The sequence below is a fragment of the Dermacentor andersoni genome, chromosome 1, assembly GCF_023375885.2.
Source record: "Dermacentor andersoni chromosome 1, qqDerAnde1_hic_scaffold, whole genome shotgun sequence".
Classification (NCBI taxonomy): Eukaryota; Metazoa; Arthropoda; class Arachnida; order Ixodida; family Ixodidae; genus Dermacentor; species Dermacentor andersoni.
This window is the reverse complement of record NC_092814.1, coordinates 109,924,038-109,996,126: the sequence shown is the minus strand read 5'-3', so window position 1 is coordinate 109,996,126 and position 72,089 is coordinate 109,924,038. Positions and strand designations below refer to the sequence as shown.

At 47.0% G+C, this 72,089-nt stretch overlaps 1 protein-coding gene and 1 long non-coding RNA gene across 2 annotated transcripts; both read left to right on the top strand.

The window, feature by feature from the left end:
- Positions 1-21,956: 21,956 nt before the first annotated feature.
- On the top strand, positions 21,957-25,362 carry LOC126545606 (uncharacterized). Its single transcript, XR_007602401.2, has 3 exons — positions 21,957-22,751; positions 24,799-24,876; positions 25,252-25,362. It is a non-coding gene; the product is annotated as an uncharacterized lncRNA (long non-coding RNA).
- Positions 25,363-38,515: 13,153 nt separating this feature from the next.
- Positions 38,516-57,188, top strand: LOC126545600 (uncharacterized). The gene is made up of 2 exons (XM_050193521.3): positions 38,516-39,230; positions 56,471-57,188. Exons 1-2 carry the CDS (start codon positions 38,979-38,981, stop codon positions 56,798-56,800), a joined length of 582 nt encoding a protein of 193 aa, XP_050049478.2. The 5' UTR covers positions 38,516-38,978; the 3' UTR covers positions 56,801-57,188.
- The last annotated feature ends 14,901 nt before the right edge of the window (positions 57,189-72,089 follow it).

Here is a 72,089-nt window from a genome sequence, read left to right as displayed (position 1 = left end):
TTCGTGCTATCATGTGTATTTCGCGTGCGTGACATTTCGCGTGACATAGCGAAAGCGTACGAGCTGCTGCACTTCGTTAGGCGCGTCTCTTCTAAGGCCGGCGGCGCTAGAATTGAGATGGGCTGACTTCTTGTGCGTGGTGTGTTCCAGCTAGGCTTGCTTGTCAAGCTCAATTGCACCATATCACGTTTGAGTACTCAGATCAGTTAGAGGTGGCAAACAAATATAGTGTGCGAACCATCACCTCTCTCCAGCCCCTATATTCCTTCTACTAAGGGAAGCAGTCCTCAACACGTTGGACAAATTGGTCCTTCAGCAGCGTTCGTCACGTCGTCTCAAGCTTTCAGCAAATCCAGAGTTCAAGCCCTCGACCATTGATTGCATGGGACTAAACGCACATCCTCCATCGCACGGCTACACCAATATCACCATGGTTCAGTTCAATTCAATTCAATTCGATTCAATTTTATTGATACGTAAATTAATACAGAAACAGTTGTATACAGGAAGGGGTTCCAAAGTAAAAACTGCAGACGGGACCCCTTACGATGAATTGTAAATCGAGAAATAAAGCGAAGCTAACAATGCATAGGTGAATAATTAATGAGCAGATGAAAGACAAAATAAGTACACTGATGTCATGCATAATCATATAATTAAAACAAGTTACAAAAATAAAAGGAGTACAAAAATACAAAAGAAAACTGACATAACATAAAAAAAAAGTAATGCCTTGGTATAACATGTCTGCAAGATAAACTTAAATAAGTAGGCGCAGATAATCAAACACTATGTCAAGTTAATAAGTACAGTCATTTTTTTCAACTAGGTAGTCCTTTAATTGAGATTTAAAGATGGAAAGGCAATTACATTGTTTTAAGTCGGTAGGCAGGGAGTTCCATAGTGATAAAGCTGAAAAAAGAATAGTTTGTTTTTCATAGTTAGTGTGTACCTTCGGCAAAAGAAGATTGCCCTTAACAGAAAAACGGGTGCAGTTAGCGTTAACCACTATGTATGATGGAATTATATTGAGGTAGAAATAGCGATGAAAGATTTTGAAAAATAATACACCAAGATTATAGTAATAAGATAGGGATAAAGGTATAGTACGCCATTGTTAATAAAGAACGGGAGTGAGTGCGATTGTCGAGGGGCAAAAGAAATAATGCGAATAGCCTGTTTTTGAAGCGTTAGGAGAGGTGATAGAGGGATGTTATAGATGCTGCCCCAATATTCAATACAGTAATTGAAATGACTGTGAATAAATGCATAATAAAAGTGACAAGTGTTGTGATGCGTAAGCAGTCAATATACTGCAAGCCTCTTGATCGTATGAACAGTCCAAATCTGCGGCCGGCTTCCCAGTTGTCAACTGCCAGTGGTCAACTCCGGGCTTATCTCGATGTGTCGCCAGCCAGGTTACTACTGCTCTAGCCTGCCCTGCCTTGACCCCGTACCCCAAAAATGCCGCTACCAAGTTCCGCTTTCGTCCCCGTCTCTATTCGCTGACCTGCAGGCCATATATGACGTACTGACCACCTTGAGATCCGTACTACCACAGAAAACATAAAAACTTGCTAGTTGTAAACGCAGATTTAGCTCAAGCGTGAAAAACCTCTGCAAGGTATTGAGCGGGTCGCCTTTCCCAGACAAACTGCATACCGATCGAAGTGTTGACGTTCCAGTCAGTACACGGTGCGAATTGTCTGGATACCCCATCTGCCTTTCCCAGAACACATGCAGGCAGACGCAGCCAGTCACAAACTTCCACTCATGTAACCACAACCGTTCTTCCCACAACACCCAGTACCCCCCACGTGGCTATCAAAAAAAAAAAAAAAGACCGCCCCTTTTAGTTCGTGAAGATAGTGTTAGTTACACCGAGTGTTACACCATGCAAGTCAAACTTCGCAAGCACTCTAATATTGTAAATGTTTTGTTTCACCATTCTTTCACCCCATTTTCGCTTTTGCGTGCTTCGCGTGGTGAGTATGCTCTAGGAATGATGATGAAAAACTTCATTTATCCCTCTTTAAAGGGAAGGGGGCAATGGAATAGAGGGTGGGGGGAGGAACTACTTGAAGTAGGCCTCCTTTATCCTCTCAGCCCACTCCAGGATGGCCTCCTGAAGTTCGGGCCTGGAGCTGCGCAAGGCAGCCTCCCACTGCTCCTCACTAGATATTAGTTGCTTGAGGAAAGGGGGAAGGGGGTGCTTAGGGCACCCCCACATGATGTGGTTTAAGTCTGCTCTGGGAACGACACAGAATTTACAAGAGGGAGAAAGGTAAATGGCGGGATGAATGCGGTGGAGGATGTAAGGGGACGGAAAGGTGCGAGTCTGCAGCTGTCGCCACAGAACTTCACACCTACGCGGGGATTTGCCCACGAGTGGCGGAAAGGTTAAGCGGTCTAATCGGTAGTGTGTGCAGATTTCGTGGTAAGTAATAAGTCGATCCCGCGCTGTAAACGGCGCCTCCTCCGTGGCGAGGTCCGACGCATCTGATGCCTGAGCCCGGACTGTAAATCCTCGGGCACTGGCATGAGCCGCCTCGTTTCCGGCAAGGCCCGCATGCGCGGGAGTCCAGATTAATGCCACAGTTTGACTGAAAGGATGAGCCAAGAGGAGAGAAAAAGCTGGCTTAGAGACCCTACCCGCTCCGAAGTTATGTATGGCTGCTTTGGAGTCACTAAAGATAACTGATGAATTTGGAATTGTGAGGGCCAGGGCTATGGCCGCTTCCTCCGCCTCCTCCGAGGAAGAGCCAGGAATGGAGGCGGCCGCAGCGACCTGCCCATGAGAGTTAATGACTGATATTGCGTAATGATTTCTGTTCGCATATTCGGCGGCATCAACATAGAGCACGTCTTTAGAGGTGGAGAATTGTTTTTGGAGAGCCTTTGCTCGCTGCCTCCTGCGCTGTTTGTGATGCACAGGGTGCATGTTTTTAGGAAGTGGGGGGATGCAGAGGTTGTCGTGTATGTGATGTGGAATGGTGTATTTAGTCTTGATGATGGGTGCCGGAGTGATAGAAAGAGTTTGTAGAATGTGTCGACCTGTTGCGGTGTTAGACAGTCTGCTATATTGGGATGTGAGGTGGGCTTCTGTGAGTTCAGAAAGTGTGTTGAAAGTTCCAGTAAGCATTAGCCTTTCAGTGGAGGTACGTATGGGGACCCCGAGAGCGAATTTATATATTTTGCGTAAAAGAGTGTCGATCTTATCTGATTCTGATTTAAGGAAATGTAGATATGGTGTTGCGAATGTAATTTTACTGATAACGAAGGCCTGAATCAAGCGGAGAAGTTCGGCCTCCTTTAGTCCGCCATGTTTATTGGAGACTCGCCCTAGAAGACGCAGGGTGTGATCGACTGTGGTCTGGAGTGTATGTAGGGTATATGTGTTGAGCCGGTTGCTTTGAATGTGTAAACCGAGCACCCGGAGCCTGTCCACTCTAGTAACGGGGATGTTGTTTAGGATTACCTCTATGCTAGACATGCGTTTTCCGGCCCCCCGGTGGGATGGCAGAAGTAGCAGCTCGGATTTTTGAGGGGAGCATGTGAGATTCATAGCCCCGGCATGAGCCACGACGGCGTCTGCTGCGGCCTGTAGAGTGTCTTGAATCTCTCCGTCGGAGCCGCCAGTCGTCCAAAGAGTGATGTCGTCGGCGTAGAGTGAAAACTTCAGATCGGGAATAGACCGCAATGCTTGCGCCATCGGCATCATAGAAAGATTAAAAAGAAAAGGGGACAGCACTGAGCCTTGGGGCGTGCCGTAGCTACCTAAAGCGTATGAAAGGGATTGCTCTGTGCCTATGTGTATCGTTGCGGTACGGTTGGATAAGAAGGTACATATGTAGTCATATGTCTTTCCGCCAACCCCAATGAGATTAAGCTCTCGGAGGATGGCGGAATGTGAAACGTTATTGAAGGCTCCGTGGAGGTCCAGACTGAGAATTGCTTGCGTATCTAGACTGCTATTGGGTGTAATGATGTCATGCTTCATTCGAAGCATGATATCTTGGCATGAAAGAGATTTTCGAAAACCTACCATTTCAGATGGATAAAGATTGTTGTCCTCCATGTATTTACTGAGTCGGTTGAGGATGACGTGTTCGAATGTTTTACCTAGACAAGAGGTTAGTGATATAGGCCTGAGATTAGAAGTGTTGAGGGGTTTGTTTGGCTTAGGGATAAAAATTACCCTGGCATCTTTCCACGAACTAGGGAGGGTGCCAGTGTCAAAGCAGTGATTGAAGTACGCCGTGATGGCTGTGACAGAGTTGTCGTCTAGATTTCGGAGTATTTTATTCTTAATAAGGTCGGGGCCTGGTGCTGACATTGTGCGCAGGGTGGCGAGGGCATGGCGAACCTCTGCTTCCGTGATAGCGGCGCTAAGTAGGTCGTTGGGTTCGCCAGTATATTTTGGCATGTCATACTTCTGAGCGGGAGGCAGATGTTTATGGCGGAGGTCGTCGAAAAATCCGTTGAGATTGTTTTTGTGTGCATGTAGCAGTTTGTTTATGCTATGGTTGTGGTGTGTGCGCGATGTGGTAGGATCTAATAAGTGTCGCAAGAGTTGCCATGTGCGCTTGTTATCGAGGTTGTCATGCATGCTTTCACATACCTGGCCCCACTGCTGGCAGGCCAGTTGTGTGGCGTACTCCTGGATCTGGAGGTCTAATTTGGCAATTCTGAGTCTTAGTTTTCGGTTGAACCGTTGCCTCTTCCACCGTTTGAGAAGAGACTGTTTGGCTTCCCACATGTGTAGAAGCTTGGAATCAACCGTAGTGAGAGCGGTTTCGGGGGGCAGAGTGGTAGTGTGCGTCTGGGCGTCTGCGTGTAGTTGCTGAACCCATTCTGAAATGTCTTGAATGTTTGTGGGAGCTGATATCTGGCGGGCCTCTCGAAAATTGACCCAATTGGTAAGGCTGAGGCGTTTGGGTGCAAAGGGTTTGTGTTTGAATTGTAGTGTGATGGTAATGATGTAATGGTCGCTGCCGAGGTTAACTTGTGAGTTGTGCCATGTGACGTGTTGGATTCTGTGTGTAAGCGTAAGATCGGGGGAGGTGTCCTTAGCTACGCTATTGCCTAGCCTGGTTGGTGCATCGATGTCGTTATGTAATGTGAGTCTGTGGTCTTGTATGTGGATCCATAGGGCTCTGCCCTTAGGAGTAGAAACAGAGTGACCCCACAAATGGTTGGGTGCGTTGAAATCTCCAAGGATTAGGAGGGGGTGGTGGGTGGCAGCGGCAATAGCTTGAGCGAAAAGGGAGTCAAAGCGGTGATGTTTGTCTTGTGGACGACTATAGATATTGAGAATGTAAAGGCCAGGTGCATTATTTTTGCGAGGAATAATTTCTAGGAAATCGTGCTCTATATCGACGCTGTCGAATTGGGAGTGATTGGCAGTGAGGTGCTTTTGTATAAGAATTGCCGTATCGGGCCGGGAGACCTTATTGTTCTGATAGACATTATAACCTGGGAAGCTGATTAGTCCGTGAGTTTCCTGAAGCGCAATGACAGCTGGGAGATTAGAAGAGGAGGCTAGAAACTGCTGGAGGTGTGCTTTCTTTTTTCGAAACCCCCTACAGTTCCACTGCCACACTTCAAACTCGGAGCGGGTCGGACTATTGGCCATTGTTAAGCGGAGCTGGTGGGGAGGCGGATCGAGCAGGTGCAACTATGTTAGGATGATTCGCGGTGACTCCAGCTATCCAACTTGTAGTTTGTTGGATGTGTGCTTGTACGAATTCAATGAATTTGTCGAGCTTTTCATTCCTGGCTGTGTTCTCTGTATTGATTTTTTCAATTGCAGTGAGTATATTATGAAATTTAGTCTCCAAAGCGGTTAATCTGTCGTTATAATTTAAGATTGTCTCGTCTAGAGTGTCCTCTGATCGCGGAGTGCTCGGAGTTTTACGTTTGCTGGGGGGAGGGTGAGGCGGTTCCCGTTCAGTGGAGGGGCTAGTGTCCATGGGGCGGTGTGAAGAGGTTTCAGGTAGGGCTGATGGATGATGAGTCGAAAGGGTCGTGTTAGAGAGAGGGGCTTCAGAGGTTGAAGTAGAGGAGTGACGAGATTGGAGTTCTAATTTAAGTCTTTGAATTTCGGCTTTTAAAATTGTATTTTCTTCAAGGAGGGATTCATTATTAGCACTCTGGTTTGAGGAGCAGCTGGAAGAGGCTACCTTAGCCCAGCTTACCTGGGGTGGGTTGCGCGAGGAGTTGGCGAGAGTAGGGCTTGATGATAGAGCTGGCCAGGCGACGTCTTGGGTTGTATAGCCAGGCCCGCGGTCCTTGCTTTTGCTCCGACTTCTTCGCCGGCTTGAGTCGCGAGTGCGGTCGAGACTGGGAGTTCGGTTGGTGGGTGAAGTGTCTTGTTTGTGCCTGGGACGTGTAGGGCGCGGTTTGAACCTTTGTTTGCACAGTGAGGAGCCGGTTTGATGGTTTCCGTTGCACACAACACATATCGGTTCACATTCGTGATCCATGGGTGCGTCTTTCATTCCACACTTGGGGCAGAGTGTGTCGGTGGCATTAGTGCAGACGTCCTGGCGATGACCAATCCCGCGGCATCGGGTGCAGGCTTCTACCTTCTGCCTGAAGGGGCGGCATCGAAGTGAACAGCCGTCGTAGTTGACGTAGAAAGGGATGATTTCGCCTTGGAATATGACCATGATGGTTTCAGTATTGCCCAGGCGTCGTGCACCCCCAATAATCAATGTTGGGTTGCATCTGCGGAGGGTTGAGGCGATGTCATCTTCTGAGTAATCTGGGGGCAAGTGAATGCATCCTCTGCAGGTATCGATGGGATCGGCCACATGGGTGGCGACTTCGTAAGGGTTACCATTGAATTGCAGACTCTGGATGTTGTGGTAGAGATCTGCACGTCCCATGTCTGGTGTGCTGATTAGAACGGTATTGTTGATGGGGTTGACACGAATTTGGTCAGAACTGGTGCGGTCGGTGATGGGGAGCCCCGCAGCTTTGAGGATGACTTGTCTGAGGATGCATGCATGGATTCCAGCGCAGTTGAGGCCCCCACGAACTCTTAGGATGATTTTATAATCGCTGCGCGGCAGCGGCGGGGGCTTCGGTTCTGCTCTTGATTGAGTCCTATGAGCCACTGTGGGGTATGCTGGTGGCGAAGGATGCTGACGCTGTTTCGACAGGTTATTGTGGATCTCGCGCCAGGTGCGCGCGCCATCGCGCTCCGTTCCTGCGCCCATGCTAGGCGGAGCTAGGCCCAGCAGCGAGACGGTCAGCCGAGAGCCCTAAAAAGGGCTGCGGCTCGCGTAAGGGACGTCGGAGTTGCTAAAGGAACTGTCAAGAAGTGCCGATAACACTCACATAGGTCCAGGCCGGAAATCAGGCTCTTGAAGCGATTGGGTAGGCACAAAAAGGAAAAATGCAGGAGCCGAGGCAACATGCCTGCTCTAGGAAGGTTTCTTTCTTTTTTCGCGGTTATCGAAGTGTATTTTTTTTTTTTGCGTGTGAGGCAGATCCTACGACGACGAGCCCCTTCACGTGCCAACTCTCGGTGACGCTCGCGGTAGGCAGTTTCTTCCTCAGGAGTATGCACTACTCGTGGGGGTACGGGTACTATGGTACTATGGGTAGTGGTTCGCACTACCAATAGTTGTAGCTGGGAAGGAATGTGCGGAACCATTAATCCAAAGCTCCATATATTGGGCGCAAGGCCCACCACTGGAGATGCGGGCGCTGCAATCGTTTTGACGATTGATTGAATTGGTTTGACGATTGACGTCTTTGTGTTACTTAATGAGACCACACACACGTTCGGCTGCGACGAAGAGAACGAACTCAGTGACGGTATGCCCGTAGTCTGCCGTTGTTCGATGTCTCGAGTTCACTCGGCGGCGTGGTTAGCAGCATCCGCCCGGCATTGCCGCTTGCGATTCTTCAAAATTAAATTGCTTCAAAATGAAATCTGTCCGTCATGTAAGAAAATGAATGGCTCATACCCCCGTAAACGCGGCTTCCCCAGTATACGACGACAGAAGAGAAGTGAAATTCTACGCTGGTATGACGAGCGGCAACGAGCCAGCTGTGGAAGACGACGACGCTCGAGCAATTGCAGATGAGGATAGCTTTAGTGAACTCCGACAACGACGGCACACGGTCCGCATAATCATCATACCTTCCTGGTGCAGCACCGCACTGACGCGGACACGGTGAAGACACACAAGAAAACATGACACTCGCTGCTGTCAGTTCGCTGCTTCACCACCAAGGTATGATGATTAATCACCAACTAGCCCAACTTTACACATTACCGCATCAACAGCGTTGCTGTAAAAAAAAAAAAAAAAAAAAAAAAAAAAATCGCAGTTCCGCCCGAAAGGCGAAGCACCGATTGCGACAGCAAATTAGTAGATAGCTGTGCAAAGTAAGGATATTAGTTTTATCGGCCGTGTATAAACATGTAAACATTCGCTTACTAATTAAATGAACAATGATAGAATGTGTAAGCGTGACTCAACGAGGACGTAGAAACAGACACACAGACACAACGCTGTATTAGTGTGCCTGATTCTTTCTACGTTCTTGTTCAGTCGTGCTTACACATTCTATCAGGGATTGAAACAAACAAGACCGTCAACGTGTTTTAACTAAATTAACCAGCACGGTGTCACGCGCGCACAGGTAAACATGAACACATCTCGCTCGATGAGCGCGGAAACTCGCTGTGAAAATTCTGGAGTTAGGAATCGCGGCAGCAGCAAGCGAATTGATCTTCATGCATACCTCGCTTCAGCGGGAACAAAATGTCGAAAGCACAGTGCATACGAAGCTGCCCGCAGTACGCGCACTCTGCAAACATCGCAAATCGCTTTAAAGATGAGGCCCGCGCGGGCGCGCACTTTAGCCACGTCGCAGATTGCCTTCAAGACACAGAAGCGCCAGCAACGCGCTCCTACGGCGCCCGCGATTCGCGTGACCAATGCCGTAGCGGACTCCACTCTGTACGGAGCGGCGGGCGAAGAGGACATCGAGGCACCGTAGCAGCCACCGGAGAAGAACGCACCTCCTCCCTTGCCTCACCCCCCTGCCCCGCGCGCCACAGGAGAGGGCACGCATCCGGGCCGCGTTCCTCGCACGCGCAGCGAGATTGAACCGCGTTCGCCAGCTCACCCTCACACGCTTTCACTCATACTGAACCTCACGGCGACGCCGACGGCGACGGCAGAAATGCGTCTTGAGTGTCCACATAATTGCTATCGCAATAAAAATTCCTTCGCCATTTTACGCACGCATTGATAATTCCGTGTGGATAATGCCTCACACTCGGTCTCCCCGCCGTAAAAAGGTTGCTTTATAAGAAGCATCCGTACGGGTGCTACGTTGGCACCAGCAGCAGCGTGTCCTGTTTTTTTCAGGCGAAAGCCTTAAGTGGCTCATACCCCCGATGGTCTGGAATATGCAGCGCGCGGTACAGAAAGTCATGTGAGCTAGCCTCGCGTAGACACGCGCTCGTGCCACGGCTGGTGCGTTCATCATCTTTTTTCCACAGCTGGCTCCGATGCCGCTCATCATGCCAGCGTTCCCATACTGTCCCTCGCGCTCGTGCCACTGCTTTCGCGTTCGTCGCCGTCTTCTCCCATAGCTGGCTCCAATGCCATCATGCCACACACACACACACACACACACACACACACACACACACACACACACACACACACACACACACACACACACACAGTTAATTAAGATAGACTTAATTTAGGCATCCGAACCCACGGCATTCAGTGGGAGTCGAACCCACGACCTTTGGTGTTAATTATGGCGAAGTTAAGTAAGACAGTTAATTAAGGTAGCGTCAATTAAGGCATTCGAACCCACGACCTTTGGCGGGAGAAAACAAGTAATAAGAAGTAACAACGCATTCGAATGAGGGCCCGTATTCACAAAACGTTCTTACGCTAAAAGCGTTTGTGCCAGCCAACAGTGTTATAGGACACATTACTAGCGAAGGTAATCAGCCAATGTGAAACACTACTTCCGAATGAAAAAGTTTTGTGCATTCGGTCCGAGAATGTCAAGTAATTTAATGAATGTCTCTTGAGCACGCAGGCCTTCGCTTTCACCTTCTTTGGCGTATGCTGAAGTGATCAAAAGCATCCTTTCTGGGCCGTAGGTCCTCACCAGTCTCGTCAAGTCTTGGGCGCCAAAGACTTCTGCAACCTCGCCACAACTCGCAAGTGCACCTATATACATCCGCGTTTTTTTTTATTGGTCAGACTCGCACCACCTTCAAGCGATCGTGAACTTCATCTCCTTTCCACGATACATGAATTTGATGCGACATTTTTCAATTCGAGGCGCTACGCTTCACCCGAGTGCATTTCGTATACCGCCCTGTACCACCTTGGCCTGGAAGCCCGGAAAGTCATATTATCATTTATTTACGTCTCCTGGGCTTCGAGTGCAGTTCCTCAGCTGGACAAACCAGTACTCTTGTTACTAATCGGAAACAAGAAAAAGTTCCTTACCAATGGCCATTTTATTAGCCAATAGCCTAAGCTATAGGAGCGTGCAAGCTGATTGAACAAATTGGCTAGATTAAAGGGGTTCCTGCAAAAGAATGAGCTTTACCATGAAATGATGACATGATTTCGGCGTGAATAGTCTTCGAAGGACGGCATCATCAAACTAGTGTCGACAATCGTTCACGAAACAAGGAGGCGCCGTCTTGTTCGAGCAGTTGGAGACATCAAATATGCCTAAGATAACGTCCTTTCGGGGGCCATCCTTGAAGCACTTAGAGGTTTGGCCTTGGATGCATGTGGACTGCGAGTTACCTCATCGGTCGTCAGTCTTGATGCCAACTGCTGATGTTGAAACGAGGAGACATATTCGCGAGCCCCTTCTCAAGACGGGCCAGTTACCTTTTTGCTCTTGTCTAGGGCATGAAAAGCGATAGGAAGGCGCTCAGAACAGTCGTAAAAATCGTCACAGCCGTCTCCAGAGACTTAACCTACAGCTGATCAACGGCGGTCGAACAAGGAATGTCGCTGAAGCCAACGTTACGACAAGGGGACTTGTCTTCGTGAGGGCGAAGACGAAGACAAGTCCCAGCGAAGAAATGTCTTCTCTTCGCAACGCTGGCTTCAACGACATTTCCTGTTCGGCGACTGTCAATTCTTTCATGTCTCTATCTTCCTGTTTGGACTTTCAGCTGTCGTTTATTCTACCACTGACAGTCCACCGCAGCAATGCCAGTCTCCCGCACAGGCTTAGGCTACAAGGGGCGTTTACACGTCGGTATGTACAGCTTACGCGACGCGTCGAGTCTCCAGACTGCGAGATGCCACATGCGTGAACTTCTAATATGCGACTGTCCTCAATACAAGCAAGGTCGACAGACGTTTGCTGCGGCTTTCGCCAGTCTCGACAACCAACCATTGCCCTCGGTAGGCCTATGCAGGAGTCTAGTTCTAGTCTAGTTAGTGAGGCTTTAAGCTTGACTGCTAAATAGCATGTGTGTCGACTGTGTACATATATACTTTAAGCAGACCCGCTCGTCATTCGGTTTCTTCATCCCACTGTCCATGTCGTCCCCCTTCGTCACTCTTCTTCCTTTCACCATTCCCCGCGCATACTGGCTTGCTACAGGAATGCAATTCAGGCCTACCTCTCTGTCCTAAAGTAGGCTAGGCACAAGTGATTGATATATTTGGACGTGATTCCCTTTCTCTCACGCAAACAGATACACAAACGTGCGCACACGCACACAAAACATGTAGAAAAAAAAAAGAACGCCGGACTCTGGTGAGCTTAGTAATACGTGTCCGGAACACTCCCTGACGCATTGATAACTTTTAAACGCTCCTGTGACTTTTATGAAAAGTGAAAGTGAAAAGGCAATAGGAAAACAAAACTGGCCACAATGTCGCTGAAGCTTTGCATGTATAGCCGAGTATGCAATGAACAAGAGGAAGCAGAAATAAAGCAACAGATTCAGCACATATTTTCAAAGCGCGACACCAATTGCTATAAAATCAGTACCAGCATCGCCTCATCCATTAGATCCTCATATGGTAGTCAGGTGGGTGACTTGGCCCACTTTTGACAGGTAGTGTTGCCTTGATGGGCTCAGGTCCCGGCAATTCCACAAGAGGTGCGGTAGATCTTCTAGGGCAGTTGGGCGAGGGCAGAAGGTACAGGTCGCGCCGATGGCTGGCCTATACAGCCCAGAGCCCATGTACAGGTTGCAGCTAGAGTTACTGTATATGCTACCGAAGGTACCAGAGTCGCGCGTAGGTCCGCCATCTTGCCTGTCAAGCAACCAAAACTACGCGGTGAAGCCGCGCTCCGTTTTTGCAGGCAGCATGCCTAGCGTATCGCCGATCGACCTAGGGCGCTTTTCCAACTCTTGTGAACTGCTTTTCCGCCTAATTGTATACAGAGCGCATCAAGACAACTGACTAGATAACATAGTCACGAAAAGAAAGTAATGAAAGTAAAGTAAAAAGAAAGCAGTAAGGAAACGCTGCTCTTGTCAGCGCGCGGCGTTAGTTGCGGCGCGAATATTGTGTTTTTTGGACTTAGACTTAGTGCATAACATGCGCTCGAAGGTTACTCACCTGTGCGTCATTCCCAAACTTTTCAACTGATAACTTTGGGGCAAACTGAGTATTCTAGATACGCCGGCCAAATGCAGCTTTCATTCATCTCGGTAGGAACGTTAGATCGCACTCCGACCAGTGTCAAGGAATGTGTTGGTAGTGTTATTTTACTGAGCCCGCATATCTTACGAAAAGTTCAGAGTGAAAGCTACATAAAAAGGACAGTCTAAGCTTCAACATAAAATGCAGTTTATTAAAAACTGGATAACCGTTGGCATTGGAAGTAAGCAGATACCCATCATCCTAACATTTGTTTTCTTTGCATAAAAACTGTTTGGCATTCTGATTTTATAAAGCAGTGTTCTGTTCTAGCCTGAGAACGAAAAAGCGCTGATTTGCAAGTGCAACATATTTTAGGCAATAAAGCTCCAATGCAGTTTTCAGGGAAATAAAGTGTGTACTTACATAAAGTACGAGTATGGCAGGCACAACATAGCCACATACTCGTATTTTGAACTAGTCAGCTCTATCAAGTTCACGTTCTCTTTAACACAGAAAACTGTACTGAACGCAATGAAGCCTATATATACCTGGTTATGTTCCAAAGCTCTCAGCATCTATATCTTCTAAGAACATTTCACTGATGAATCAACTTCGCACTATTCGTATTTAAACTCTGGTGCACCATCATATTTGCTGAAAACGTATACCTAGCACCCACCTACCAGCAGGCACTGTGTACCACAGCCACACTTGCAGGAAAGTCATTTTAGTATGTGCCTTTTCACGTTCAGGTTTCCAAGAGTAACCTTCTGTGGGCGTGTAGTGAATTGTACACTGGTTTCCTCTCAGAGGGAAGATATAGCTGCACTGCGTAATAAAACAAAACTGGCCTTACCATATATTACATGACAAGTGATCTTTTGCTTCCTGCTTCACATGGGCAATGGATTAAATATAATTACTTAGTAACAATATGTATTGTGCCCACAAGTAACATATCAAGCAGCGCATTATTAGGAAAAGAAAATCTGAGCTCACTTTTTTACAACGCCTACGCGAAAGCAGTGTGGTGCTTTCCATGCCAAAAACTGATAAAACAGCTACAACGTTGGTTATATTCTAAGAGCTCACATTATTTTCAAAAAATTCAGAAGATTTGCAGTAGTCTTTCTTCTTCAACCTGTTAAGTTTCCAGCACAGCCTAAAAAAGCACCTTGCTTTGAATCACTCAATTTCATCGGAACCACACTTGACGTAATAGGCAGTTGACAGAAAATTATTCTTTGTTCAGGCATCCTTATGCAAAGACCCTTCAGTAATTTTATAAAGAAAGACCAACAGTTATCCAGTAAGCGATGATAGGAAAGGTTTAGATTATTGTCTTTACCCAAACGTGTTCCTATAAACTAGCTACAGCTGTTTCTCCAACTTGCAAGGAGTTCACTTGACTATACGCAATGCAAGGATGTTATGCATCCACAACAAGTACGGCAAATAAGTGAAGTGCGCACAGCCACTACAGAAAGCATCAGTGTCCATGTGAGCAGCTTTTTCTTTTATCGTAAGAGAAATGAGAGGAGCTTCTATTCACTTTGAAATGAAAATATACTAAAACGTGCATATTCTATACCAAGATAACACACAGGCTTTGTATGTGTATGAGAAAATCACAGTAATTCATGTTTATTGCAGACTCAGACACTTATCAATTAGAGAGTGCAGTCGTAGGAAATACAGGAGCTGGTCATACAGAGAAGATGAACCAAATTAGCACATACCAGCTGTTTCAGAATTCGAGCAATGTTTTTTTTTTTTTTCGAAATTACCTACTGCGTTACCCCTACTGCAAATTTTGAGCTCGATTACCCCACCAGTCAGGCATTACATGGCCAACAAATAATTTGAGTAAAATTATAGGCAATTTAACGAAATTGATACAAAAACTAGATACTGTAATTTTAGGCATTTAGAAGAAAGACACTGATAGGTGCAGGTGAGGCATGATACGGTCCAAAATAGCCACCATAGGCTGTCCCCAAAGCATAATTATGTACACTGCCGAGTACAGTGTACATAACAGGCCGCGTTGCGGTCTACTGGCATGTCGCCGTGGGCCTCTTGTTGCGTACAATTGCCATGATGGTCAGCTAATGAAATTACACGTTTGCTGCTTACAATGGTGCATCAAGTGGAGCAAGCATGCACAGAAACAATACGCTTGTAAAACTGCTAAATGCTTTGTAGAGAAATTCCAAATTTGTGCCCAACCTATAGAACGAAAAAAAAAAAAAAAAGACAAAGGAGGTAGGAATTAAAACATTGAATGGTGTCCATCTGCTAAATGTGTCCAAATGTTGTAAAAAAATACTAACACAATAAGCTTGATGTTTTCGTGTTTAAGATTGTGCCTCTTCATGCTCGGAACAAGCTTAAGCTTCTAGGCTGAATACGAGTGCTCGACGTTGAAAAATGTACATTAATCGTTCTTGTACCTCCATATGTTCAACGTCTTCATGCTCTCTGAAACACTCAAATTATTGGTACTGTGGACAACATCTCCAAGCGGTTCTTTCCAATCGTACTGTGGCATCTGCAAAAACAAATGAGTGACAGTGCCAAAGACATGAGCTGCTTGATGTTGGCAGCATTTTTCGTGAACAGTGACCACTTCTGTCTAAGACATGACCAGCGTGCTTTCTGCCCGCGAGCAACCTACAGTTTGCACTGTACTTTTTTCAATATGGTGTGTTTAGGCACATGCTTCAGCAGGCATGAGCAGCCACCTGAAGAAGACGTTCACGATACTATGAGCTGGCCTCTGTCCAATTTGATAGCTTGTCCTCTACATTGACCCATAAGGATGAAATCACAGTCCGCATAACATGATTCGAAAGTGTGCTTGCTAAGAAGCTCTTCACCGGGGCATCATTAATCACATTTCTTTATCACATGTCATAATAGTTGTTTCCATTTAAATGGTCCTCTGGCAGGCAAGTCCATGCTGTACTATGCGAGAACAATGTGATGTAACATGCTGGACACACTAGTGCGCTGCGCGCTGCAGTGAAGGTACACGTAGTAAAGTGATGTTGATCAATTCAATTTTTGTTCAGGAATGCTAACTTGCGTCATGCTAATCGTGGGCCACATTTAAAAGCTTGCTTAACGCTGACTGGGGAAAGAGCACTATTTCCAGGTCACACTGCCATGTGTAACGCACGCGCACACCTAACAAAACGAGCGCATTTACTGTTTTTAAACCTAACACTGCTGATGCACATCGCACATATATATCACGACTTGCGTCACGTGAACGCACTTCGCAACAGCAAGCACACGAACGCTCGGATGAGTCGCATGGGACGCGATCACCACGAGCGTCGCAGCCGGCGAAACAGTTCACGCGCAGTAGCACATGACGAACGAAGGCGATAACGAAGCAATAAAAGTTGTCGCTACTGATCGTATCATCACTTCTGGAACTTGTTTGTAGAGGACTGATGTTCACTAATAAGACAAACACGTGCTCGTACACACTCCGCTGCGATGAACCGCCATGCACAGAACACACAATTAGCGCTCGACGACCGGACATATTTTGTTTTTTTCATTTCGGTGCGCATTTAACATGTATCAAGCCAAGAATGCATGCTTACGTGACGGACTTCTCGTTCGCAATGATGCACGAAGTCAACGGCTTCAAATAGTGCTTCGGACGCTCGCGTAACACAACACCCTTCCTGCACTCTGCCTGTTTCCGTCGGCAATCCGACACACCATCTCATTGTGATGGAATGAACCATGGGGCTGCTATGGAACAATCGTAGCGCGAGACGCTGCGCACATTAACAACGAACACAACAAAGAGCCGGATTCGCTTTGAACTTGACTGACGTTAACTATGGAAATCTACAATTCGTCGCTCGTCGCAGGAAGTTCTATGAACGATTGCCAATAGTTCGAAGCCGGAACTGAATGTACATCCCTCAAGTACTACCGATTGTCGCACGGAACGAGCAAACGATTGAATTTTTATACGTGCAAGGATAAGAACCTACTGCAATACCTTGAGAAATATTTTATGCTGCTTTTTTACAGTAAAACACATCAACTTAAATTAATAAAGCACGCGTCACGCCAGTTTCAACGCGTATTTGCTGCCCTTCTACCGGCAACACCGGGGAGACGTCGCTCAATGTCGTCGCTCGCGCGCGTGGTACGACTTGTAGGAGACGAGCGAACGCGACAGCCACCTTCATGGCATCGTATGTCGCTGTGCGCGCAAGATCACTTGCATGGGGTTTATACTTTAACAACGAACGCAACAAAGACCCGTATTCGCTTTGAACTTGACTGGCGTTAACTAATGTCAATCCAGTTCGCTGCAGCGGTGGCGTCGGGAAATACAAAAAAGTGGCCCGCGCGCCAGCTTCTCCGCAGTGCACAGTTGCTTGGTACCCACGTGATGGCCAATGGAGACGCGAGCGCCGTTGATAAAACATACGCGCAACTCTGCTACCTTTGGTAGCATATATAGTAATTCTAGTTGCAGCTGGCATCATTGCAGCACCCACACGGAACCTTCTCGCGGCGGGAGCTGCCTTCAGGAACTACATCGACAACTTACTTAAGATAAATGAAATATACGCGTGCACAACAACATACCAAAACTCCTTTTTTCCCCGTACAATACACGAATGGAACCTGCTGCCTCCTGAACTAATTGAAGTTGCTTCTGATGCTACATTCCCCACTGCTCTCCAAGCATATGTTTGTAGATAAAAATGCACTCGCCATTTGAAACTTTCTTTGATGTTTATGTTTTGCAATGTTAGCCAGCGTGCTGTGTTAATGATTGTATCTTGTTACCTGGGCGAAACTTGTTCTTAGTGCTGTCTCATGCGCTCCCTCAGAATGTAACACATGTGTGATTAGTATTGTACCCATGGTCTGAAGTGTTTAACCCTTTTAAGAGTGTGCAATCTTGTATTATATATTGATTATCTGTCCTCCCTACTGTAATGTCCAATGGGCGAAGTAGGTATGTAAATAAATAAATAAATACATTAATGCATTTATCCCTTTCTGGGGTTGCGACGTACGTGGTCACACACCGACTACTTTTGTCACCGAGTATTATTTTGAATCCAGGGGATATAATGTGGTTCGACTGTTACGTCTCAACACCGCAAAAGGCCACCACCTCACCATTACCTGACAGCCTGAACTAAGGATGAAGGAGGGTGGGGGGCATCCAATGCTACCGAACAACGAAGGCGACCTGGGATTCGCATTTAATTAGACGTTTGCCACCAGACAAACCACCACTCAGCCATCAGCGCCTATCCAGAGGTCAACGCAGCGTGGACACCGACTATAGATGGGTCCACAAAAGGCCACCAACCCCACCATTACCTGACAGCATCAAGTAAGGATGAAAGGGAGGGCCCCATCCAATGCTACAGAACAACGACGGCGACATTGGAATACCCCCCCCCTCGTAAGTAGCTGTCCTGCCGCTTATTCCATACCATCAGGCTTTGAAGGCAGGGTTACTGCGGATTGTTGCGAGCATGAGCGTGGTATCGCAACGGATTCGACGATTGTGATTTGCTGCTGGACAGTCTTCAGATTTTCTAGTCGACTCGCCTAGAGAAGACGACGGTATTAAAAGCGGAGTCTTTTCGAGCAGTGGGGCAGAGGGTTCCGATGTGAACTCAGACGTTTAACTTGCTGCTTTATGGAGTAGGCTTCCGTAACTTGAGCCGTGTAACTAAGCCGATAAACCCGTTTTCCTTCATTCTTACAACCTGACGTAGCCGTCGATGGGCCTGGTGGATTTATTTCCCTAACGCCACCTAAAGCCGCAACACGACGTATAATAAGCCGCTGGTCATCGTAGCGGGAACAAATACAGAGATATTCTATAGCCTCCTCACACCCGCGTTTGTCGCAAAGCGCATAACCCATCTCAATGATGAATGAATAGGTCGTTGTGGATGCCACACCTAGCTACAAGGCGACACAATAATTACAGTGGCGACGAAAGCACACAAGAAGCACAAGTCACCGAATCAGCATGCTCCACGGGCACAACGGTCACCCATCCTACCGCCAGAAACATGCTATGGGGCTGTTCAGCATCTCCGGCAGAAATACCTGCGACCAGGTATCACCTTCTTTAAAGACTGTATCACTCCTGAAAACGAGTCAAGCTCTGGACAGGCTGCTCTTCCCGGAGAGTTTGCAGGTGAGGCGGGCATCCATTGTCGCATGCGATCCCCTTCCCCGAACCCCGATCCTTTTAGACCGAAGAGCTATCCCGTTTCTTAAAAAAAAAAGAAAAAAAAAATCAAGAGAGATTTTTAATTCATTCAGCATTGCATCGCAGCGGAAGGGCCTTGTAGCTAGAGCTTCAGGGAAGGGTCAATAATTCGCAGCTGACAGTTCGAGAGGCTTATGGAGTTCCAATAATCTCGAGTGCGGTTACGAGCCAGTGATTCTAGTTTTCTTGCAGCGTCCGTTCTAGACAGAGATATCCGAACAAATCGGATGGACAGTGCAGCGCCACAAGCGAAGTCGTTGTCAAATCGGCATCCACTGAAAAACGATGTTGTGGCCCTTTTTGACAGCACAATGGTGAAGTTCCCGGGTCTGGACACTATAACTGGTCGTAGGTTCCGTGACGTATATTGGCTCGACAGCGGGCTCCGAAGGTCTGGTTTGGTATCACAAAAGAGGCCCATTTTCTCGATGGTCCGTCTGACATAATAAATCGCAGTAAAGACAGTAGTTGGCTCTGTAGATGTCGTCAGGCAGAACATTACGAACATGATTGTTATTAATTTAACCGGTTTTGTCTTGCCTCGCGCGAATAGTTCAGAAGATAATCGGGGTGAATGCCAAAATAGTGCATGTCATTGCTGCGCTGGCAAGGAAGCCAAAGGACGGTTTCACATACTTGGATGGTGTCGAATGTGTGTTCTTAAAGAGTCTAAGGTGATATGCGTCGTGATAAGACAGTCCCTGGCACTGTAATCGTCGCAGCTTTTGGTGCGCACCAAAGTAGACCTAAGTTAGATTCACACGTTTTTTTTTTTGAATAAAGGCACACTGTGTCGTAAGAATCCCAGAAAAGAGCGCTTTGTACAGTTAACAGCATAGTGTGCATTGGTGTATTTCATATCGTGCCGCTATAGGAATTTCAGCAGAGAGGTCATGGAAGGCAACATCATATTCAAGTATGCGCAGTGGCGACTCCGGGAAAGGTCGCGATTGGTCATTAAGTCCAAGAAGTGATGAGGTTTGCATCAAGCGATGACCTGGTCATTAACAGGGATGGTATATGACAATCACTACCTTGTGGGAATGCTATCCCGAAGCCTCTTTCAGGTAGCGATCGTGTCATACCGTCGTCGTCACGCTGTCTTCGTGCAGTCTACGCGATGTTGCAGTAATCACACCGTCCTTGTCGCGTTACCATTTTTGTCCTCGCCGTACCACCGCCGTCTTCTCGCCGGTGCGACTCTGCCGTTATTCTGTTCTCGTGTCCGTCGTCACACAGTCGTCGTCATTCCATCGTTGTCACAAGATCGTCAAGCTGTCACCATTCCGTTGTCATTTTGCCTTCTTCCTGCTACCGTCATTGTCACGCCATCGCCATTTACGTCGTCGCTGTTCTATTGCCACACGGTCCTTGTCGTCACACTGTCGTCATTCCTTTGCCATCATGCCGTCTTCATTCCCGTAGTCCTCTTTCCATAGTCATCAAACCATTGTCACCGCGCCATTGTCCTTCTGTTGTCAGTCGTCATGCTGTTTTCATGGTGGTGCTTGTTATCGCGCACTGTCATTATCCACTGTAGTCATTCCTTCATCGTTACACCGTCGTCGTCGCGCCACAGGCGTCTTTTGAAGCTATCGTCATTCCCCTGTCGTATGCCATCTTCTACGTGCCATCGTCGTCACACCGTCTTTGTCACACTGCTGTCATCACACCGCGATTTTCGTTGTCATTCCATCGTCGTCACACTATCTTCGTCACACTGCCGTCACTACGTTTGACATCATGCTACCTTCGTCATGCTGACGTCATCTCCCTCGTTTCTCTTCCAACGTCGTCACACCGTCATCCTTGCGCCGCTATCGTTTTCACAGTGTCGCCATACCGTAGTTGTCATGCCGTCTTCATCTTGCTGCCATTGCCGTCGTACATTGGTCATTTACGTCGTCGCCATTCCACCATCGTAACAATATCATCATTGTCACATATTTGTCATTCAGTTGTCTGTCGTCAGCCTGTAGTCATCGTGCAGTCATTTGCGTCGTAGTCATTCCGTCGCTGTCACGCGATCGTCACTCTTTTCTCATTCCGATGTCGTCATGCCATCGTGGTCATAAAACCGTCATCGCGCTGTCGTCATTTCTGTCGTTGCCATTCCGCGTTCGTTAAGTTGTCGGGATTCCGTTGTCATCGTGCTGTCTTCGTCATGGTTTCTTGCCGCCTGCTCGTTGTCGTCAAACCGTCGTCATCGCGCCGCTGTCGTCGTTGTTCCGTTGGCGTCACGCCGTCTTAATTGTTCTGCGTCATTTCCATCGCCGCCATTATATCGTCGTCACCGGCTTCATCGCCCTGCCGTCTTCACACCGTCGTCGCGCCGATATTTCAGTCTCCGTCATTCCAGCGTCATCACACTGCCGTCATTACGTTATCGTCATGCCGTCTTCGTCATCTGCTGTCGTCATTTGCCTCGCCTTCCTTTCATCGTCTCACATCATTGTTCTCGCGCAGCTGTCTTCATCACGCTGTCGTCATTCCGTTGTCGTCGTGCACCTTCGTCATGCTGTCGTCGTCATATCGTCGTCATCGCACTGCTGTCGTCATTTCCTTGTCATGCTGCCGCCGTCACACAATTGTCGCCATTCTCGCGTCGTCACGCCGTCGTCACGCCATGCACGCTCGCCATTTCGTTGTCTTCATGCCATATTCGCCGTGCTGCGGTCGTCACGCTGTCATCGTCGCGCCGTAGTGGATGCCTTGCTGTTGTCATTTTATTGCTATATCATGTCGTCTTCTTCATGCTACCTTAGCCACACCGTCATCATCACGCTTTTGTTATTTCGTTGTCATGCTGTCTTCGTTATGTCGCCGTCGTCGAATTGTCGTCGTCGTCTCGCTCTCGCCATTTCGTTGTCCTCATGCCGTTTTCGTCGGGCTGCCGTTGTTGCACCGTCGTCGTCGTTACACTGTCATTGTCGAACCATCGTCTTGATTCTTTCATTGCCGCCATTGTCTTGTCGTTGTCGTTAAGCAGACGCTCGCGTCAAGCACAACTGGACACCTCAGGAGTTTTACACAACGAAGCCTATCGCTTGCCTTGAACAATCATCCCTCCATAGTCGTTGTTATTGTTGTTATCCTGAATGATTTTGGCGCCCATACGCACAGTGGGGGATGATGATGATGAAGTCTCAATTAAAGGCGTGGGTGATGATAGTTTCTGCGAAATCTTTATTTCTTCTTATTGATCTTTTTGCAAGACTGACAACGGTATTATGCATTAGTTAATAAAGGGAAAATCAGACATCCACCCGTTCTTAGCAATTGCTACAAAGGAAACCCATACCGTCCTGGTCCCGGAACAGGACAAATTTTTCTTCAACTCTGAGGCTTTTCTTTCGAGGAACCCGTATGGGTTTCCTTTGTAGCAATTGCTACGAATGGGTGGATGTCTGATTTTCCCTTTATTAATTACTTCTCTCCTCCTTGCGGGTTTCCGCAGAACTACTACGTCATATGCATTAGTTTATTTAATTTATAATTATAGGTTTCTTTTGTATTTTCTTTTTTTTTGTTCTCGTAATACCACCCGATTATTTTCCTATCCCACACAGAGGGTTTATGTCATTTTTATGGAAATCGCCATCGTCATCGTGGCACGTGGTGCGCGTTCTTGTTGCGTAGAACCACAGCCATTTTGGTCGCGTTCTAGAAGTGCCAGCTCATCGTAGGCAGCGGAATCTTTTCAGCCACGGAATCTTCTCCGGCCCAAATAATCAGAGGCGCACGGCGCGCATCACCATTGATAGCCAAGTGGACATCGAAGCACGCCTCCTAAGATTTGGAAAACATTTTCCCTCGTCCTCTGGACCTATCATCACAAGGTCAGTGACTGTCTTATCCTCCTCAACAGTAGCTCGCTCGCGACGGCATTCTGTTTTCGAGCAGTTTCAAAATGTACATCTTCAAAACCCGTGGGGAAGTGGAGCGATATGTTTCTGCATCACGCTGTTCTTTGTCTTCCGCTCTCGCGTTCGGCCGTTTCGTTTAGCGCCCTCTGGACAGAACTGTTCTAATTTGCACTTATCAGTCCTCCATTTCCCACAGTGTTCGTGAGTATCAACTGGAACGTCAGTGCGTTTCGCCATAGATATTGAAGATGCATTTCTCGAAACTGGTGCCAAGCACAGAATGCCAGTATACATATTACTTCATTACTGCGTTGCTTCAATTCTGCATTTGTGACATGTGCTCTAAAATGAATAATTACGAAGCTAATTAATGAAATTGTGTTAATTAGCTAAGATCACCCTGCGATCTGGCCCGATTTGTCCGCCCCTTCCAAGTAATCCAGCTGACGTCACACCAGAGGAGCTCTGTGAGGGCGCTCCTCCCTCACCTCGCTTGTCTCGCGAGTACCGTGCGAGCCGGCAGATCCTCGTGCCGAGCCAGCGCGCCAGTCGACTCCTCCGTTGTGGAAGCGGCCTGTTTCTCTTGCTCTGCTCTTGTACTTTGGCCAGTCGCCATGTAATGTTTGTGTCCATGATAAGCCTTTTACCATTCTTTTAAGGGTGACGACACCAGTTTCGAGATATTCTTCACCAAAGTGTGCGACGAAATACTATATTGACATTCAAGTTATTTTGGTGCTTCAATGCATGAAATGGTATTTTTGTGGAAAAAAAACAAGAGGAACAACAGTGCATTTTTGCCGCACATTTCACGACGCCTATCCCTAAACTGGTGTCATCCTCAGAATTCGTACCAGTAGTATGGCTTGCAATCTCACCGGATGAATATCGTAATTAGTTGAATACTTAGTGAAACTTGGTTAGTCGATTATGCATTTCTGTTTCCTGTGAGTGTCCGCCTCTTCGATTAATCCAGCTCAAGGACTAGAATTGCGATATGTGCCGCAGGCGAACCTAACAAAAATGTTCAGCAGTCCTCACAAGGACCTCCGGTATGTATAATAAACGAGAAGAATGGGGATTAATCGAGGGGCCCAATTTTTATTAATCGTATCATAACAAGCCAACAAACAATGACACTATGGAAAACACAGGCGAAATTACTTCAGGATATTAAATGAACTAAACAAATTATAAACCAATGGAAATGATTTATCAGTTCCGTTGAGTGGTGGCGCTGGCTAACACTCCCAGCACTCCCAGGGTTAGTTCTAGTAGTAAAACATAAATACCCAAGAAAATGGATGGGAAAATGGCTCCGCGGTAGCTCAATTGGTAGAGCATCGCACGCGTAATGCGAAGTCATGGGATCGTTCCCCATCTGCGGTAAGTTGTTTTTTCATCCACTTTCATTTCCATTTATTTATCGTTTGTATAATTCAATTAGCAACCACAAGTAATTTCCCCGATGTTTTCCTTGGTGTCATTTTGTCGGCTTGTGATAACACGATTACACACACACGCATATATATATATATATATATATATATATATATATATATATATATATATATATATATATATATATACTGGAGGTCCTTGCGAGGACTGCCAAGCATTTTTGAAGTTCGCTTGTGGCACATATCGCAATTCGAGTCCTTCCTCTCTCTCTCTCTCTATATATATATATATATATATATATATATATATATATATATATATATATATATATATATATATATATATATATATTATAGTAAACGTAAAATTTTGTGAGGAGGCGTCTTTGTATCTGTACACAGTCTGAAACTAGGTTTCTTGCGCAGTCCCAAATTTCGTTGTAGCTGACCTTTCAGCAAGCTGTCTTTGTCGCTGCTTTGTATGTAACGAAAATGCGGTTTTCTCTTTCTGTACTGCGAGGCCTCCCAAAAAGTAATTGCAAGAACAGTTGCGGCTCATCACTTTGCCCACGGACGTAGTTGCCGCAGTGCACTGCAGACACTTAATATGGTATTCGCAGATATGGATACAGTGTTCTGCTGCCCGAGATGTCGCGAGCAGTTCGGTTCCGCATTCTACATCGGACGCCCGGATACTGGTAAGCACCCCAAGAATGCCACCAAGCCAATACAAGGCGAGTACGCACGTGGCAGGAGCGATTTGCTTGACGGAAGCGGCCTGATGCCGAGGCGTGTATATATAACATAAATGTAATTTTGTGGGGAGGCTGCTTTATACCTATACACTATCTTAAACGATTTTTGCGCGGTCCGAAATTTCGTTGTAGCTTGCCTTTCAGCAAACTGTTTTTCGCTGCTTTGTATGCTGGGGCGAAAATCCGGTTTTCTCTTTTTCTTTCTGTGCTCCTGAGGCCTCCGATAAAGTAATTTAACTGCAAGAACAGTTTGCCCACGTACGTAGTTGCCGCAGTGCACTTCAGACGCACGCGTTCCACTTAACATGGAATTCGCAGTATGGAATCCAGAATTCTGCTGCATGGATTGTGGCAGGCCACTCAATGATCCCGCACCCCACACAGGACGCCTGGAGAGTCCCAACCACCCCAAGAACGCCACCAAGCCGATACAAGGCGAGTTTGCACGTGACAAGAGCGATTTGATTGGCGGAAGCAACCTGATGCCGAGGCGTGTATATATATATATATATATATATATATATATATATATATATACCGTAAACCAACGTAACCGTAAAATTTTCGGGGATGCTGCTTTATATTTGTACACTACCTGACACTAGATCAAGCTGTCTATGTCGCTGCTTCGAATACTGCGGCTGAAAATTCGGTTATCTCTTTCTTTTTCTGTACTGCTGAGGCCTCCGAAAAAGTTATTTTAATTGCAAGAACAGTTGCGGCTCGTCACTTTGCCCACGGACGCAGTTGCTGCTGTGTACTTCAGACGCGCGCGCTCCACTTAACATGGAATTCGCAGATCTTGATCCAGAATTCGGCTGCACGGAACGTGGCAGGCCGTTCAACGGTGGCATACGCTTCAAGGCTAAACCCCATGAGCGCGATCTTGTGCGGGACAGCGACGAGCGACGGATCGGGCCGAAGCTTGAACAGATCGCTCGGTCTTGTCGCGCGATCGCTCGGTTCTGCAAATCTAGAATTCGTCGCTCGTTGCCCGGAAGTGCTATGAGCGACTAGCCAATAGTGCGAAACCGGAACTGGATGTACATCACTAAAGTACTACCGTTTGTACCACGGAACGAGCAAACAATTGAATTTTTATAGTGCATGGATAAGAACGTACTGGAAGACCTTCAGAAATAGTTTATGCTGCTTTTTACAGTAAAACACGTCAACTTAAGTTAATAAAGCACGCGTCACGCTAGTTTGGGCGCCTATATATTGCTGCCCTCATACCGGCAACACTGGGGAGACGTCGCTCGAAGTCATCGCTCGCATGGGGTACGACTTGTAGGCAACGATAACGCGACAGCCACCTCCATCGCGTCACTTGTCGCGCGCGAGATCGCCTGCATGGGGGTTATACTTTACCCTTGCAAAAATTATTGAGAAGGCATTGAAATATCATTGGTCAATCTTGAGTTTTGTATTGAGGAATCATGGAGAGTTTGAGAAGGCATTGAAATATCATTGGTCAATCTTGAGTTTTGTATTGAGGAATCATGGAGAGCTTGAGGGTTTCTGAATATTGGCCACTGAAATTTAATTGAAACACCATTGGGGGTCTCATTGTTGCATAATTTTAAAGTTACCATTGGAAGTCCATTGTGCTTGGGCAGCTCGTTGTGTTAGTTTTGTTGAATAGTTGTTGGGTTACCATTGATGCTGCATTGAACTGACGTTGTGGTAGTTCTGTTGACCTGTGTTGAGTTATTATTGCCACAGCACTGAAAAGTACATTGTGGCCCAGTTGAGATGGCATTGAGATTTCAGAACTCGCCATGGAAATATGATTGACATTTTGTTGGGCTAGTGGATCTTTATTCATATATTGAAATTGCTTTGCTATTAACACTTGCATGCCCCGGTGCCTGCTCATAACGTTCCCTAATACAAACAAAAGCAAAGGAGTGACTAATATGAAGTGCCTTTACTTACACTAAAGATGCGTGCACATGAAACATTACAGTACATAAGGCACCACTACATGGAACCTGGAGACATAGGCTAGTACCTACAGCACTCTTAGCAGTGTAAATACATCTGAAAAAAAAAAACCTGTACATTTGAATTCGATCAAAACAACCATTGTGGTCTTCACTTGTGACTTAAGTTTGTGACTAGAAGGCAAAGTGACTCAAAAGGCAGGGCTTAAGCATACCCTTGTAACAACCAACTCTGAACACATGAACTCTTGAAGCTGCTTACACGTGTGAATACACAAAATAGATCTGAATACGTTACATTAAAATGTTTCGCACACCAACACATCACAGGAAGAGTTACAGCTGCCTGTGAGAAGGCAATATAAGAAATAGACTGGAAACAAATGACTTCACGTAAATATATACAAGCTTTGGCACACGTCTTTCACCACAATTAAAATTTAATGAAGTAAAAAAGTAGACTTGTCTGAGGTCTTTGTCTTCGAGATGTATATATTTTCATTTGCCCAATTTTATAAAATAACATCACTCAACTTAGCTATTAACTGACGAGACATCATTTAGAAAGTTGTCGGGCATGGTGCCCAATTTTATAAAATAACATCACTCAACTTAGCTATTAACTGACGAGACATCATTTAGAAAGTTGTCGGGCATGGTGAACACCTGAATAGTGTTTCTGATGAGCCAGGTTTGCTTTCTTCAGAAATAAACTTGTAAAGCTTTTGTGTACTGAATGCAGCCTATCTCCCTGGCACAAGTCAATCACAAACAGTACACCATTTAATTAAGTATGCTAATTTGGGGTACAGAAGAGTTTGTTGGTGGCATTTCCTCAATTTAGCGAGCTCATTTTCAATTAATTTTTCTGGACTTGCACAAAGCTAATGAGAGCACTTTTTCGGGCCTTTTCCACTATACCCAGAAACTAAGTGGTACCTCTGTCAATAAAGAAATAAGGCAATGCTAATACCTTGAACGATAAGAGAACAAATAATTATTTAGCACAGAAAATTGGTAGTAACACACAGCTAATACAATTACAAAAAGCCAAATAAATGGTTCCCTGCGTTTGCCGCATCAAGTACCCCAGAAATAGTCATAAAGGATGAGAAAAGGTTCCAGTGACTGGACAGCCAGATTGGTGAGGCAGCGAAAAACGCAAATGACTGCATATACGAAACACCAATTATCTCAATTGCGCAGGTAAAATGTTATAAAAATGCTACAAGAATATTATTGCATAAAATACATAAAGGTTGCATAAAATTGGGACAAAGCTGTTACAAAGACGGAGGGAGATGCAGTACCCATGTTGAAAAAAATTACAAGGAAAGTGATACACATGTATATTTAAGCTCACGGCAATTTTTTTCTCCAATACATACAAAAGAACACATGCACTTACGGCATAAAAAGGTTCCTGCGCCTGGAGAATGCAGCCCACTACAAAGCAGCGTCATGAGAACCGACAAGTAGAGCTTAGCAAAACAAGTAAGACAAGTAAAACTACGAATGCTTGCATACCTACAAACAGGCATGTAACATATCATGCCTTGAATGGATGAAATTCATAAATCTTACACACAAATCAAGTTACCATCACTCTTATTCGCTTCCTCAGGGGACTCCTTGAAGTTGAACTAGAAAAATGTACATAAGTGCTAAAAACAAAGAGAAGACCCTATAGCGTTCTTCCAGAAATAAACGACGCAAATAATTTCATGTATCAATTCTATGGACACTTCGGCAATTCGGTGTACATATATATTTGACAACCACCCAAACAGAGGGGAGAAGGATGAATTAAGGTAGGAACACACATGAACGCTGACTCAACTAGAAGTTTATCGTGAAGACAAAGATTTTAAACACACTGGCCAACTTCACAAAAAAAAAGCAATAGATGCGCATCAGAAACAGCCCGGCACAACAAAAAAGGACCGAAAGAGATGTCCTGTAGAATAAACATGTGCGTCAAAAACTAGCAAAAAACACATGAAAACTGAAAGGTTTGTCCTGTACGCGATATTAACGAGAAATACTGCAGCTACTCTTTCCCACTAAGGGTCACAGAAATCTTGCTTATGCATTTTTCTTCGCGATCAATAAATAATGCTTCCATAATTCCTCTTGTGTTATGGTCTTTGTGATGAAACTATCGTTCTTTCTGCCCTATACCGCAACACCAGGGGAGTTCCAGAAGCAATATTTATTGATCACAAAAGAAACAAATGCATAACGAAGTTATCTGTTGCCCTTAGTGGGAAAGATTTGCAGTTCTCAAAAGAGTATTTCTCGTTGGGTAGTATCACTTATCGGACAAATCTTTCGCTTTTTCGAAAGATTTGTCCGAAAGTTCTCGGTTTTCACGCACGTTTATTCTACATGACATGGCTTTTTCATATTTTTTTCTTGTCGCACGTGGCTGTTTCTGCCACGCATGCACGGCTTCTTATCTTTGTCAAGTTGACCAGTGTCTTTAATACCTCTGTCTTCAAAAATAAACTTTTAGTTGAGCCTGCGCTCGTGTTCGCTCCTACCTATTTCGTCGTCCGTCGTCCGCCACTGTTCGTGCTGCTGTTTACAGTACGCACGTATCACTTGGTTAGGCTGGTAAACATTCTCACAAACAAAAGTAAATGCCTCCCCTCAAAAGGTAGCCCATCCTTTACTACTAAACGCCAGAGCAAATCGAAAGTAAGCCTTCACAGCGTACATGCGGCAGCTAGTACACCACAGAGCAGCACAAAAAATAGTTGAAAATCCCACTTGATGCAGAGTGGCAACAGAGATGCGAGCTTGCTAGTGAATCAGCCACATATCAACGGGTGTCTCTTGCATGACGCCAAGGTGCTTTTGGCGTAGAACACTTTAGCACCTGCGCATTTGCTGCATGCGTAACATGCGAGAAGGGAATGCGGACAGAAAATAAGATTACGCAGATAAAGAATCTGCCACACAATTCACATAACTACGCGCGAAATAGAAGCACACACTATACTGGCAAGTAATATTTTGCTACTCTTTACGAGTGCCGTTGAGAAAAGGAAGAGATGGGTTGCTACGGTAAATGTTACCTAAGACACACAAGCGATGTTTCACAGCGGGGGAAAAATATTCCCGGCTCTCTAACAGAACCAAAGACCACGCGACAGTGCATAGTCGATACCAAGCAGATATCGAATGTTTGGGTAGAAGTCCAGCAGCAGGACTGACCTAAAGATACGCCGAGAGCGATGCGAGCGTAAGCGTGCCTGTACGAGTGAGAACCTGTACCGCTTCTGTGAAGCTTATGGTATCTTCGACTGGTCGCCTGTATGCCCCGAAGCAGAGTCGGGTAGATCGGTCGTTTCCCGAGCTCAAAGGTAGGAGACAAGCGCGAAAGGCGAACGTGCTACTCGCTCTCGGAGGAGGAAATTGCTGATGTGAAACAACGTGACTACTGCCAACGTCCGATGTTTCGCCTATCCAAAGCTCCCGGCGCTGCCCGAAAAACCGGCGGACGTGCCGGCGGGACGAACGTTCGTCGAGTCGCCAGCATGCAGTGGCCTAGGTTGCCAAGGTTACGGTGGGCCGTCGCCAACAGCAGCGACGCGGCGCTGCGATGACGTTTCAATCTCGATGACTGCTCCGACGACAGGGCTCGGAGCGCCTCAGAGCGCTCCAAGATAGAGGAGAGCAATCGAGAAGAACCAGCCGAACGCAGGGCACGCACCCTCTTTCAACCAGTCGAAGACAACGCCGCTCGCGAGAGCGCTCCAGAGTGCTCAGAAAGACCAGCCGAAGATAGCATTAGTAGCCGCTCCGGCGTGGCTCCGATCATCCCGCGCGATTTGTGTGCAGAACGTCGCGTACACGCCCTTGCGCGTTTTGCGCGGTAGCGTCTGCGCAGTGAGCTAGCTTCATGCACGCGTCGTTCTTCGCCGCGCAAACGGTGCTCGAGTGCGACGCTTAGCTTGAAGCGACAACGCACCGATTGGCGCTCCTTGCGCTTCTGCAAGCACCGAACATTGGGATCGGTCCAGCTCAAAGAGGCAGCAGAGAACGGTGGCGTGTTTCGGTTATCGCCTATTAAGTGTACAGTACGCCTTCAACGGCAACACGCCGCGCTAGATAAAGATGCTTTACTGCCGTAGTTTTGGCGGTGATAGGCCATAAGGCGAGCCCGTCGGTGACTGTGTTCTTTGCCGACGCCGTCACCACACCTCTGTTCATTTGCGCTCTGTATCCGTGTACAGTCACCGCGCGGAAGCTACGACTTATCGGTTGGCCGTTCTCCGCAAATCCCGAAGAAGCGAAATATATTTTGCGGTGCGCCGCATCATTAGCCGCAACCTTAATCAAGGCGCGCTTAACCGCTACGGCACAAAAGGTGATCACACTAACCGTATGGTATACGATGAGCCACTACGTATTAAAAAAAAATAAACAATTCTGATGTCCTACGTGCCAAACCAACAATCTGATTATGAGGCAGGTCGTAATGGGGGTCTCCGTATTAATTTTGACTTTCTGGAAATTTTTCACGTGCATACAATGCACAATGCACGAGCATTTTTGCATTCCGCTCCTTTGGAATGCGGCGGCTGCTGCAGGGATCGTATCCACGACCTCGAGCCCCAAATTGCCACGGCGGCCGCCATACTTACGAAATGCGTAAGCCTGAAGGGCAACACTGCCTTCCGGTACGAGTGTGGTACAAGCGTAGCACTACTGCACAATTATTTGTCGCGGTTCTCCTAAGCTCTTAATGCCTGCCTAAATACATTTAAAGGCAGCGCGCCTCTCACGTATCGGAACGCGACAACAAGCGCTTAAACGGCCCACGTGAGCCCCTATGAAAGATGGCGGGGCCACTGTACAAAATTTTCCCTGCGCAGAGAAGCTGATCCTTATGTTCCAATTGTGTTCTCTCATACAAATTAAGGAAAAGTTATTAGACAGGAACAAATGAAGCAATGCAATTTTACGCAGGTGGGGCGCCGCTGCCTCTTCCCCTAACATTGTTTAACGAAGTGGCGGCTTTTGCTCCGGGGCATGCAGTTTGCCTGAAGAAAGTGAACGGTGTGCTTAACATCTCACGTTTGTCAATGCCAAAATAGAAAAAAGGGCTACGTGCTAAAGAAAACGAGATTACTTACCTATGTGCGGAAGTTCGGCTGCGACTGTTTCGGGTGCCTTTCCTCCAACAGGCATCATGACCTCTGCCGCGCAACTCATCAAAACAGCCAGGCTCGCACATCAGTCGAAGACTAGTAGCTGGGTCAGCCAACGACTTCAACGGATAAACGTCCCACTTATTGTCCTTAAAGCATTTCACTAAAATGTGCGTCATGATATCCGATAAGAAAAATACTTTCATCAAAAAGCGCGAGGCGTGAACCACCGCACAACTGCAACCAAGTAACTGAGTCCGAAAGCCGTTCACAGCTTCACTATCGTATTGAGTTATAAAAACCTTTCAAACACAAAATAACCGCAGTGAAGAATCGCTAATTAATTAGTAATAATATTTCATCTACTAACCTTTATAATTTTTTAAGAACAACCTCATTTGTAGTGTAAACAATAAATACTACGACAAAAAAGGCGACTACGAAAGCAGCGGTAACCATGTGGACTGTTGCAAAAGTCTGCGCAAAACGAAGTTGCGACGCTTACAACCGCGTGCGCACAGACACGCACACACCCGAACGCTACCTTGGCGTTTGTAGCGCTGCCTAAAAATTATTACTAATTTCGGTATTTTTACAAAAGTAACACAATTAAAATAGTTTATAACGCCTTTGCAGATGACGTGCGCGTGCAGAGCTTTAAGCACCCCAAGAATGCCACCAAGCCGATACAAGAGGAGTACGCAAGTGATGGAAGCGATTTGATTGACTGAAGCAATGCCGAAACGTATATATATATATATATATATATATATATATATATATAACGTAAAGTAGTTGCACAAACGTACAATGTTGTGGTTAGGCTGCGTTTTATCTGTACACTATCTGAAACTAGGTTCTTTGCGCGGACGGAAAGTTCGTTGTGGCTATCTTTTCAGCAAGCTGTCTTTGTCGCTGCTTTGTATACTGCGGGCGAAAATGCGCTTTTCACTTTTTTTCTGTACTGCTGAGGCCTCTGAAAAAGTTATTTCAATTGCAAGAACAGTTCCGACTCGTCACTTTGGCCACGGACGCTGTTGCCGCAGTGCGCTGCAGACGCGCGCGTTCCACTTAATATGGAATTCGCAGATATTGATCCAGAATTTTGCTACATGGAACGTGGCATGCCGGTCAAAGCTCGCGTACGCTTTATGGTGCACGTAGAGATTCCTAAGACCCCATGAACTCCAGTAAGCCGATACAAGACGAGTACGCACGTAGCAGTAGGAGCGATTTGATTGACGGAAGCCACCCGCTCCCGAGGCGTGTGTATATATACATATATATATATATATATATATATATGCTGGGTGTGCCAGTTAAGTTGGACCAAGATTTAAACAAAAGCCAAGAGCTCTAGAGAAATCGTACCGACTGCGTAGTAGCGGCAGTCGTGTGTACTTAAAGCCACTATTTCTTTCGTCACGAAGTAATAATTAATTGCTTTTAATAAGTGAACTTTTTAATTATTGCTTGAATCGCAAACATGTCAATTACAAAGTTGTAGGGGACTTTAATAACCTCCTAATCAAGCATTTATTTCGTGCTGAAGTGTGCCTGGTTGTTTTTCAAGAAAGGACAAAAGCCCGCGAAATATGAAATAGACACGCTCGCGCGCCGCTGCTCAACCGCCTCCAAGCAACCTTTGAAAGATATACGGCTGCATTCGTTTATCGCGGCATCGTATAAGGCTTCGTCAAGTAGGATGGCTCGAGAGGCTTCGCGACCTAACTGGCATGGTGCGATAAGCATCTGCGGATGCAAGAATGTTGTGCTCGATCACGAGGCACTCGGGATAGCTTTAACTTTCGCGTATCATAAAACAAAGCTGCAAAAGAAATTCAGCCAATGTTAAAAAAAAAAAAAAACAGTGCTTAAAAGAGCACGAAAAAAAAGAAAAAGAAAGGCAGCTCTCGGAAGAACAGAAAAGAGCAACTCGGGAGTTTATTTCAATAAAAAATGAAACCAAACGCACGTAAGGCGTCTCAGCTGCCCACAGAGAAACATCCAAATGTGCAACTGGTTTATCCATTTATTCTTTCTGTCTCTTGAACAGCGGAAAAAAGGCAAAGCAAAGCAGTTTTTTACCTATTTCTATCTTTGTCGCGTTTGATTCAGTCGAAACCTCAGCATTCATGCAGACATTACCGAATCATGGGTGTAGACGAGCCCTATGTAAAAATACTGGAAGATATCTATAGGGGCTCCATAGCCACCGTAGTCCTCCATAAAGAAAGCAACAAAATCCCAATAAAGAAGGGCGTCAGGCAGGGAGATACGATCTCTCCAATGCTATTCACAGCGTGTTTACAGGAGGTATTCAGAGACCTGGAGTGGGAAGAATAGGGGATAAAAGTTGATGGAGAATACCTTAGCAACTTGCGATTCGCTGATGATATTGCCTTGCTTAGTAACTCAGGAGACCAATTGCAATGCATGCTCACTGACCTGGAGAGGCAAAGCAGAAGGTTGGGTCTGAAAATTAATCTGCAGAAAACTAAAGTAATGTTTAACAGTCTCGGAAGAGAGGAAGTGGTAAGGGAATACATCTACTTAGGGAAGGTAGTGACCACGGATCCGGATCATGAGATTGAAATAACCAGAAGAATAAGAATGGGCTGGGGTGCGTTTGGCAGGCATTCTCAAATCATGAACAGCAGGTTGCCACTATCCCTCAAGAGAAACGTGTATAACAGCTGTGTCTTACCAGTACTCACGTATGGGGCAGAAACCTGGACGCTTACGAAAAGTGTTCTGCTTAAATTGAGGACGACGCAACGAGCTATGGAAAGAAGAATGATGGGTGTAACGTTAAGGGATAAGAAAAGAGCAGATTGGGTGAGGGAACAAACGCGGGTTATTGACATCTTAGTTGAAATCAAGAAAAAGAAATGGGCATGGGCAGGGCATGCAATGAGGAGGGAAGATAACCGATAGTCATTAAGGGTTACGGACTGGATTCCAAGAGAAGGGAAGCGTAGCAGGGGGCGGCAGAAAGTTAGGCGGGCGGATGAGATTAAGAAGTTTGCAGGGACAACATGGCCACAATTAGCACATGACCGGGGTAGTTGGAGAAGTACGGGAGAGGCCTTTGTCCTGCAGTGGGCGTAGTCTGGCTGATGATGATGATGCTGTTATCTTTGTCGCAAGCTTTTTTTATGCAAGGATAGGGTGACATCATGAAGGTGCGTTAAACAGTCACGTTTCACCAGTTTTGAACGCTTATTTTCCACTGCCACTTATATAGCACGTGCTCAAAACAGGCCACCGTCTGAAGCAATACAGTACTTGCTTCTTTTCAACGCTTGTACTGTTGCAGCTTTGACTAACGACGTTGGAATCTTGTGGCAGACTCTGCTTATTTTTGCCTTTAGGGCGTCTGGTGTGGTAGTTTCTCTGCTATACACGCAATCTCTCACGTAGCCCCACAAGAAGAAGTCCAGCGGTGTCATGTCCGGCGACGTTGCAGGCCAGAGTGCAGGTCTGTGCCGGCCAATCCACTGTCCAGGAAGAAGCTTGTCGCTTGTCGAGCCACGCTCGAGACTGACTATACTACTATGCGAAGGAGCACCATCGTGTTGAAACAAAATGTTCCGAAGGTGCGCAAGTAGAACGTTGTAACACACGTCGTTCACGGGGCCGTCGAGGATGTCGTTGACGAGCGTTGCGTCGTTGGTGTGTTGTCAAAAAAGATGAAAGATGGGTCCGATGATGTTGCCGTCAAAAATACCGCACCAGACATTAAACGACCACTGGTATTGGTGTCGTGTTTGTGCCAGCCAGTGAGGATTCCTTTACTCCTGTAGTGCGCGTTGTGAAGATTATCTTGTGCGTTTCTGGAGAAATTAGCCTCATCTCTCCAAAGCATGCGAGGGAGAAAGTCCGGTTCTTCTTCACATTTCGTGAAAATCCAATTTGTGAAGTCAAGTATGTTTTCAAGATCTGTCTTCAAGTTTTCGATGAAGATGTACATGGTACGGGTGCATATGACATTTTTTTTTTTAATCCTCCACACTGATGACCTTCAGTTCCGGCCTCCGCACTGGCTTCGCGCACACTACCGTGAGAGTTAGCAGCAAAGAATGCCAAAACATCCGTTTCCGCTTTTTGAACTACCGTCGCCGTCCTGTGTCGCTTGCTTGTTGTGAAGCTACCCGTCTCGCAATACTTCGTACGTTCGAAGTATTGTTGACGGACTTGGGCGTCCTCCAGAATGGCACATCTGCAATAGCTTGGCCGCCTTCCTCTTGTCGCCGTGCGCCGTCCCCATAACCAGGATCATTTTAGCCTTCTGATCATTCGTGAAGGGCATGACTCTTTTCTTGAAGAGCAGGTCACTGACGTGGTACCGTTGAGGTCACCCGTCATTATCTACGCACTGACGCGTCAAGTAAAAATGATATACGTAATCGACAACAGCATATGCTAGCTGTACGTATCCGCCAAAACGCATTAGATGCTAAAGATGCTATTGCTAAAGGGAACAAAAGGAACATACGTTCCGGGCGCGCCTATCTACTGAACGAGTGCGAAAAATTAGTCTCAAGTGCGCCGTCACGGTTTCCCGGCTTCGAAATACTGCTGGCGAAAATGCTGTTTTCTCTTTCTTTCTTTTTCTGTACGGCCGAGGCCTCCGAAAAAGTTATTTTAATTGCAAGAACAGTTGCGGCTCGTCACTTTGCCCACGAACACAGATGTCGCGGTGCACTTCAGATGCGCGCGTTTCAATTAACATGGAATTCGCAGATATTGATCCAGAATTCGGTAACATGGATCGTGGCAAGCCCTTCAACTGTCACGTACCCTACAAGGGACTGCTGGAGAGTCCTACGAACACCAAGAACGCCACCAAGCCGATACAAGGCGAGTACGCATGTGGCAGGAGCGATTTGATTGACGGAAGCGGCCTCATGCCGATGCGTGTATATATATATAGATATATATATATATATATATATATATATATATATATATATATATATATATATATATATATATATATATATATATATACGAGATCTGTTATGTTAGAAAAGTATCCGACCTTTCGACGGAGAAAGAAATACTGGCATAACTGGAGCGTCGGAAAGCTAATCACCCTCAAAGTAGTCTCCTTGGAACTCCACACACTTCTCCTAGCGGTTCTGCCATTGTTAGAAGCATTTCGAGAAGGCCTCTTTCGGAATGGAGTTTAGCTCAGCTGTCGTTGCAGCCATAATGTCCTCTCTTGTCTGAAATCTCGCTCCTTTCAATGGCCTCTTGATTTTGGGAAACAGCCAGAATTAGCAGGGGGCCATATCAGGAGAGTAAGGAGCCTGCTGAACTACAGGAGTCTGGTTTGTCGCCAAAAAAGTATGAATCAAGTGCGAGGAATGTGCAGATGCGTTGTCGTGATGGATGCGCCAATTTCTTGTTGACCACAACTCCTGTCTCTTGCGCCGCACAACATCACGTAGGCGACGGAGGACATCCCTGTAGTACGCTTTGGTGATTTTTTGACCCTGTGGTGCGTACTCGTGGTGTACCACACCGCGGAAGTCAAAGAAAGCAGTCAGCATCACTTTGACGTTGCTGCGCACTTAGTGGGCCTTCTTTAGTCTTGGTGACGTGGAATGCTTTCACTGTGACGACTGGGATTTGGTTTCCGGGTCGTACCCGTGCACCCAAGCCTCGTCACCAGCGATTATGGTGTTCATGAAGTCGGGGTCACTGTTTGTGGAATCCAGCATGTCTTGTGAGACTTCAACACGAAGTTGCTCTTGCTCCACCATGAGCAACTAGGGCACGAATTTCGCCGCAACTCTTTTCATGGCCAAATATTCGGTCATAATGGAATGTGCAGAAAAAGTGCTGATGCCCACCTCTTCCGCAATTTCTCGGATAGTCACACGACGGTCCCGCATCACCACAGCATTCCCTTCGGCAATGACCTGGTCATTTCGGCATGTTGATGGCCGAGCCGACCGGAGCGTGGCTCGCTCTCCACCGATGTGCGGTCGTCTTTAAACCGGTTGTACCACTTTTTAATCTGTGTGCTGCCCATAGCATCGTCACCGAAAGCCGCCTGAATCTTCCGAATGGTTTCCACTTGGCTGTCGCCCAGTGTCTGGCAAAATTTTATGCAGTAGCGCTGCTCCAGTCGCTCCGCTATTTTCCTTGCAATAAAAAACCGACGTGACCACTGCGCGCTACCTCAGTCAAACGCTACGTACCAGCGACTGACGCTATCAGCGGGCGGGAAAAAAATTGCGCATGCGCACGAAGGTTCAAGGTCGGCTGATGCAAGCGCGCTTGCTTCATATCCATCAGGTGGTCGCAAAAAAATAAGGTCTGATACTTTTCTAACAGACCTCGTATATATATATATATATGTTATGCCGGGTGGTTGCCGGTGATGACGCAAATAGGCACATTCCAGACCCTGGTCTCCTTCCTATATCTTCAGCGTGCCGCAGCCGTCTCCGAATCGTGGAGGTCATGCTGCGGAACCGCGATGGTTAACAATGTTCCGGGTTTTGCTTCATTTCTGGTGCGCGGTAATGGCTATGATTTTCGCGTATGCCTTCGGACATGAGAATTTCAGTGTTAGAAACGTCTTCTTTCTTTTTTCTGTTCCTTTCCTTAACTTTTTTTTACGCAAGCTTTTCCTGACGCATCTACTCCTATTTCAAACTTAAGTGGAGGCTGTTTTATATCTACACACTATCTGAAACTAATTTCTTTGCATGGTCCGAAATTTCGTTGCAGCTGGCCAGCAAGCTGTCTTTGTCGCTGCTTTGTGTACTGTGGGCGAAAATTTTATTTTCTCTTTCTTTTTTCTGTGCTGCCGAGGTCTCCGAAGAAGGGATTTTGATTGCAAGAACAGTTGCAGTTCGTCACTTTCCCACGGACGTAGTTGCCGCAGTGCACTTAGACGTGCGTTCCACCTAAATTCGCAGATATGGATTCAGAGTTCTGCTGCATGCAATGTGGCAAACAGTTCAACGGACCCGTACCTTACATGGGACACCTGCGGAGTCCTAAGCACCTCAAGAACGCCACCGAGCCGATACAAGGCCGATTCGAGCCGATACGTGGCAGGAGCGACTTGGTTGACGTAAGCGGCCTGACACCGAGGCGTGGGATGCCCATCATGTGCCATGTGTGCAACGTCCCAGTAAACTCTCCAGCACTCTTGGAAATCCACAAGAAGGTACGCTACTTATATATATATATATATATATATATATATATATATATATATATATATATATATATATATACGAGAGAAAAGAGACCGAGGATCTCGATTTTTGTTAATGATGACCACTGTGGGGCCTTCGGTCTCACAGGAGTACCTATGACCGCGGGTTCGAGCTTAGCGAGCCAGAGGGCTGCGTCAGCCGTCACCCTCTAGCGCCGCTGCGCTCGAGCTCAGGCCGCGAGGGGCTATCGAGCGACGCACGCAAGAACACGGTATTGCCCTGAGTTAACGGAAACCGTTTATTGTATCCGGCGGCACCCGACACTGCACCAACGCCCTGTCCCGGGGCGGCGGGGAGCCAAATGGGTGCCGCACTATTAAGGGCGAAAAATACAGGCAGGGGCGCCCATATCACATGGCTGCGAGAGCACAGGCTCAAGCTGGGACACGCTGCTTGCAAAAGTCCCGGCGGCTGTGCTACTCGCTCTCGTGATAACCAATGGGTCAACTCGCGAGAGCTCAGGCAATCTCCTTCGGCTTGGGCCTCCGATAAGTGCGGCCCGGCGTGGTACGACCTCGCGCGAGCACTAGGCACCCGTTCTTCGGCTTAGCGCCCGGAAAGTATCAACACAAGATACGCGCTTCCCGCACGGGCAAAGGCACCGTGCGTGAGTACAAGTCCCCAAAAAATTAAATTATGAGGTTTTACGTGCCAAAAGCACTTTCTGATTATGAGGCACGCCGTAGAAAGGAACTCCGGAAATTTTGCCCACCTGAGGTTCTTTAACGTGCGCCTAAATGTAAGTACACGGGTGTTTTCGCATTTTGCCCCCATCGAAATGCGGCCGCCGTGGCCGCGTTTCGATCCCGCGACGTCGTGCTTAGCAGCCCAACACGGTAGCCACTAAGCAACCACGGCGGGTTTCAAGTCCTAGTCCCAAAGGCGTCGGCGGACGAGAGGAAGCATGTACATACCCGGCACAGTCCCAAGGGAGAAGAGACACGCTACCTGACGCTACTGCCACGAGTGTAGTCGCCAGCGGCCGCCATGTCACCGCCAGGATGAATGGATGGATGGATGTTATGAGCGTCCCCTTTGGAACGGGGTGGTGGGTTGCACCACCAAGCTCTTCCTATTATACTGCCTAATGTCCTACCTAGGTTAAACAATGAAAAAAGAAACACTATGAACTACCACGCCCAAATTTTCTGATCCCCAATTGCGAACTGTGCTTTTGTACGTCTCCGTCTTTTGTCGTTTCCCTACTTTTCTTCCACCATTCCTCCAATCGCCTCTTACTAATGCCTATTGCGGACACGTTTGCTTTACCACTGCTCCCGCTGAACCCAAGGGCTTCAAGGAGGCCAGTGGTGCCTAAATCGACCGCTGGGTAGACGTCTTCACATTCTAATAAAACATGCTCCATCGTTTCCCTAGCGTTACTGCAGCAAGCACATGCTTCTTACTTCTTATATCTCGCTTTATAGGTGCGTGTTCTAAGGCATCCCGATCTCGCTTCGAAAAGTAATGAGCTTCCCTTTGAGTTATCATAAATGGCTTATTTCCTGATTTCGTTTTTTCCTCTTAAGTAGTTGCTCATGGCAGGTTTCTTTTCCATTGCCGCCACCCATGAGATTATTTCAGCCTCTCTGACTTTCCGCTTGACCTTCTTTGTTGCTGTGTTGCCCACCCTACAGGCCGCATACTTGCTGGTAAGCTTCCTAGTTCTTTTCCTCCATTGTGAATCAATGTTTTTCCTGTACAGATACCTGAACACTCTCCCAGCCCATTTACTTTCTTCCATATTCCTCAGCCGTTGTTCATACTCAATTTTACTGCGAGCTTCCCTCACTTCAAAACTAGTCCAGCCCATATCACCCTGCACAGCTTCATTTGTAGTCTTCCCGTGAGCGCCCAATGCGAGGCGACCCACTGACCTTTGGTTCCCGTCGAGTCCTGATTGTATCCCTGATTTAAAGCAAACAACCGCATTTCCAAAAGTAAGTCAACTTTCAACTACAACTTTCCACATACCTCGGAGGACCTCGTACCTATTGTATCCCTATAGCGCTCTGTGCTTCATTATGGCTGCATTTCTCTTCCCCTTTACTGTTATGGTTTTAGAGCGCAGCTCTTTGGCGTCCGTTCCTGGGTTTCGCGTCGTCGTCGGCGTTGTCGTCGGCCTTGTAACCAGCTCCGCCCCCCTTTCATCCCCCCAGCGCTAGCAGCGACCGACTGATACCGCTGGATGCCGCTGACGCCGCTAGAGAGTCAAGATAACGTGACTGCATAGAACACCGTCGCCGCCATGCAGAAAGAGGAGGAAAGGGTCCCCCCCCCCCCTGTTCTTGTGTGGCGGATAGGGTGCTCTTCAGTTGCCGACGCGCCGGTTATTTCACGTAGGCCCCGGCACGTCGACGAATACGTGACCACCTTCCCACGGCTAGACCTGGTTCTTAGCGCTGCGGAAGCGAGGGTATCATATTGTTTGTGTCGGCATCGGCGGCGTTGTCCCTGAAACCAACTCCGCAGCTGGGGTTGACTCACTATCGGCGTCAGCGGCATCAGTCAGTCGCTGCTATCTCTTCCCTCCTCCCTTTATCGTGTTGTCCGCTTGCTGCGCGCGCTTCTGCCCCCATCGTTTGCCGCTGGGTGTACACGCCGCCCCCCTCCCCCCTCTTCCTGCGAGTCTCCGGTTGTCAAAGCGCCGGCTCGAACTTAATTCCTTTCTTCGCTCCTCCTCCAATGCAACCCCTGTGCGGTGGCAATCAGAGAGCCAGATCGGTGGCGGCGGATCTGTATATGTGCACCGCCCGAGACGAAATTGCCGCTGCCGTTCGCCCTGTGCGGTGGTAATCAGAGAGCCAGATCGGTGGCGGCGGATCTGTATATGTGCACCGCCCGAGCCGAAATTGCCGCTGCCGTTCGCCACTGCGAAATTATCTGCCAGTTCTTTCTGAGCCATCGATCCACACCGATGTTAGTAGTGGGGGACTTTAATGTTGACATAAAGACAAACAGCAATTTCCTAACACTTATGCGGGAGAACATCCCGTTCCTCTCGCTCGTAACGCGTCCCACGGCTGTGACAACCTCGCGAGGCACTTGTATAGATCTCGTCTTTGAGAATCAAGCATTGGTGTACCAAGTCGAACATATATCAGTCTATTTCTCCGACCACAAAGCTTCCTTCATGACTGTCAAGAACTGTTAGTGGAGTCTTTGTTAAAGGAATACGTGTGAAAAATAAAAAAAAAATTCTGTGATAGCGCATACATGTGTTGCTCGATTTCTTTGCCTCAATCTATCGAAAAGGTGAAACAGCTTATTTGCTGCGCTCAAATTTCGCATTAGGAAGTAACGTAATCGTCGGTAATTTTTTTTTCATACGTTTTTTTTTATTTTCCTGTGTTTCCATATATCTATTGCCTTCGTTTATCCATATACCAAGGTATTTATATTCTGTTACCCGAGGTATTTCTTGGCCCTGTATCTCCACTGTCCGTTCACTGTTTTCATTGAATACCATAACACCTGACTTTCTAACACTAAATTTCAAACCTATATTGTTGCCTTCCTGTCCACAGATATTAGCCAGACGTTGCAAATCACTTTGCTTGTTAGCTAGCAACACAATGTCGTCCGCATAAAATAAACCTGGGAGTTGCTGCTCTACTACTGTACCCGCCTGTTTATATGAGAGATTAAACCCGATATTACTTCCTTCTAGCGCCCTCTCCATCCTCACCATGTACATCGTAAACAGCAGTGGGGATAAAGGGCACCCCTGCCTCAGTCCCTTGTTGATATGAACTTTCTCCTCGCTCCTCATCTCTTCCCATTCAACGCAAACAGTATTTTCTAGGTAAATCTCTGTCAAAAGCTGTAGACAATCGTTACCTAAGCCTTCCCCTTCCAGAATATCCCACAAAATGTTGCGGTTTACGTTGTCGTAGGCTCCTGTAATGTCTAAAAAGGCCACAAACAACGGTCTGCTTTCTGCTTCTTATATTTCAATACACTGAGTAAGAACAAACAAGTTATCATCCAAACACCTACCTATTCTGAAGCCATTCTGAAGCTCTCCCAAAATGCCTTCATTCTCTGCCCATGCTTGAAGCTTTAATTTGATTGCCTGCATTGCTAGCCTGTATATTACCGATGTAATGGTCAACGGTCCATACGAGTGAATTCTGTCTTTCTCCCCTTACCTTTATAAATTAAATTCATTCTACTTTGTCGCCAACTGTCTGGTATTCGTCTATCTTTTAAAGTTTTTTCCACTGCTTTCACCAGAGCTTCCTTACTTTTTGGTCCTAGTTCATTTATCAGCCTAACGGTAACCTCGTCTAGCCCTGTGGCTGTGCGCTTAGAAATTTTCTATTCCGCTTTCTTCCAAATTTGTCAGCACCAGCTCCTTTTCCACTTGGGTCTCTTTCATGCTCTTTTTTTCTTCAAATACAACCTCGTCATTGCCTTGGAAAGATTCGGCTGTTACTTTTCGGATGTAATTTATTGCCGCTTCTCCTTCCAGTCTATTTTCATCTTCGCCTAGGATATGTTGTTGTATTGTTGTTGACTTCCTGCCTAATAATTTTATATGGTTCCAAAATATTCTAGGTGCGGCCTTCTTTTTCTCACGTATTTCTGACAACCAACGTTCACTTTCACCTTTTAATTTTGCTTGCACCGCACCAGCACTTTAACCATAGACTTTTTCTCCCGGTATATTTCCCATTTACTGGTTACTTCATCCTGCGGCAACTGCGCCTTCTTTGCCTGCCTGTGCTCTCGAGATGCTTTCTGTCATTCGGCGATCGCTTCTCGTATCTCCTTGTTCCACTAGCTTTCCGGTTTCTTTGTTCCTTTCCAACAAACATGTTGTTTCTCTTTCCCTATTTCTGTCGTTATTACACTTGGAAGCTCACCATATTCCGACTCATTACTTGGCCATTTGCCAAGTTCTTCCTCAACTCTAGTGACTATATTTGCTATTTGTTCAGCGTCGAAATTTGGACTGGCCATTTTGCTCTCCTTGTTCTATTTCCCAACTACATATCCCATTTTCAAAATTATGCGTTTATGGTCACTCCCTATGCTGCTAAACCCTTCCTCATCGATGACCATTTCTCTCAACTTATCATGAATTCCTTCTGTCATCAGACAATAATCAATGGTCGATTGCCGGTTTCTCAGGCTACGTTGGTTCACGGAAAGTACGTCTAGTTGTCGATGGGCGGCTGACTGTGGATGGGCGACTGATTCCCTCTCTTCTAGGCGTCGTTGGTTCGCGGAAAGGGCCCTCCCTTTAGAGTTGGACAGTTCGTGGAAAGGGTTCTTCTAAAGTCGCACACACACAAAGGGGCCTGTAAGTACTGCGGGGCACCTGCCAGACCGGTAACCACTCGAGACAACCACAACAAATTAGGAATCCACCCTTCGTTTCGATAAGGCATGGTGGTCGAGCAACCTTTTTGCCCGGGGTGTTACACGCCAACCGTAACAGCATCTCCGGCGGGAGAGGAAGATCCCGATGCGTAGGGGCCAGCAGCCACTGGGCGAGGGATCGGCGTTTCAGTAGCAGAGTTTCCCTCAGGGGTGACGAACCCTTGGTTCGTAGCTGGTAGATTCCTGGGAGTCGTTCATCAGTCCTCGTCGCGCTCTTGTGTATTTTCTCCCTGGTCCGGACTGTTGAAACTGGACTTGCAACGGTGAAACAGGTCTCGCAACTTTTCGTCTCCTGTTTGGGCAAGCAATCACTCAAGAACAGTGCCGGACCCACAATCACAAAGCAGCGAGCACAAGGTCACCCTCCTCCAAGATACACCAGGCTTTAAAAAAACGAAAACCCGCTACTGCTTTCCCATTCCTTTCGCGCCCCCCCCACCCCCCTGAACAATAAAAACAGACATTTCTTGAAAGCGTTAGGACGTGGTTACCAAAATCAGCTAACAATCGACTACAACTTCGCGATAATAAAAAAAAACGTATGAAAAAAAAATTACCGACGATTACGTTACTTCCTAATGCGAAATTTGAGCGCAGCAAATAAGCTGTTTCACCTTTTCGATAGATTGAGGCAAAGAAATCGAGCAACACATGTATGCGCTATCACAGAATTTTTTTTTTATTTTTCACACGTATTCCTTTAACAAAGACTCCACTAACAGTTCTTGACAGTCATGAAGGAAGCTTTGTGGTCGGAGAAATAGACTGATATATGTTCGACTTGGTACACCAATGCTTGATTCTCAAAGACGAGATCTATACAAGTGCCTCGCGAGGTTGTCACAGCCGTGGGACGCGTTACGAGCGAGAGGAACGGGATGTTCTCCCGCATAAGTGTTAGGAAATTGCTGTTTGTCTTTATGTCAACATTAAAGTCCCCCACTACTAACATCGGTGTGGATCGATGGCTCAGAAAGAACTGGCAGATAATTTCGCAGTGGCGAACGGCAGCGGCAATTTCGGCTCGGGCGGTGCACATATACAGATCCGCCGCCACCGATCTGGCTCTCTGATTACCACCGCACAGGGCGAACGGCAGCGGCAATTTCGTCTCGGGCGGTGCACATATACAGATCCGCCGCCACCGATCTGGCTCTCTGATTGCCACCGCACAGGGGTTGCATTGGAGGAGGAGCGAAGAAAGGAATTAAGTTCGAGCCGGCGCTTTGACAACCGGAGACTCGCAGGAAGAGGGGGGAGGGGGGCGGCGTGTACACCCAGCGGCAAACGATGGGGGCAGAAGCGCGCGCAGCAAGCGGACAACACGATAAAGGGAGGAGGGAAGAGATAGCAGCGACTGACTGATGCCGCTGACGCCGATAGTGAGTCAACCCCAGCTGCGGAGTTGGTTTCAGGGACAACGCCACCGATGCCGACACAAACAATATGATACCCTCGCTTCCGCAGCGCTAAGAACCAGGTCTAGCCGTGGGAAGGTGGTCACGTATTCGTCGACGTGCCGGGGCCTACGTGAAATAACCGGCGCGTCGGCAACTGAAGAGCACCCTATCCGCCACACAAGAACAGGGGGGGGGGGGGGGACCCTTTCCTCCTCTTTCTGCATGGCGGCGACGGTGTTCTATGCAGTCACGTTATCTTGACTCTCTAGCGGCGTCAGCGGCATCCAGCGGTATCAGTCGGTCGCTGCTAGCGCTGGGGGGATGAAAGGGGGGCGGAGCTGGTTACGAGGCCGACGACAACGCCGACGACGACGCGAAACCCAGGAACGGACGCCAAAGAGCTGCGCTCTAAAAATACAAACTTAAAAATGCCATGGGAACCAGAGTGAGCATGAGGCTTTCGCTACTCTAGGGGCAACGACTCAGACCGTCAGCATTGCCGTTAAGCTTACCCTTCTTGTAGCGAATATCGAAGGTGTACTGTTGAAGAACCAAGCTCCAGCGCAAAAGACGGCAGTTTTTCGTAGACATGGACTGCAGCCATGTGAGGGGACAGTGGTCAGTCTCTATGGTGAACCTTGAACCAGCGAAATAGCAAGCTAGCTTCTGCACCGCCTATACTACGCACGCGCATTCCTTTTCTGATGCACTGTATGCTTCCTCACGAACTGAAAGCTTTCTACTGGCGTACAGTATAGGGTGTTCGTTCTCGTCATCTCTCTTTTGACAAATCACCACCCCCATGCCCCTGTCGCTGGCATCACAGTGAAGAATAAATGGCTTAGAGTAATCAGCTCGTTCAACACTGGCTGACTCGTTAGTGCTTTCTTTAGCATACTAAAAGCCTTTTCTTTTTCGTCACCCCACTTTACCGTTTGTTGTTCTGTTTTTCGGAGAGCATCTGTTAAAGAACTTGCAATCTCGGAATAACGCGGGATATATCTTTGGTATTAACCCGCCAAGCCAAGGAATGACCTGATGTCCCGCTTGGTGCGTGGTTGCGGGAAGTTGTCTATTTCGGTCAGTTTAACCTCAGAAGGCCGACGATGGCCTTGCCCTATTACGTGACCTAGATAAGCTACCTCCGCGCGCCCTTGGCATTTGGGAGCCTTGACAGTTAAGTTGGCCTCTCGTAGACGACACAACACGGTTCGCAGTTGTTGCATATGATTCGCCCATGATGAAGAAAATATTGCTATGTCATCAAGATACGGAAGTGCAAAGTCCTCCATTCCCCGTAGCACCTGGTCCATAAGGCTAGGGAAACAATAGGGAGCATTCTTCAATCCAAAGCTCAGGACTTTCGGCCGAAAGGTTCCCATCGGGGAAATAAGACGACTTCTTTAGCCTGCTTGCCCTCTCGGTCAACGGAACCTGCCAGTACCCTCTGACTAAATCGAGCGTAGAGATGATATTAGCACTGCTCATTTTCTCAAGCCTTTCCTCGATATGCGGTATTGGGTAGGTCTGGCCCTTCGTGAGTTGAACCAGCGGTAGTCGATACACGGTCACGGCTCCTTTCCTGGGACCTCAACCAAGACAAGAGGCCAGGTATAATCACTCTCTCCGGGTTCGATTACACCTAGATCTACCATCTTGTTTATTTCAGCGGCCATGACGTGACGTTGACGAGGTGAAACGCGATAAGCTTTCGAACGAACTGGGTCTGATGAGGTGAACTCGATATCGTGAACGATCGCAGTGGTCCTGCCAGGTGTGTCTGAAAACATGTCTTTAAATTCAAACACGAGTTCTCTCAGTTCGGCCCTTTGATTGGGATTCCACTCCGCCTGCTAGCTTGTCAATGGTCTCGGGAATATATTCTGCTCCCGTCACTGATGTTAACTCCGGAAAGTCGACAGACATCTCCTCAGGTTGGTTAATGGACATGTTCACAATGGCCTCCCTCTGCCGGTAGGGTTTAAGTAGATTGCTGTGGTACACTGTCCTTCGTTTTCCTGGTACCGTGTTTACGTAGTTTGTTTAAGATAAATTCTGAATTCTGTCAACCGGTCCTTCCCATTGAACCTGTAGTTTGTTTTTCAATGCGGATTTCAGGATCATTACCTTTTCCCCAACTTCAAAGCGTCTTGTTCCGACCGTCCTCATAGTAATGTTTAGCATTGCTTTGTACCTTGCGAATTTCCTGTCCAGCAATCGTTTTGGCAAGGCTTACATTCAATAACTTTATCCTGCATTCTGCATCTCGAGACATTTCAGGCTCCGGTGCTTTCCTGACCTCTTCATTAGCTAGTATACTTTCCGCAATATCCCCTATATGACTGTCATGTTTGGTGCTGGTTGACGAATCCACCGTCAAACCTGTTTCCTCCACCACTGGACCTTCGTACACTGCGTTGGCCGTGAGCTCCCTTGCCTTGGAACGAGTTAGGGCTTGCACTGTTCCCTGACTAAACCCGATTCCCTTGCGTCGTAGCAAATCCTCTGATTTGTTAGAAAACAAATACGGATACTGCGGCGTGAGATGTGCCGAGACGGCGGCTTCAGTGTCTAGTACTCCAAAAGGGCCTTCGATACGAATCTTGGCCGCAGGGAGACAAACACTGGAGGTTTCCACGGCTTGCCTTATCCAAGCACATTCTCCCGTGAACTGGCCTTTCTCTACGTACGACGGGTGCACTACGTCCATTGTGGCTGCCGAGTCGCGAAGCACACGACATGGTTTGCCGTTTAGCATAAGGGCTCGAATGTACGGTTCCAGCAAGTTCAGATTTTTCTCGTTACTACTTAGTGACATCAACACTAGTTTGGCATTCCTGCATCCCACGGAGATATGCCCCGTTTGCTGGCAGTTGTAGCAAACTACTGGTTTCCTTGCCTCGAAAGCTTTTTTATTTTGCCTTTCTGCCCTCCGTTCGGGTGACTCCTCCCTTTCCTCGCTGTCCTTGTCACTATTTTTCCCCGAGTCTGACCTTTCCTTTGAGTCATACTGACTCGACTTTGACCGTCGCTTTGGCTTGTCGGGTCTGTATTTCTTTCCTTCTTAGGAGCTTCGTTGCCTTCGAATGCATGGCGAGTCACGTACTCCTCAGCGAGATCTGCCGCTCTCGTGATAGTGTCCACGCCTGGCTTATCCTGAACCCAATACTTGATGTTTTCTGGCAGCCGGTGGTATAATTGTTCTAAAGCAACGCACTGCATTGTCTTTTTGGCGTCGCCGAGTGCACCCTCTTCTCTGAGCCATTCTTTCAGGTTTACCTCCAAAGTGTATGCAAAATCTGAGTATGACTCACTTTTGGTCTTCTCGACCTCCCTGAATTTTCGCCTGAATGTTTCTGCTGATAATCTATACTTTTTAAGCAGATTCTCTTTGACTTCATCGAAGTCTTCTGCTTTTTCTTTCCACATGCGGGCAATGATATCAGCTACCTCACGTGGCAGTAACGTAAGCAAGGGTTGCGGCCATGCGTTTCTCCCGAATTTTGCCTTTTCACACGTGCGCTCAAATTGCAGCAGAAAAAGACCTATGTCCCTTCCTACTGCGTAGGGTGCCATCAAGTCTGTCATTCTGCGCTCGATTTCACGTGCCTCTGTGCTAGGTCTTTCAGCATTTTGAGCTTTCAGGAGCTCAATCTCTAGGCGCTTCATTTCGAGGTCGCGCTCTTCTTTGGCCTCACGTGCGGCGCGCTCGCGCTCTTCAATCTCTACGCGCTTCATTTCGAGTGCGTCACGTGCAACACGGTCGCGCTCTTCTTTTTCCTCTAGGTGCTTACGCTCTTCCTGTTTCTCTGCAATGCTCTCTAGGCATTCCTTCAGTTCATCGTCGTCTGCCCCGATCGCTTCGATCGCCTCAATGATCTCCGGCTTTCTCTTTGACTCTGCAATTTGGAGGCCCAACTCTCTGGCCAAGCTAAACAATTCCGGCTTCTTTAGTGCCTTCAAGTTCATGGCTGCCCTTAGTGCTGCTAACTCTTCACTCTATAAGAACCTCGACGTACTCAAAACTTCCGTCAACGGTTAAAGAAAATCACTGCTCTGTACTTCCCCAAAAAATACGTAAAGCCAAGTGATATCTTAGTGAAGAAAAGCCGGGCATTCACCATATGCAGTGATGAATCCTGACACCTTCCTTCCGAACGTTGTCACCAGGATGAAGAGGAGACGACCTCTTAGATGTCGTCCAAAGTTGGGGTCACCAGGGTAGCGTATCCCAATCGCTGCCAACCAGTTGTTGCGTTCTCCAGGGTAGCGTACCCCACCGCTGCCGAGTTGTTGCGCCGCCTGTTTCTCGAAGCTCGACCGACGTTACTATTGGGTAGCGTGGCGTTGTCGGCGGGCTGCAGGCATCGGGTAGACCGCGGCGATGAGGCAGGGACGAGGCGATTTCTAGTGCGAAACTTACACGGTTTATTCAATGGTTGGTGAAAGATGTAAAAGAAGAGAATGAAGTGAATTAAAAAAGTACATTGCGGGGCCCTTTAAATAGGCCCACTAAAATCTTAGGTGGCATCTTGCTCACGTCAACGTCACGTGACATGCACTGAGTCCCCATCGGTGATTTGCCTGGACGGGCCCGCCTCCGCAGGTGGCAACGCGCAGGTCCGGGATCGTCGGCGCTTATCCTTTCTTCTAGGTGACGTTGGTTCGCGGAAAGAGCGTCTGGCTGACTGTGGATGCGTGACTGATTCCCTCTCTTCTAGGCATCGTTGGTTTGCGGAAAGAGCTTTAGAGTTGGACAGTTCGTGGAAAGGGTTCTTCTAAAGTCTCGCACACACAAAGGGGCCTGTAAGCACTGCGGGGCACCAGCCAGACCGGTAACCAGTCGAGACAACCACAACAAATTGGGAAATCCTCTCTTCGTTTGGATGAGGCATGGTGGTCGAGCATCCTTCTTGCCCGGGGTGTTACACGCCAACCGTAACAAGGCCCAGTCAAGCCGTTTAAAACAGCTTTTTGCCTAGATGTCCCTCCAGAAATGTGTATTTCTTCTGGAAAATAAAACTGAAATGAATTGAATGTATGTGTACAATGTATACATACAAATTTACAATTAATTGAATTACGTACAGCCCCATACTTCAATTAAAGTTTAACACTTCTGCCACGATGCGATGTGCCATGTGAGGCAACGATAAGGCTCAAGCCTCTCACAGTTATGAACAATGACGCACAACAACGCCTCAAGCAAACACGTCTCCCTGTGTGTTCTGTGGATTACGCAGACAAACAGCTGTGGTGCACACAAGGTAACATTAACATCAACTCACCATTCTCGTATTGCACTAAATGCTGAAGAAATCACACAGTCGCCGCCAGCATCACCGCTAATTATCGTCAGTCAAAGTAAACATCATACAAAGCTTCAGTTACATCGATTCCCACAGTGCGTGGGAACCGCCGATTTCTTTTTCTTCTTCTTTCGATCTACTTATGTTTTGTAAGAGAATAGCGTTCAACGGTGATAACGTCAGCTGTCGCGCGCTGCTTCGCAAGCCGTTGTGGCTCTGGCTCTTGAAATTTTCGAGATACATTAAAGGATTTATTGTTATTATTATTATTATTATTATTATTATTATTATTATTAGTAGTAGTAGTAGTAGTAGTAGTAGTAGTAGTAGTAGTAAAGGAACAAAAGGCTTAGCAAATTTAGAGAAGTCCTCATGTGCCAGAACGGTCCAAATACGAAAAAATTTGCCTTGAAATCCGTGATATCACGCTGACCCTTACAGGCAATCACGTTAAGACACGAAATTCAAGAAAACGAGGCCGTCATTTTCTGCCCTAATGAACCAACACCTTGCTGAGAAGTATATGAAAACAGGGTATGAAACTTTATACCAGTTTAAACTGGATTTAGTGTTGATATTCGCTTTCTATTTAATGGGACACTAAACAGTGTGCTGAATCAAATTATGCGAGTGAACTAGTGCTCAAAGAATCCGACCGTGTTTAGTTGGAAGATTGGCTACTTACGGAGAAAGCCACAGAGCCATTAATTTCCCCCACAAAACACGACACCGATACGCCATTGTGGCACCATGGGTTTCAGACTATTTTTGCGTGCTTGCGCCGTTTTTTGCGCAGGGAAAATTGTGAAAGCTTACGAAGTTGAGCATTTGATTCATTAATAATTTAGGGTTTTGATAGAATTCTTGTTTAGCGATAAACGTTTTATTATAGCCGAAGCTATCAATACCATCACGCGGAGCTAATGCGGAAATACCAAGCTGACGTCGCCATCCTCCTCCGTTTCAGCGTATCATGCATTTGGCTTATAAAAGTATTTTCGTACGGGAGACTGGCATTTTTGATGTCCCAGAAGTGCAATACACGCACCAGTTCGGAATATTCCTCTTTATTGTTTCTCTAAGAAATTACTGTTAGTAAGCAGCGTAATGCCACCTATCCAAGGCAATAACTTGAAGAGGCGGACACCACTTGCGAAACAAACGGCGACGGTTAGTCTCCGAATGAAAGAATATTTATTGGTTAAAAATTTTAGTATTGACTTAAGGTGACATATTGCCACTCGTATAAATGAGACCGAATAATAACACAGTCATATACACTTAGTGCAAATTCCAATACTGTTGCAACAGTTTCGAGACATTTGTCCACAATATGTCCGAAAATGCGTGGCTGTCAGGCACGTACCCAAGGGGGGGCCCGCCCCCCCCCCCCGAAATTAGGACGCACACTGCCCCCCCCCCCCCCCCCATGCACACACTTCCCGTCCACGCCACCACTTCTCAAACACATTCCTAAAGCGCCGCCAAATCAATGTTGAGACTTGACAGCTACTCGGCAGTCAACATTTTGCTGCCTTTTTCACTCCTTTTGGATGGGGTAGTTATAGGGATCTACTGGGATGTGAAGGCCAGTTTCCTCATCGATTCGGTGCCCGCACGATTAGCTCGAGATGCATTCAGTTGTCACCGTCTATTCAACGGTCACACGCATCGCTGTTGGTTCGTTAGTTCAACCTTCTTTGTTTAGACTGATCTAGGGACCAGGAAAGGGATTCGGTTCGTGGTCAGCTGGTCTGTATGCACATTGAACGAGCTGCGGCCGGAGAAAACGCCAATTGCGTTTAACTTTTTCTTTTGCTTCATTATTTCCTCGAGTGACGGCTCGCCGAAACGCTGACAGATCCTCGAAACCATATGCCTGTGATATGGGCTAGATAAGGTGGAAAATAAAATAATGCGAGACAGTGTCCATCATCAAATTCTACAATAACCCTTAAACTCATAGGCAATACGACTTTTACCCATTAATTCGTCTGGTTTTTTCCTAATTGTACAGCTCTTTTCATGCGAAATTGCCAACTGGAAACAAGAGTCGCAAGGAGTTGAGAAATTTAGCGATTTACTAAGGGAGAGAGCCGAGGCAACAGCCAAAGAGGAAGGAAAAGCGAAAAAAACAAATTATCCATTGTTTATGAAAATATTTATGGATCAACATTTTTTTTATTTAACTAGGAAGTAAAGAAAACGCCGCCGAAAGTGGAGAACTATTTCGTGTGTACTGAATGACGCTTATACAGTTATCATTCGAGCCGCCTGACGTAGCCTCTTCTCTGCTGTGCTTATATATATAGGTGTCTTTCTAATCTTCCGCGGTGGGCGCAGTACGCTTAGAATCCCAGCGTCCTGCGCCCTACGCGGTTGTACGGGACTGGCGGCCACGCATCGTTACGTAACTTCCCAAATAAGTATACGAGTCGGCTGTGGCACTTGGTAGAGCAGTAAACGAGGGATCCAAAAGAACTGTGATTGTTCCGCAAACATATATTTCTCTATAATTCTTCCAGAGCGAATTCAACAAACGCTACTATAGTCGGCTACAACATAAGTCCGCCAGCCACTGTTCCTCCGCGAGGCTGCAAATAATTCGTACTTCAAACTTTTCCCGTTACCCAAAGAAGGCGGTAACCACAAAAATAAAATTATCAACGCGTAACTTTATACCTTCTCCCTCGCCTATTATAGGGGAATGGCGAAAGCCTAATTCTTTATTGAACTGAAATAACATGCTTGCTTCGCTGCAACTATTTATTGTCAAGTTTCGCTTCAGTTGGCATTGAAGTTTCGTGAGTAAAACGGGTTCAACAGTGAAATGAACTGCTCCGCAGACTTTTGAAGAGTGAGATGCTCAGACTCCATACACTTTGTCCATGTCTGTTGCACACCTCATTGCTTCCGCCGATGAAAAGACTCTTCAAGAACAGCAGACGCTCCGGAGGTATCAAGTACGACGCCATTTTGAAAGGCCGCATGACGACGATTTTGTTTGCTTCTGTGATTGGCTGGTGGAGTAACACAACTCCGCGCGGTCCGTGTGCCTTGGTTGCCAACTGCTGTTTTTTTTATAGTTGTATTCTACTAAAGTAATCTTTATTTTACGCTTTGGCTTCGTTACTTGTCCTTGGCAGTGTTCTTCCTGCGCTTCTTTCCTGCGCGAGTCCATTTGACATGGTTCCTTGTTTGCCAAGTAGAGAGAGGTGTCGCATAGGCGTAGCTGTAAAACACACCTTATTTCATTTCTCTTTTGTGGGTTTACACTTTTTATGGCCGAATGGTGGGCGTTATTCACATTTCTGCTAGTAAAGGTACCCCTCCCCCTCATTTGCGTAGAAAAGTTACCATGGGTTGCCCCCCCCCCCCTCCCCCCCCCCCCCGAAAAAAAATCCTTGGTACGTGCTTGATGGCTGTAGTTTCTTGCCACCCTGCTCTAAGGGAGTATTTTCGAAGCTGGTAACTGGAACGGTAATGCATTTTACAGTGCATTTCATGGGTGTATATCTGGAAACTGATGTTAATCCCAGGATATAATCCCGGCTTCAATTTTGCAATCTTTAAACACACACACACGCGTACACGCGCACTCACAGACGCACGCACACATGTGCGTGCACGCGCACACACAGATACAATGAAGTCACGATAACTCGCCCAACGTTCCGCTCTTGGCAACTAATCCCCTTCCTAAGTGGCCTGGCCACATTGGATACAAATACATGCATGCATTTCTTTTTGTCACGTATCTGACATTTGTGGTGCATTTATATACATCTTCAATGATAATTTTGTGTATCTTGCACTTATGTCTTTTAGTCATAGCCCTGTGCAATACTTTCCTTTTCTCCTTTTGTCCTGTATATCTTGCATTTCCTTATATCGTTGTTGGTCCACATTACTCAATTCCCACTGGGCCCTGTAAGATATTTTACATACATACATACATACATACATACATACGTACATACATACATACATACATACATACATACATACATACATACATACATACATACATACATACATACATACATACATACATACATACATACATACATACAGACATACATACATACATACATACATACATACATACATACATACATACATACATAGCCTGACAATTTCGAGAAGGGGACTTGCGAGATGCACCCATCGCCTTTCCCCCACGCCCGTGACCTTACCCGAGCGAAATAAATCTGCTGGCGCAACCAGGTAGCCGATTGAGGTCATAGAAGCTGGGAAGATAGTGACCGTTTGCCGGACACCACCAAATTTAGGAAATCCAGAGCTTAGGCTGTAGGTCTTACGTCATATCGGAGCAGTTTAATGTAGAAGGTGCGACACAGTAGTGATCATGTGATCGGAAGATCATAAGTGAACGACAGCGTTACTTTTCAAAGAATTCTAGATACTTTCCTGACGTGTTCTAAACGCACAAGGCTTAGTGCGGAGCACACAGAGACAAGACTCGTGGATAATATTTGTAGAAATTGCACAAAACAAGACAAACAAAAAAGAGCCAACCAAGATGAACCTTTACCATCGTGGTCAACAAGAAGTCTTGCTCAACACTTGTGGACTTGCGCTACTCAAAAATAGATATATGTAATGGCGGTCATTTTTGACTTCGTTCTTGCAGTGCTGCAAGTAAGTCAGAGGGATCACTGGTGCTGGCCACTGATGACAATGACGTATGTTACATTCATTCATGATTTTTTTTTATCCTCGTACGTTCCGCTCCATGAGTACACAGAAGAGAGAAGCGGTAACCATAATATTAGTGAACACATTATTGAAAGCAATAGTGACAGTTATGGCAGTGACATAAGCTCGAAAGTTGTTCCTTTATAGTTCGGGGAACAAAAAAGTCATGGCATGCTTTCTTGCGACATGTGGCAATACCTACTTTGAAGCTATTATTACTGCGGACGACGGCTCAAGCAGAAGCCGCTCTTTCAAAGCAGAATTAGTGTAATGAAGTTTATGGAACACTTAGACGCGACCGCTTATGCTGCGATGACAGGATATGCGGTAAGTGGATATCAGGCTTCACTCCCTCGATCACACGTACTGCAGGGCAAGAATCACTTGCGGAAGGTCAAGAACCTACAGATGCGGGCTCAAATCATGGCCGCAGGAGATGGAGGACCCTCGCAAGCCGGGCCCTCGTTTGCTCGCACGGAAACTTTCAGGGCCACTCCTTCCGCATCCACTTCTGGGCACCGGTCGACGGTCGATGAGGCAGCCGCCGACCTGTCCTGCAGGCGTTGCGGCATTGTGCTCTTCGAAAGCTCGCTGTACAAGGCTGAACACATGAAGACCTTCTCCCACATGCGCCGGGCCACCGCTGACACCGACTCGGTTTCCCGTTCAGTGAGCAGGCTCTCCATCGACGATTATCAGTGAGACGAGCTGACGAGGACTGGGGAGACGACCGGCTTGGGCTATAAACCCCAAAGTCCACGTTCGCGATGACTCCATTGATCGACTACCCGGACGCAACGAAAAAAAAAAAAAAAAAGCGAGGAGGATTTTTTTTTTTTTTAAAGGCATCACCTGCTATTCCCGGTCTACTGCCGGGTATACATACCTCCCGCTTACTTTTTTCCCCCCTCTTCTTTTCTTTTTCTCCCCTTTTGAAATCATGCGTGCGCAGAAGCACTGTCATTCTGTCTACTCTTTCCCGTGTTTCATTGTTTGTTTGTTTTTGCTTTTGTTTCTACACATATGGGTACCTTGCTTTCTTTATGTAGGCAACTCTCTGCTGAAAATAAAGTTGGTACTGTGAACTCGATGAGAGTTGTTTAATATCTCATTACTATATACAGCGCTGTGCGTGTGTCGTGTTCTGTCTATGTACTAGCTAGTAGCGCTACACGGAACGCCTTCGTTGTTGTGTAGTCTGTAGACGATGAAATAGTTCTCGTGTTGCAAGGAGCCAGCTTCTGATAATTACAGTAGTGCGCCGTGCAGTGAAGAGAAGGCGAGGGCCATGGCACGCACAATTGCTCAATTACAGCTTTTTTCGATGACTAAATACAAGCAAGCAAAAGCTGTTCCAAAAAGTATTGCTTGTTCTTCTGTTTTATTTAATATTTTGCTCAGCTGTGCTCATTTCTCTCGTGATGTGCATTGTGTCTCGATACGGACAATATTTCCTTTTTTTGCATATGCTACTGAAGTTTATAGTGATCATTTTTAAGCGTTATGGAATTTTTTTAAATATAGCATGTTGCAGAAAACCAAATTGTAGTCCTTGAGCTCGATTATTCAGAGGGGCGGACATGCACGAGAAATCGAAACACATATTCAACTAGTTAACAAAAATCCACTAATTATGTTTTGAAATAATTGCTTTACGACACATATTACAATTTACGAATTGTAGTCTTTTAGTTTGCAAGGCATATCCACTCGAATGAATTTCGAGAATGACGCCACTTTGGAGTTATGCGCCGTCAAACTTGCCGTAAGAATGTACTGTTGTTCCACTTCTTTAGGAAAATGCTCTTTCATGCACCGAAGCACAAAAGTAACTGGAATGCCCATTTGTTTCGTTCCACACTTTGGGAAATAATATCTCGAGACTGGTGTCATCCTGGACATTCATTTCAAGTGGCTACGTCTGGCAAGCTCACCGGCTAGAATTCGTAAATTATAATATGTGCTATAAAGTAACTGATCAAGTTAATTAGCGAATTCTTGTTAATTTGTTGATTTGGTTGATGGTGAATTGGTGATGGCAATTGGTGAATTGGTTGATGTATTTCGATTTCTCGTGCTAGTAATGTCCGCCTCTCTGAACAATCCGGCCCATGGACAAGAATTACGCTATTTGCCACAGGCGAGTTTAAGCATTCCATAAAGCTTAAAAATGATCACCCTGTATGTCACTTATTGCAGACAAAGCGACGTCGGTAAAAGTGCTCTGCTTGTTTTCCCTCCAAATGTCCATGTTTATGTCTCCTTAAACACCGTCAAGTTATCAAATTCCTCAAGCTAATTCGATCAAATACCTTGGTGTTATATACAATGGCAAATTTTAACTGGTGAAGTTACATTGATCGTGTTGCGTCCAATACAGAGCGTACAGTTGGTATTCATCGCAAGCTCAGTCACCATTGCTCCGGACTACACCAGTATAATTGCTTATTAGCATATCGGGCGTTTGTTTAGGCCATATTAGAATTCGGCTGTGTATTAGTTTTCGATTGGACCGGTCCGTCTATAAAACTAATCCCCACTATGCATGGACATTTTTTATGTATAGAAAATGCCCCCATTATCAGACGACGTCACATGAAATAGAACGCCCTATTGGCGTCCAAAAGAGTGATTCATTTACAGCGGCCCAGTGAGTCTTCGTGAGTTACATGGAAGATTTCGCGATCTTTATTGTTTAGCTGCACAAAGGGCGCCTGGTAAAGAATACTACACAGCGGTGCTTTTCTTTTAGGTGTTTTTATTTATCTTGCCGGTAAAAAGTTGTAGTCCTGGTAAAAAAAAAAAGATCTAGCTCGTAGACCCAGGGGATTTCGGCCGTCTGCTAGACGGAGGGGGGCTGCGTCCGCCCTCGTGATTGCGGACAATAATAAAAGTTGACTCTCTCTCTCTCTCTCTCTCTAGCTCGTAAAAAGTTCGTTAACAAGAAAGGAACCACATGCTTCTTGGACCCTGGGCAAGCAGAAAATGAATATGTTATAAAAAGTGCCTTAGAAGCAAATAGTTGCAATGCGTTGTACTGAAACATACATGAGATAGTGAGAAATAGAATTAAAGTGCTGGCTGTTACCTCTAGCCAATCAGGCGCAGTGAACAGTAACCGGTGCTTTCGCAAAGCGATTGTACACCAATGCATGTATGCAGAAAGCGAAAGCTTTTGGAGCGAAGCTCTAGATCGGGGCCCGTACTCACAAAAAGGTCTTACGCTAGATTTGTTCGTAAGAAAATTCCAACGACGACCAGTGGTATTTTAAATAGGCAAGCACCCATGACTGTTCATGACCGCCCATATTATTTATGACTTTAGCCGCATCACTTGAAGAATCGCCTACTTCCTTTGTTAAAGAGTTAAATCCCGAATTGAGTTGAAGAGGGGAAATGAAGGGCAATTGAATTCGCATCGATGCTCTTTTCTATAATTTATCAGCATGAAGGACTCGTGTAAGATGAATGGAAGGACAGACGGAAATTTATGTTGGTTTCTAGTTCGATCGGCAGGGTGGAGGGGCGTTGTTGCACAGTTTTCAAAGCAAACACCAGTGCGTAGCATAGAAGCGTCGGCATGCACGTTCAAAGGTGCCCAGCGAACAAAACGGATGGCACTATAACGTCACCTGCAGCGGCAGCTACTGAGCCGGCAGCCAGACAGCGTGGCTCCGCGTATATCTGGTCGTCAGAAGCGCATCACCTGAGCGGCCCTCATAAAAGGCCGTTATCATCTGGCGTTCCGAGGCTGCCGCAACAGACGGACAAACGCCTTCGTAGAAATGGTACAGGACGGAGGTGCCAGTTTCCTTTCTGCGCTACCGTGTATGTCCACCGTATAGCCACACCTACGCTATATACTAGTCGTTGAGGTGCCGCGTAAGCTATATAATTTGTTCGCAACTCTTCTCCCAGCTTACTTCTTCCCTGGCACCAGCTGACCGGATAACGATGCCGACGTACATACGGACATTGCACGGCCGCTTCGCTCCTTTCTTATTTTATTTCTTTATCTCTGGCCAGCCCGGGCTATGCGCCATCTTTACAGGGATTCGGCGTCGCGACCCGCTTTGCCGGCCGTTCCTCGCACCGCGAGCACGTCCGCATCCCTCGTCTCCGCCCGCATCGTGGCAGCTGCCTAGTGCGGACCGCGAGCGGCGCATCGGCGGGCAGTCTCCGCGAGTCTCTCTGCTAAGCCCGGATGGCTGGTGTCGTCTAGTTTCGTGTCGTGCACGTGAATGTGGTCGTGACGCGGCGGCACGAGGGGAGAGAGGCACGCATTCGGGTCACTGAGGCTGCATCACACACTCTTATTTCTGCGCGCGTGGCCCTGTGATGCTGGTGCTCTTTTGAAGAAAAGGGCTTCGGCTACGGAGAAACGGGCGCACGCCTCCTTTTCCTCGAGTATAGCAACACGCCTCTATACGAGGGACGAGCAAACGCCGGCGCGCTGCACGAATGGTCTCTCAGTCTTCGATTTAGCGGGTCATCGGGAAACGCTCTTGCTGCAGGAATCCACGCAGCTGCTATACGCAGAGAAGTACGCTGGAGAAGTGAGCGTCTAAGGGCGCCTTTACAGTGGTGTATTGATATCTAGGCCACTGAAGCGCTGAACGCATGCGTCGCGCAGTACACACCGAGAGAGAAAGAAGTACAAGAGAGGAAAGGCAGGGAGCTTAATCAGACTTGCGTCCGGTTTGCTACCCTATGCACTGAGGGTAAGGAAAAGGGGGAACACAAAGGGAAGAAAAACGCCGTACATACGCGTATCCTATAATCACCGCCTCGCGGTGTAACGAAACCTGAGTATAACGAAATGCCTGTAGTCGCCGTGCCGAAATCGGTGTCGGTGAGGTGTGAAACTCCCGTGCGTTGCGAGCAGAAACGGTGGCTAAATAACGTTGCGAGCGTGGGCGAAATTGCGCCACCGTGGACGCATCCTGCACACGTGCGGCAATCTGGAGCGTATAAAACTCGCGGCTCGCGCCGAATGCGCGATACACTTCTGCTGGCGTTTTACGTCCTTGTCCTATACGGACACGGAAAGCGAGGTTCACCATCTTCGCATCATTCCAGTGGTAGCAGGCACAGGACAGTTGGTCATTTGAGGCTGCATGCGAAACGCTGCCTTCCTCTACAGTGAGCACACCGCACGTGCTTATAATGCGAAATATACGCGATACGTATACGCTCACACAGAGATAGAAGCATAGAGGGGAGATTGGTTGGGTGGCACACAGGCAGATGGGCTGCCTATTGCTGTTTGATGATGCTGATGGTTCGATTACCCGCCGCGGCATGCGCATATCGGTGGAGGAAGACTACAAACGTGTCTTTACTGAGATTTTGGTGCACCTTATATTTTGCCCTGGACACACGGCTTTCCTGATTTGGAATATCTCATAGGACCAGCGCGGGAGAACGATGAAAGAGGAAGGAGAAACAGGACGTTACAGGGTCTGTGGTCACAGTTCCTCTGAGCTGGTAAGATTGAGTGGCGCCCTCTCGCGTGTGACCTCGCCTGAAGGACTGCATGCACCGCCGGGTCGCGCTCACGCTTTCAACGCGAAGTTCGACGCTGCCAATCGGCCTCCACTGCCCGTGTGTTAACGCGATAGCGTTTAGGAGCCTGTGTCGCAGATAATCAGACGTCCCGCGTCGGCGTCCGGCGTCGTTTCGGCAAAATTATTTTCGAATCACTCATACCCAGGCCCTCTAAGTGACGCAAGGAATTTACTGAACTAATTGAATTTCTCAAGCTAAAATACGTGGAAAAATCGTAAACTACGACTTACACACAACCTACAGACACATGACAGCTAATAAGGGGAAATCATACATCCACCTGTATACGCAATGCCTCATGACTTCGAGCGTACCGGAATCTTGGAAGAACGCTAACATAATCCTAATCCATAAGAAAGGGGACGCCAAAGACTTGAAAAATTATAGACCGATCAGTTTACTGTCCGTTGCCTACAAAGTATTTACTAAGGTAATTGCAAATAGAATCAGGAACACCTTAGACTTCCGTCAACCAAAGGACCAGGCAGGATTCCGTAAAGGCTACTCAACAATGGACCATATTCACACTATCAATCAGGTGATAGAAAAATGTGCGGCATATAACCAACCTTTATATATAGCTTTCATTGATTACGAGAAAGCGTTTGATTCAGTCGAAACCTCAGCAGTCATGGAGGCATTGCGTAATCAGGGTGTAGACGAGCCGTATGTAAAAATACTGAAAGATATCTATAGCGGCTCCACAGCCACTGCAGTCCTCCATAAAGAAAGCAACAAAATCCTAATAAAGAAAGGCGTCAGGCAGGGAGATACGATCTCTCCGATGCTATTCACAGCGTGTTTACAGGAGGTATTCAGAGACCTTGATTGGGAAGAATTGGGGATAAGAGTTGATGGAGAATACCTTAGTAACCTACGATTCGCTGATGATATTGCCTTGCTTAGTAACTCAGGGGACCAACTGCAATGCATGCTCACTGACCTGGAGAGGCAAAGCCGAAGGGTGGGTCTAAAAATTAATCTGCAGAAAACTAAAGTAATGTTTAACCGTCTCGGAAGGGAACAGCAGTTTACAATAGGTAGTGAGGCACTGGAAGTGGTTAGGGAATACATCTACTTAGGACAGGTAGTGACTGCGGATCCGGATCATGAGACTGAAATAATCAGAAGAATAAGAATGGGCTGGGGTGCGTTTGGCAGGCATTGTCAGATCATGAACAGCAGGTTGCCATTATCCCTCAAGAGAAAAGTTTATAACAGCTCTGTCTTACCAGTACTCACGTACGGGGCAGAAACCTGGAGGCTTACGAAAAGGGTTTTACTTAAATTGAGGAGGACGCAACGAGCTATGGAAAGAAGAATGATTGGTATAACGTTAAGGGATAAGAAAAGAGCAGATTGGGTGAGGGAACAAACGCGAGTTAATGATATCTTAGTTGAAATCAATAAAAAGAAATGGGCATGGGCAGGACACGTAATGAGGAGGGAAGATAACCGATGGTCATTAAGAGTTGCGGAATGGATTCCAAGGGAAGGAAAGCGTAGCAGAGGGCGGCAGAAAGTTAGGTGGGCGGATGAGATTAAGAAGTTTGCAGGGACAACACGGCCACAATTAGTACATGACCGGGGTAGTTGGAGAAGTATGGGAGAGGCCTTTGCCGTGCAGTGGGCATAACCAGGCTGCTGCTGATGATGATACATCCACCCATTTGTAGCAATTGCTACAAAGGAAACCCATGCGGACTCCTCGAAAGAAAAACCCCGCAGTTGAAGAAAAATTCGTCCTGGTCTGGGGCTTGAACCTGGGAGCACCGCCTTTCCGGGGCAGCCGCTCTACAATCTGAGCTACCCAGGCGGCTAGCAGATGGAGGAACGTAGTCGAATATGTCAACAAGAAATGTGTTGATGGACGCCGGATTTTCTGCGACACGGTCTTCTTAACGCTGTCGCGTTAAATGTCCCGTAGTCATGTGCTGCAGGGCTCACCTGCGCAGGAATGTTAAATGTGATTACTTCCACCGCGCCACTATAGCTATAAGCCGACACGACACGTCACGAACGGCTCATCCCTTGTCGGCTCAACGTCCTTGTCAGAAACAAGGCACACAAGTTACATTGAAAGATTAAGAAAACTAGTGCCTTTAAAAACAGGTTTTTGTGCGTATGTTTTCACCGAATAGATTTTTTTTGTTCTTCCGCTAACGATGTTGTAATTTGGTAAATGAGTTTTGCGGAAATCCGCAAAAGGGGACGAAATTTCATTAGACAGAAAATTGTACCTTTTTGCTATGTACTCTCGAGTGGGTGACAGTTTTTCGCATTCAGTGTACTATATTGTGATCGGTGTGAAGTTTTCCGAAAATGAAGAAATCGTTAGGTCACGCTAAACCAAGTTAAGGTCAATTTCTGCAAATAAAAATGTTTATGAGATTCACTCCTTTGTAGGAAGATAGTCTAAACCATGGCTGATGATTGAAAAACATGATAAAGCTCGGTGTAGCTATAGATATATATCGTTTGAGAGCAACAGGTCGCGAGCGAAAATTTGCGATTTTTCGCGTCATCTTGCGTTTGAGCCATGAGACTGTGCTTCGGTTCTAAAGTTGTGTAAGCTTTTGTTTAACTTACGTGCGTCGTCTTGCAAGTGACCCACGAGACTGTGGTTCAGCTACTTGGCCGCCACGGTTGTAGTTTTATGGAAGGCAGATAAAAATATGATGTGTGGTGGCCTAAGAATACTAACAGTTTTAAGACTAACACTCCAGAAATAAAATGCAGGCAGTAATACGAAAGTGTGCGCAGTGAGATCGGGGGAAAAATAACGAAAACACAACGATTTCAGCGAGAGCACGGAAGAGAAGCGAGTCTCCTGGCTGACGTCACCCGAGCGCATCTCGCAGTGCTGTGATCGGTCGCGTAGTCAGGGTGTCGCATTAAGACCCGCGTCCCCGGCCGTTCTATATACGAGTACTATAGAAAACTACATATCTTCTAACGAAATCCTCAATGATACAATTCTCAGTTTTATAGATATTTAAACGGCGTCTTGGTGTAGCCAGCTTTTTTCAGTTTAACTCCTTCAATGTCACAGCTAAAACGTAGAACCATTAGATTCCTGTATATCCATAAACATTTATTCATTAATTTCCTCCCTATGTAGGTGTCATTGTGGCGCCAGCAAGTAACTTATCGATGTTGCCTCCCTTGCACGTTTTACCCCCGCGTGCTTGCCGTTCGCTTCGGACTGTCGCAGTTGAAACACTTTTTGCAGGCTCAGTGGAAGCATATATAGATATCCTCCCGCTGCATTTCACGACGCAGAAGGAAAGCACCGCGCGCAAGTAAGGCGTACCGCGCAGAAGACGAGGTGCGCAATGACGGTCGCCCATTTACATCTATGAAGCACTGCACCCATTCATTTAATGGAGCACACGTTCTCACCAGCCTGGCCATAAACAGCACGCACAATATAGACTGGTAGCAATGCAAAACAGCAGGCTTCACAAGAGGCTGAAATTGCTCCGCGCGCACTGCCATCGAGCATCCTCGATGGCTACGCCTCAGCTCCTCCGTTGCGGCCACGTGATGGCGTCCACTGTTGTGCTCCAGCAATGCCGACTCGCGGCCGCACAAGTGGAATGGCCTCGAGGGAAAAGGCGCGCGCGGGCGCTGTCTGCGGCCGGCAGCGTCCTTCACCTAGGGCGTGGGCGGCGTTCTTTCGGCTATAGCACGGCCTTCACCTGCTTCGTTTTTCTTAGTTCATCTCCTCTCGCGCACTCTTGGGCGCCCGCCATGCGGAGGGGATTAGCCTGTTGCGCCTATATAGCTTGGCTCGCTCCCTCTTCTATCAGAGGCCTTTTGCGGCGAGAGCGCGTAAATTGGACCCCAGTGAGAATCGGGTGATCGGGAACATGTATACGGCCGCCCGGTATGTAGTGAATATGCATGAGTCGCGGCTGCGCTAAATTAAGCCCCTGGCTACCGCTCGCAGCATCGGCGGCGTGCATTAATCGGCGCGTTAACACTGCGTGCGCCGATGCTGGTGCGCGGCGCCATTGGTTTGTACTGGGCTGCCCCTCAAGAAGAGGGAAAAGAAAGGCCCTTGCGGTTGCGATCTTTTTATGTGCAGCTAAGGCGGGCAACTTGATACATCAGTGGTGGTTATGTGTCAGAACGCGCACGATGCGAGAAATGTGCTCGCGCGCACGTGCCCGCATATTGATCAGTGGGTTGCATGTTAGTGCGCATTATTGGCCATCATGGGCGGCGAAGCTGGCGTGCGATACGCACAGCTCCAGATGACGCGGACGCTGTCCCGAAACAGGGAACGAGAATGCGCGTAAAAAGTAACCAACGCGAACCAACACTGACGCGCGACAATACCGCCGGTACAAGACAACAAACTGCTCGAGGACGGATGAGAGACCATAGTTCATGACCATTGATACCACATAGTTGTGCTCAGTGCTGTAGGTACCGGAACCTAACACGCAATTACTAAAAACGTGTCTATCCTGTCCACGTCCGTGCTATTTTTTCGCGCCATTCTTAAGCTTGTAACACGCAATTACTAAGCATATCGGACAGCAGACCAAGAGCTGCAGAAGCAGAGTCTGCACGGCACAAGCGGTGAGTGCATGAGTGGGCTGTTCTGGATAAAGGGCTTTTCCAAAAGGAAGGCTCCGAACTTTAACCACCTCAGGTTATTAAACGTTCACCCAAGGCACGGTAAACGTGTGTGCTTGCATTCCGCCCCAATCGGAATGCGGCCGTCGCGGCTCGAAATCGAACCCGCTACCTCGTTCTCAGCACCGCAACGCCATAGCCACTGAGTCACTGCTGCAGGCCTTACTGCAACCCTGGCAGTTAATTTCCCCTGCGAATTCTTACGCTTCGTTTTCTGTTTTCTTCGCATACGATTGCAATATACGCACACGTTTTCTGGGTATTTCAGCTAACTTGTCCCGAGCCTTTAATAAAGCAGGACTGAGCTACGCGAAATGCAACCAACTCATTATTATTCACTGTCCTCTTGAGCAACTCAAAGTAATTTTTTGCTACGAGATTATGTCATTAACGAGCGAAAGTTATTTAATCTATTTTTATAGTACTATTGATTCAAACGCGAATCCTTTAGCGGAGAAGATGTGGAGCCTATTGAGAAGTATCCAATGGATTTCTTTCCATGAAGATATAATAGCTGATGCGGCTTCAGTTTTTAGGGGTTGCAAGGAGAGCGCGCGCAACATGAAATATCAGCACACTTCAGCAATTCATCTGACACCGAACTCATTTATAACCACAGCAGTAAGCTCTTATAGCGAGCATCGTTCTCAAGAACAACTTCTTTACGATGCACACAACAATGTATTCATCTGCCGCACTACTATATGTTGTGGCCACCGAAATACATGCAGAGACGCCAGAACTCTCAGAGTATATGTGTAGTCCCCAGAACTTTGCATAGATTACCAAGGGCGAGTATTGCGCGACAGCCCAGTGGTTTGCGCATCCGGTTCAGTTCGAATCGCAGTGAAAATGGTGGGCAGTTTTGTTTTAAGAGCTAATCTGGCTATCCTCAGCGCGTTTTTGCCGATTTTCTTAGGTAACGCGCAATGTGTTGCAGCATATTAGGGATTACGCCTCCATACTGGAACCGTAGAATATCATACCCTCTTCTATTAGCTGATATGTGCGCTTATGAGATACCCATGAGCCGACTGCGTGCTTGCGGCGATTTTGCCGTTACGAAATGAAGTCGTCACTGTAAAAATCTGTTCGTCTTAACAAAAAAAAAAAAAAAAAAAAAAGCGTAGGAAACAAATGAGAGGCCGGGATTGGTTTAACCAGAAACAGTCAAGTTTTTTATCCTGCATGGGCGAAAATGGCTAAAAGATATAGGAAGGGGAAAACGCGGCTTGTGAAACGGCAATCAACGCACAAAATTCTGTGCGGCACTATCGACACACGTCGCTATCGCACGCAGCCTATCTCGCAAGCCCATAGACCGCAGGAAGCAAACTAGCGCTCTCGCTGCCTTTAGCGTACGTCCGTTGTGACCACTGCTCTATAGCACATTTTGCTCTTACAGTGGCTGGCTGTCCAGTGTCTCTAAGGCAGTACACAGCTCCTAACTCTCCGTACAATAAGGTGGGCAGATGCACAGACGATGTGCAACTGTTACATTACAGCCGCAAGTATCAGTGATCCGAAGATTTCAATGTCTGCTATTCCTAGATAGGGTGGCGAAATATCCACGGTACAAAATAATAAATAAAAAAGCTTTAAAACCAATGGTCAGACGATAAAAGCTACATTAATCAGATTTGCATGATAGAAAGTACTACTCGATGTACTTTTAATTAAGCTGCTGAATACTGCTGCTTAGCGGTGGTGTACAAATCTGTGCTGGAAATTTACCGACGCCCTGTGTCTCCACTGTGTTCACGCTTTATGTTAGGGGCATGTTAGGGGGCTTTATGTTAAGGGGCTTTATGTTAGGGGCATGTTAGGGGGCCCCCCTGAATATTCTGTAGAGGGGGCTGCGGGCCTCGTCAAGCTGCCTCTACTGGAGCAGCTTTTACTTGCAGCCTCCTCCATCAAGTAGATGGAAATAAAGCTATTCTATTCTATATAACGATGATTCTAAAACAGTGAATTATGTTTTGATTTGTATTACATCCGTAATGGGCACAAGGTGCTGGGCTGATGTATGCGGACGGCATAGAGCTACTCAGTGGCGTAGCTAGGTCGTCTCGCACCCGGGGCCCATAAGTCTTCTGTGACCTGATTATCCGAAACGTGATTATCCGAGCTGCGGTACCGCCACAATGTTGGGAACGGAACAGAGCACGCTCCGTGTCGATTCCTGGCGTCACCGTGCAAAAAACGAGAAGGCCACCATGAAGCCCATGCCAGCGTAAGCTTGCTCTACTGTTTGTCTGCACTCGCAAGGCAGAGGATAGAGAGATCGACGTCACTGGCGCACTATTTCATATTTCTTTCGGTAATGGGCCGCCCGCAGTGCCAAAGTACTACAGGCTCTAAGCACCCGTGACGATTTTTTGTTTAGAAAAGTTTTTCTTGTTACTATATGACTTTGGGTCCTCAATTCCCTAATTGCAGTGGTTCCTCTATAATTGCTATTTAATCAGTTATTTGAGATACCCTATTTTAAGATAGCGCGGACTGACTGGAAGAGGGACCCAAGAGCCACATCGCTAGACTGTATATGTTTAGCGAGGCCCGCTCCGAGCACGAGCGCGCCGCACATGAAATGTTCCGCGAAGGCGAGTAATTTAGTGACCACTTGGCGAATTAATTTTTTTAGCACCCCCATTCGTGCAATTATTACGTAGGGTGTTGATAAAGCTTCAGCCGACATTGTTGCGGCACTATAGACATCTGGTACATCGGGTACATGAGCTCGGGCTGCTGGTTACAGAAGCATTCTTTACCATTTACGCCCCATCAAGCAGGCGGAAAGAGGGGTGGGGGGTCTTCAGACATACATGACCCCCTCCCCCCCCACACACACACACAATTGGCACCCGCCGGGGCCCACGGCGTACCGCCACCCCCCCCCCCCCCCCCCCTGTTACTACGCCACTGCTGCTACTAGCGGACAATGCAGGAGATTTACAGACTTGCGAATATGTGTGGCTACGGAGCGACACCTCTAGGCCTTACGTTTAGTTCAGCGAAATCGGGAATTATGATCTTTAATGATGCGACGAGTAATGGCGTGGAATCAAGTCAACAGCAAGCCATAACCATAGTCAAGCAATAATAATATCTGCGTGTATCCATAAACGAAGGAAAAATCTATTCTCAAGCATTCACCAAGATAACTTAAGAATGAAGGAGGAAGCGGAATGCAGCAATAATTAAACATAGAGTACTTTTGTGCTTAGAAGACATATGAGGTGGTGCGTGGAATCTCGAAAGGAGCAATAGTGCCAGCGCTAACTTTTTTCAAATGCTATTCTGTGCTCAAAATCAGACATCTTGTCAGGGTTGCAAGATAACCAAAGGTCCGTATGCCGGTTGGCCTTCGGGGCCAATGTTAAACTAGAAATGAGGCAGTGCAGGGTGACATTGGTTGGGTCTCTTCTGAAGTCGGAGAAATGCAAGGCAAAATTAGTTTTGAATACTCGGAAACATGGAGGAAAATAAATGGGTGGCTCAAATGCAAAAGTATCTGTACCTCAAAAGCGTGAACACAGAATGGAGGAAGAGGTCAAGAAAGTTGGCAACCAGGTACAAGAGAGAGAGAGAGAGAGAGACATTTGTTTACAGAAAGGCAGAAAGGGCGGCCTGAGCTATAACTTGCTCTGGCCTACTCTACACTGGGGAAAAGGGACGGGGAGGAAAAGGGCTGATGAATGATGATGATGATAGTATGAGGAAGAGATGCGTATATACAAGTTCACAGAGTTGTAGCACCTCTACAGCCGTGCGTCCAGCCCAGTGGCTTGGAGAAAGGCTATGTCAGCTACAAGGTAATTGAAAGAGTAAATTGACAACCAGGAGTCATCAACAAGAAAGCGAGATAAACAGAGATGGAAAGGGACTGAAATAAAAAAGATCATGGAGATTTGCAAGTATGGAAAGAAAGAAATTAGAAAGAAAAATATGTACGATAACAGGAAGGGTAGTCCCTTGCTATTTGAGGCCCGAGCTGATTGCTTAAAAACAAATACGTCATTATCACCATCATCATCATTAGCAGCAGCAGCAGCAGCAGCGTCGTCGTCGTCGTCATCGATACACGCAATACACGCAAAGTGCCTCGAGCGGCCAGTCGCGCGGCAATTTTGCGTGCATTTGCGGGATTCCTTCACGCTTGGAAAAACACTTTTATGTAGCACGTATTGAGCAACAGAAAGCTGTATCGCGAGGTTTTCGTGTCGCTCTACAATTTTCTCTTTGACGCTGTTAATCTAATTATAATATTTCAGAAGTTGATTGATTAATTAAGACTAATTATCTAGTTAGGCGGAATGAAAATATAGTCCTCCAAGTATCTCTAAGCGACGGCAAACAACATTACATTTGTTCTGTCCAGCTATGTGGCATTCGCATATTTTGAAACTCTGGCTAAAGTTATCCGGGACACCCTGTACACTCTTAGGCAAAGTTACACCCTTTCGGGTATATCTCTGCCACACAATAATAATCGTCATCTGCCTTGCTTGCGTTCCCTTTCTTGAAAACGCCGCGCCTGCTACTTTCCTGTGGGGAATGCTATGTCATGCTGATAACGCGCATGCCATTCGTTACTGGGAAGTACCGGGCTCGCCGCGTTAAAGAAACGAAATGCGGACAAGACAGATGACGATTATCGTTGTGTGGCAAAAGTGTGTAATTTTGCTTAAGAGTGTGCAAGAAGCCTCTCCACTCTAAAAACAGTTGCACCCTTTGGGGTGTATTTGCCACACAACGATAATCGTCACCTGTCTAGCCCGCATTTCCTTTCGTTAACGCTGCGAGCCCGGTACTTCCAAGTCACGAAGGCATGCGTGTTATCAGCATGACATTGCATGCATTGCCGACAGGAAAGTAGTGAGCGCAGCGTTTTCAAGGAAGGAAATGCAAGCAAGACAGATGACGAGTATTGTTGTGTGGCAAATATACACTTCAGAGGGTGCAACTGTTTTTACACTCTAAGAACAGTTTACACCCTTTGGAATGCCCCTTCTGCCACACAACAATAATCGTCATCTGCCTTGATGCGTTTCCTTTCTTTAAGGCTGCGAGCCCGGTACTTTCCAGTAAAGGCCGATCCACACGACGGACCAAATTGCTCTTTTGGACCGCGGTCCGCGCATCACGTGATAGGACGTCACCAGTTCGTGCGTACCGCCGTTGGCCCGCGCAGGACCGCGGCCCTCGCGGTCCAACAAATCGCCGAGGCTTTTCCCGCTTCCGTTTTGGCGGCGGACCGCATGCAAACCGCAGCGATTTTGGCGTAGCCAACGAATGTTGTCCGGCAACAGAGTGTCTTCAGCCAAATCCAACCTAGTTTTCGGCTCAGCAAAAGCCAGTCAAGCGATTCGTTTCATGTTCGCCGTTCCGCCTACACGTGCGTGGAGCAGATATATTTCTTAAACACCGTGTCCGCTTGGAGTGACGAGGAGGTTTTTTCATTTTGTATACCTCGTTGAGCAGTTCCCGGCTTTGTGGGACTCGAGCCGGAATGATAACAATGATAACACTCTGGCCGAGAATGTAGCTGGTTGGTCTGCTCTGGCGTCTGCTATGGCGGTCCGCCGTGTGGATGTGCTCTGCGCCGGACCGGACCGCGCCGGGCCGTGACTTCGCATCACATGACCGAGCGGCCCGCGGACTTGGTCCGTCGTGTGGATCGGCCTTAACGAACGGCACGCGCGTTATCAGCATGATAGCATTGCCGACAGGAAATGCAATCATGCTGATAACGTGCATGAGGAATCTTCGTTCG

What these genes read in the sequence shown, in the direction of transcription:
- LOC126545600 (XM_050193521.3), top strand. Translation starts at nt 38,979, where the DNA reads ATGGATTCAGAGTTCTGCTGCATGCAATGTGGCAAACAGTTCAACGGA. An exon ending in TCTTGGAAATCCACAAGAAG is followed by an intron (nt 39,231 to 56,470) that starts GTACGCTACTTA and finishes CACGTACTGCAG; the next exon opens with GGCAAGAATCACTTGCGGAA.